This window comes from Anthonomus grandis, chromosome 15 (assembly GCF_022605725.1).
Source record: "Anthonomus grandis grandis chromosome 15, icAntGran1.3, whole genome shotgun sequence".
In the NCBI taxonomy this organism is placed as follows: Eukaryota; Metazoa; Arthropoda; class Insecta; order Coleoptera; family Curculionidae; genus Anthonomus; species Anthonomus grandis.
In genome coordinates this window covers 6,345,703-6,417,791 of record NC_065560.1, presented here as the reverse complement: position 1 = coordinate 6,417,791, position 72,089 = coordinate 6,345,703, and the positions used below count along the sequence as shown (strand labels likewise).

General features: G+C 32.0%; 3 protein-coding genes and 2 long non-coding RNA genes across 6 annotated transcripts in view; 4 read left to right on the top strand and 1 right to left on the bottom strand.

The window, feature by feature from the left end:
* The first annotated feature begins 12,173 nt into the window (after nt 1–12,173).
* Nucleotides 12,174–36,493, top strand: LOC126744948 (transcription factor E2F2-like). 2 transcript variants are annotated; one of them, XM_050452562.1, is made up of 8 exons: nt 12,174–12,653; nt 19,481–19,605; nt 19,665–19,807; nt 19,917–20,212; nt 22,488–22,642; nt 22,763–22,934; nt 26,053–26,515; nt 35,614–36,493. In XM_050452562.1, the coding sequence occupies exons 2-8, from the start codon at nt 19,556–19,558 to the stop codon at nt 35,739–35,741; spliced, it is 1,407 nt and encodes a 468-aa protein (XP_050308519.1). In that variant the 5' UTR covers nt 12,174–12,653; nt 19,481–19,555; the 3' UTR covers nt 35,742–36,493. The 2 variants fall into 2 exon arrangements, with proteins under 2 accessions (XP_050308519.1, XP_050308520.1); XM_050452563.1 differs by lacking the exon at nt 12,174–12,653 and adding an exon at nt 12,755–13,149.
* Nucleotides 36,494–38,559: 2,066 nt separating this feature from the next.
* On the bottom strand, nt 38,560–64,153 carry LOC126744950 (glycoprotein-N-acetylgalactosamine 3-beta-galactosyltransferase 1). The gene is made up of 8 exons (XM_050452564.1): nt 64,012–64,153; nt 57,398–57,472; nt 57,172–57,329; nt 56,928–57,116; nt 56,461–56,599; nt 51,641–51,800; nt 51,361–51,582; nt 38,560–40,545 (listed from the first exon to the last, which is right to left on the bottom strand). Exons 2-8 carry the CDS (start codon nt 57,421–57,423, stop codon nt 40,387–40,389), a joined length of 1,053 nt encoding a protein of 350 aa, XP_050308521.1. The 5' UTR covers nt 57,424–57,472; nt 64,012–64,153; the 3' UTR covers nt 38,560–40,386.
* LOC126744952 (uncharacterized) lies at nt 51,702–52,601 on the top strand. Its single transcript, XR_007663380.1, has 3 exons — nt 51,702–51,838; nt 51,908–52,259; nt 52,366–52,601. It is a non-coding gene; the product is annotated as an uncharacterized LOC126744952 (long non-coding RNA).
* Nucleotides 52,659–53,633, top strand: LOC126744951 (uncharacterized). Its single transcript, XR_007663379.1, has 3 exons — nt 52,659–53,102; nt 53,164–53,286; nt 53,351–53,633. It is a non-coding gene; the product is annotated as an uncharacterized LOC126744951 (long non-coding RNA).
* Nucleotides 64,154–67,267: 3,114 nt separating the features above from the next.
* LOC126745192 (uncharacterized) overlaps nt 67,268–72,089 on the top strand; it is a 10,867-nt gene continuing 6,045 nt past the window's right edge. The window contains exons 1-2 of the mRNA XM_050452924.1: nt 67,268–67,565; nt 67,966–68,144. Coding sequence (XP_050308881.1) covers nt 67,546–67,565; nt 67,966–68,144 — 199 coding nt within the window. The 5' untranslated portion in view covers nt 67,268–67,545. The remainder of the gene's footprint in view (nt 67,566–67,965; nt 68,145–72,089) is intronic.

Below are 72,089 nucleotides of genomic sequence, written 5' to 3'. Positions count from 1 at the left end.
CGGTGCTCTTTCAACAAATCAACCAAGCTGTTGTCTAAGACTCTTTCGATGTCTGCATCTTCTAGTCCACCAGGAATGTGCTTCAAAACTTTGTCGGGATTTGCAGGATGCAAACCGGTTGCTCTAAATCCTGATTTGAGATTCTCTGCTACATTTTGACTTACCCCTTTCCACAATCTGTCCAGTAGGTTCGGAAATTGTTCTTTTGGGATACAGCCTTGGAACCGCGACTCCTTTTTCCACTGATCAAGAATCTCTCTCCATTTTCTTTTCATAGGCGCAAATACGGCCACATCAAGGCATTAACGCATTAAATGCGTGGCATTGGCTGCGAAGGGAGTTATGTAGTATTTGTACCACATGCCTCTATCACCTGTGGTGAAAAGTGGCTTGCCAGGTTGTCACCAACGAGAATCATCTGGTCGTTATTTTCTCTGGTGGATTCGACGTGAGGCAGGAAAAGCTGGAAGAACCACAATTCGAATAATTTCATGTCGAACCATCCGCTCGCACTGCTCGCATCTTTTGTTCCTCGCGGTCCACCTTGCGTCCAGTTGTCTTAAAGATTCAAAGCTTTATATACAACCATTGGTGGTAAAAGGTCTGCATTGGCATTTCCACAAATCATTAAACTGATCGTAGCCCGGGAATGCTCCTGAACTCTTTCCACTCTCTTCGTGTTCCTTGGCACTACCACCTTCCTGGAGGCAGGATCATCTGTAACGTTGGTTTCATCATAGTTATACAAATTTGAGCTTTTCGCTTCTGTAATTGCTAAGTCAATATTAATAAAGAAATTTAAAACTTCATTACGATCCACTGATGCTCTGGATCTCTTTATGTTTGAAGCCATTCTAACGCTTGAATGGTTCCTTTTTATAAATAATTGTAAGAAGTCAGGTCCAGGGAAGTTATTCTTGAATATTCGAACATTTTTTCCTTGTTTGTCCAAGAATTTTTTTATTACGTCACGAATATCAACTTTTGTGAGAGGAAATCCCCAATTTGCTACAACACCCAATATCTTTGAAATGAGAGCGTCTTCTTGATCACTTAAAATCTTTGGACGACCAACTAATTTCGAGTGTGCACCAAGAGGGTCTTCGACCTAACGTAGTCCGTTCTACTTTGAAAGTTTCGGCTGCTAATTTCCTCGACGTACCCGCATTTACTGCATCTACCGCTTGGCGCAAGGTGTTCTCTGAGTAATTCCGGCAATTTCTTGCTCCCGGAGTTTTTTTGTACGTACGAACCATTTTTATACTCTATTTACCTGTAACAACAGAAAGCCGACGATAAAACACCAAATAACATAACCTAAAAAAAAAGTAAACAAAAATACACGTGGTGTGCAAATTACCCTGGGGTGGGCAAGTAGCCCCACATTACGGTACTCTGATTCATAAAAATTTCCAAAAAATGAGGTCTCCTAGTACTAACTACAGTACTCAAAATGTTGACAATACTCGGACTTATGCTCCCAATTCCTCACACAGCATTGGTCAAGTTATGAGAACATTAAGATATATTTAAGAATATTTTCCTGCCTAAAACGGGTTCGAAGATAAAGCGGTTTTTAGCTGATCAGGCTTATTATATATTAAATGTTATTATACATTAATTATTATTAGGCATTATGATAAAATTATCAATCACTGTGATAGTTTCTAGTCCACTATTTCTTTTAGTATTTTTATTGTTTTTATTTGTATATTACTTTCTTATGTTCTAAGTTGATCCGATACAGCTAATTATATCTTAATGTCTGCTTTTATTATTTTTGTAATTCGTAACATAGGTATGTATAAGTAGCATATAAAATATTGTCTAGTATACTTTGTTTTATTAAGAATATGTAATATATTTTGTGAACAAAGCTTATTTTGGCTTTGGATTCAAACAGTGGTGAACTTATAAGAAAAATCTTTTGTATTGGATATTAAATTACATTTAAAAAAACTATTTTTTCGGTCCATGTATCTGCACGTTTTCTCTACAATGTAATGTGATGACACCTCTATATTGTGATGTGATGTGATATGGTGGGGACATTGATGGATAGATTATCTTTTCCTGCATTTCCTTTCCAAAATCTTCTTCTAAAGTAATGGTTGCAGAGATCTTTAGGTAAGGTACATATCTAACAGCCCCAAAAACTAAATCTATATAGATTGGTATTTTTGACGATGATCTTCTCTTACCTGAAAATGAACCACATGATATTTATTTGCAATGAGATGGAGACGATTTCCAATCAAAACTAATAATAAAAACGATAAGAAGATTCTCGGGGCAACTTCATTAGGAAACGGAGATCGGTTTAGTGTATGAGAGGAAGGGGGCCAAAACCTTAGACTTCGGGATTTGGTCACAATGGACCTCCATTTCGGCTCCGGGGTCGGACAATGCCCGGATTACCGTCGCCTAGATTGCCTCTGCCCGGATTTAGACGTGAGGTGCCGATGTGTTTATTATACAGGGCGCTATATTCGTCTAGCACCGAATATTCTATCAAAAAAAAAGAGAAAATTCAATCTCTATCTAAAGGTTTTCAGAGTATTGGTTTATATTTGGTCAGAATCTCCATTGGGGTGGTGTGTGGCCTCTGAACCTTTTTTAGTACATTTTTTAAAATCTCTCAATATTCTTTTCTACTAGTCTTATAAAAATTGTACTAAAAAGGCCTAATGCGCAGCTAGAGGCTACGTAAGCATCATCAAGAATGCCCTAAAGTGTCTTTATATAAAAATTGGGTAATAATGGGAAAAACTAGATACCTCGGTTATATCGAATAAGGTTAACAATTATATCAAATTTTGAACATTTGAAGAATTTGTAAGTCGTGGGACACCCATATGGACATTTTTCATATTATTCTTTTATTTATATTCAGATATATGGTCCTCAAATCCATGGTCAGGATTCTGGGATCCTTTAAAGTAAAATAAACATTTTTCTTTAGAGGTATACCTTAAGAAAAAAAGAATGAATATAAAAGAAGATGAATTAAGCAATATATTTTAATTTAAAAAAAGGCGCCAACATCATAATACAAATATAATGTATTGATACTATGCAACCAACCCTACTCACCAGAGGCGCCTGGGTGCGGCGCCATCTGTTTATCAAACTACTAATGTCTTCTAGAAAACAAATTCGAAGGAAAATTGAGTAACTTCATGTTTACTCTTATAGCATATATTAACTTTATGTTCCGTTCCATAATAAAACTGAATAATTTCTCTAATTTGCCTAAACTACATCGAAATATTAGTGAAAGCGCCATCTAGTAAGGGACATTCGAAGGTTCTTCTTAGGGTATAAATAAATCGATTTAATGCCCTTTTAATTTATTTTAAAAAAGGGCATGTACTTTGAACTTCATTCTACCCGCCATTCAACACCGATTACTGATCTTTTAGTATATCAGCTGGTTTCCAGGTAGAATCCCCTTGAAAAATCTATAAATTTGGGATATGTACTAAATCCTTGAATGAAATGTACAAATATCTAGTAAGAGAGTATGAAAATAGCTATCTAGTCTGTATGTGGTATGTACATTTAAAGTTCCTACAATATATTATATGAACACTAATTTAGTGTGTACAGGGTGTTTCATAATAGATTTTAAGATAAAAGTCTATATAAATGTACCCCTATGTCCTATTGGTTCCTTTGTTTTAATTTTTTTTTACCCTCAATAAGAAACAGCACTGATACTATATTAAAAATATCCTTTTAAATGTAAAAATTAGTTGTTTCCTAATTGAGAAACTTAAGAGTTTTTATTATTCATCATGTTTTAATTGACTACATTGGTTTTTAATTGAAAATTAACATCTTTTAAATAACTTTCAGTCAACCCAATCCAAAGAGGCTTCAGTATGTCCCACTCTCACCCAAGCAAACCGAACCCACAAAAAAAATGGCCTACAATATCAAAATTTGTATTTGAATTTCTAAAATCGTTATTTATTTGCTTATTTTTGAAAAAAAGTGCATAGTGTTAAATTTTTTTGAAAAGGTTATAATACGACCAATTTAGGGGTCTATAAATATACAGGGGGTTCCATTTAAGAAAACTATTTTTTTTTCAGCAATAAAAAAACCTTACAATAAAATGGATGCCGGAATGAACTTCTACGGAAAAAATCCTATCAAAACCATTTTTTACTTATTCAATATGTTATGCAGTAATAAAGATACGAGGAGTGTTCGAAAATCTAAAATTTTTAAAAAGACCCTATGGATTAAAAACTATGACAGCTCGCTGCCCTAGTTTTTACAAGGGTGTATGTAACAAATTTGGAAATTTTTAGATTTTGGGATAACACAGTTCTATGTGTAATAAGGTATAAATAGAACCTTTTAAAACTAAATTAAGCGAACAGTAATCTCAGAATCATAAAAAAACCAAAGGTGTATATCCTAAAAATTTCAAAATTCAGTAACATAGTACTATGTTGAACATAAACCTATGATATACTAATTTTTTTAAATTTTTTTTGGTGTTTGAGTATAACAAGGTACTATGTTGCAACATACACCCTTGTAAGTATAAATTTTTGGTGTTATTCGTGTGATTTTGTATTTTTAAGGTTAGGTTTTTCAGTATTATTTATATTTTGCGGAGTAACGTCGTGTGTTTTTATATTTTTTTAACATCAAAAATGAATAGCACTAATGAGGGATCTGATATTTGTGATGATTATGATTCTGACAAAGATGCAGAATATAAACCACCTCAAAAGAAGTCTAAAAAACACATAAGGTAGGTGTAAGACAAGTTTTTTTTATAGTTCCAAGAATACGTATTCGAATATTTTTAGCATTACAATATGGGGCAAGAAAATTGATATTCCTTGTCAACCGGAGACTTCGAACTCTGAGCCTGAGTTTAACGAGGATTTAAACAATAAAAGCATTGGCAAGAAAGAGAAAATTTCCAGGTAACCTTTTGCTCTTACTTATTATTTTTAAGGCCGTGGTATCATCATTCTTAAATTTGTAAATAACCTTACAGTGCAGTAGATCGGCAGTTATTCCCAACCCAACTTAACCCTGAGGCACATTTTACGGACTATTCCCAGGACCGCTCCCTAGAACATTCCATAGACCACCCTGACGAAGTTTCCATAGAACCTCCCATAGAAAGCTCCTTAGAAACCCCGAGGGAGTATCTAGTGGATGATCCCCTAGATTGGCCCAATAACCACGTAGTAGAAAGCCCCGTACAACACCTTGTTGAAAATGAAGATATAGAGCCCGATATAGAAAGAAAGAAAGAAAATGTGCTATATTACGTAAGACAACAAAATCTTGTGTACAAGCATCCTAAAAACTAAAAAATTCCAAATTCACTTTAAATTTCAAACAAACATAACTTCTAAAACACCTTACCATAAAATTTACACACATTACCAAAATTAATCATAACAAAACAGATTGAGAAAAAAAAGCATCTTTTTGATAAATTTCATTAAAAAATAAGTAAAGCTGTCAATAAAACAGAATTTAGAAGAAGTAAATTACATTATTTAACAGGAAACAAAACTAAAACACTAAAATGATGTCAGAGCACAGGTTAAAAGGTATCATTAAAAAAAATCGTCAAGACTATAATATGCCCTGGATAATAAAAGTGATTTTAATTCCTTTTTGAATCTCTTAAGTTCTAAAATTTGTCTGATACATAGAGGAACATGGTTGTAAATTTTTTTGCTGAGGTATATAAGTGAGTTCTTCGTGAGGGAGGATGTAGGGATTGGTAAGGGAAAATCGTTAACCTGGCGAGTCATATGACCAGTGTTAGAGGGAAGTTTAGGACATTTATGAATAAGAGTAGCTGTTTCTAATATAAAAAGAGAAAAAAGAGTTAGGATTTTTTGAGATATAAAGAGAGGTTTACAAGAATCTCTTAACCCAGCGGAACATAGGTATCTAACTGCCTTTTTTTGAATCACAAAAATTATGTTTAATAATCCCTTGTTGCTTAAACCCCAAAAAGGCAAGCCATAACGAAGGTGGGACTCAATAAGAGAAAAGTACACTGAACGTGCAACTACCCCTCCCAGCTCATGCCCCGCCATTCTTACTGCAAAGCATCCAGAGGATAATTTTGATGCAAGATTTAGGATATGATCTTCGAAGCGAAGGCGACCATCAATGGTAATACCAAGGAACTTACAGCTTTCTTTGTTTTGCAAGGGGGAGTTTTCACTAAACATAAGGCCCTGAACGTCACACTTAAATCCCATAATAAAGGTTTTGCCCACATTAAATACAAGCCTGTTTGTTTGCAGCACACTACTCCGATAAAATCTTAAGATCCTTAAAAACCTGGGCTCTAACATTATCAGAATCTCTATGATTCCATAAAATGGTGGTATCATCAGCAAACTGAACCATTTTGCCCTGCAGTTTTAATGAACCCAAATCATTTACATAGAGCAAAAATAATAGTGGTCCTAACACTGATACCTGAGGTACTCCAGTTTTAAGGGATCTGGAATCGGATAAACATCCAGATACTGTAACTCTTTGGGTACGATTAGACATAGTGGTGCAAAAACTAAAAAAAAGCTCTCACGTAAAAGAACTAGGAACTTGAAATCCTGGGCACAAAATATTCGAAAAGAAAAATATGATAGGGGACTGGAATACGTGTCATCAAGAAAAAAGCTTCATCCTGCTAGAAAAATTGTAACAAAAAAAGATTGTTTGATTAGATGTTACTTTAAGTGTGCTACAAAAATAGGTGAAGACGATAGAAAAGAAACTTTTTCAAACTATTATAAGCTAGATGCCAACGAAAAGAGAATGTTTATATTAAATACGACGACCGAGTGTGCAGTTGAAAGAAGAAGAAAGGGAAAAAATTCGGAAAATTCACGAAAAAATAATACTTATGGCTATTATTTTATTTTAAATAATAGCCATACGTATTATTTAACAAAGATTTTTACTGTGGAACACTAGGTATAGAAAGCCAAAAACCCATATATACCGTCCATAATCAGTGTTATAACAAGTGTATTCCTTCATAACAAGTGTATTCCTGAAGAGTCGATAAATCTGGTAAAAAAACATATTAAAATATTTTCAGTAATAGAGAGTCATTATTGCCGGGCAGAAACCAAAAGAAAATACCTAGAAGGTGACCTGTCCATTAAAAAAATGTATAACCTATACGAAGAATATGTAGCAGGAAAAGGTCTAATTCCCGTGAAATTTTACAAATATCGTGAAATTTTCTGCACCGAGTTTAATTACTCTTTTAATAAACCAATAAAAGATTTATGTGATCTGTGTGCCGAAGTTAAATTAAAGAAAAAAGAAAATACGTTAACTGACGAAAAGAAAGAAGAATTTGAGAAGCATATTAATGAAAAAAATCTTATGAGAGAGGAGAAAAAAAAAAGTCAAAGAAAGTGGCATACCAATTTTAAATTTTGACTTGGAAAATGTTTTAACTTGCCCAAAGGGTGGCGTAAAAAACTTCTTTTATAAGTCCAAACTTAACTTTTACAACTTGACTGCAAATTTTTTAGTGGACCAAAAAGTTTATTGTGCAGTTTGGTCGGAAGCTATTCGTAGCCGTTCTGGTAATGACATCGCAAGCGCTGTCTACAAAATTCTTAAAAGGATTACAGAGGATTATCCTCTATTAGAAGAATTAATTTTATGGAGTGATAGCTGCGTCCCACAAAATCGTAATAGCTTGATGAGTTATGCTATTGCTCATCTTTTACAAGTCAGCTCGAGTTTAAAGAAGATTACAATGAAATTTTCCGTACCAGGTCACTCGTGCATCCAGGAGGTCGCTTCGATTCATAGCTCAATTGAGCGCACTTTACGTAAATCTGAATATTCATCTCCCATTTCTTTAATTAGGATACTTCTTAAAGTTAATTCCAGAAAACCGTATACCATTCTTCAAATGAGGGAACAAGATTTTTTTGATTTTAATCACTATTCCGCTAAATTGAATTATAAATCTGTTCCATTTTTAAAGGTGGTTGGTTTAGAATTTAACAAACAACCGTTTTATCAAATAAACTATCGGGTCTCCTTTTCTGATGCTGAATATAAATCTTTAAGTTTAAGTAAGTTCTAGTTGCGATCCTATAGGTTTGAAATCTTGAGTTTAGTTGTGGGATGGGATCGAAGGAATAAAAACAAACGTCACTTTATGTACTGGCCAACGTTTCGCAATAATTTTATTGCTTCATCAGGGCCCTAAGGTAACAAAAAAGACACAATAAAAAAGGATTATTATATATAAACAAAATTTAACTTTTTGGGGTTATGTTGATATCACCAAAAAAAAGAAAAAACAGAAAAACAAAAAGAAAAACAACAAAATCTTAGATTTGAATTAAAAAAAAATTACACAACAAAAAAAAAAATGATAAAATTGCTTACATAACAGTGTGATTTTGCTTGTCATAAAAAATCATGTTTACAGGACACACAGGTAACATAGAATATATAAAATATTGTTTTTTTAACAAAAATGGTTTAAATTGATGGGTTGTATCACAAACAGTTGCTTTAAAATTGATTCTACGGTGTACAATAATAATTTAGCATCTAGCCAGAAAAACCATTCTTTAACGCATTCTTTTTAGTGATAAGAACCAAAACAGTCCCAAAAGTTTACATTTTGATTTGATCTATTAGATTAAAATAAGAAGAACTTGGATTGTCTATATCCGTTCTTTTATTTACTGCATTATTATGTTTTTTTATGTTTATCATTACGGCTAGAAGTCTCTTTTTAAAAAGCTGCTGTTGGCCCATAATTGTAGTCTTGCCAAAATTAAAATTGTGTCCTGTATTCATTTTGTGCTCAGCTAAAGCAGTAGGGTTTTTTTTAAGGGCTAAATTCCTACAATCATACTCATGTTCGTATAGGCGCTGCCTCAAATATCTACCCGTCTGACCAATGTAACACACATCACACCCAGAGCAAGGTATTTTATAAATAATGTTAGAATGTAAATCAAAGGCGTCTTTAGTTTTAAGCTTCGTAAAGAAATGTTTTCTTATCGAGTTTTCACTTCTTTCTGAGATTTTAATAACATCAGATTTTGATTGTATGGTCTTTTTAATTTTATGAGAAAGTGTGTTAATGTAAGGAATCTTGAAATAAGCCAATTGATTATTTTCATTGTTTCGTGTAATATTTTGAGTAATGTTCTCGGTGTCGTTAATTATTTTTTTAATAATTGATAGGGGGTAGTTGTTTTTCTTTAAAATTGTCTGAACATAATGAAGGTTTTTTTTATGATATTCTGAACTAGAAAGTCTCAAGCACCGATGTTTTAGGTTTTTTATTACATTTATTTTGTGTGTCATAGGATGTTCTGAAAAATAATTTAAAATGCGTTCTGAAAAAGTTGGTTTTTGATACCAATCTGTTTTTATGGTACCATCTGTGGATCTTATGACTTTAACATCCAAAAATGGAAGACTACAGTTAATTTCTTGTTCGATAGTGAATTGTAAACGTGGATGGAAACTATTGAAGACTGATAGAATTTCGTTTTCTTTTTTATTTGGAATTGCCGTGATTATGTCATCAACGTACCTACAGAAAAAAGGTACATTAAAAGATAGTTCAGAAATACACTGATCTTGTAGTTGTGCCATTACAATGTCTGAGCATATTGGGGACATGCAGTTTCCCATTCCTAGGCCAAAAATTTGGGTATAGAAATTTTCACCATGTTGGAAATAATCATTCTCAATACAAAAATTAAAAAGAAAAACAACTGTTTCAAGGTCTAGCGATGTATTAGGCCGGATAAGATGCCACTTTTGGGTGATTATATCAGTTACTAGGTCCACCGGTATATTAGTAAATAAAGAAACAACATCCAACGATACAAGAATATAACCTTCAGGGACTGTTTGCTCTTTAATGTAATTAGCGAAATCAAAAGAATTTTTCACATATCGTTCATCTTTTATAAAAAATGTTGTAAAATGTTGGACAAAAGTTTTGTTAAATTGTAAAGAGGGGAACCAGTAAAAGAGACTATGGGTCGTAGTGGTGTCCCCAATTTATGAATTTTTGGTAAAAAATAGATTTTGGGAGCGACACCATTATTAATTTTTAACCATTTTTGTTGTTCAATCGATATCATTTTTTTATCAAAAAGTTGTGATATAATTTTGTTAGTTTTACTTTGAATGTTCATGGTAGGATTTTTATTTAATTTTTTATAAGTTTCAGTATCATTGAGAGCATTAACTATCCTTTGGTCAAAGTCATACTTGTTTTGGATTACGGTGCAATTACCCTTATCTGCTTTCGTGATTACAAGCTCTTTATGGTTACGTATAAATTGTATAGTTTTACTTATACTTTTCTTGAAATTATTGTTAGTATTTTTGCAAAATTTGTTTGACTTAATATGGTTTGTAGTAATATTTATACACCTATTATGCAAATCAATCCTAGTTGGTTCATCAAATTTTTCAAAAATGTATTCAATGTCTATGATCAGCTGTTCGATTGGCACTTTGTTAGTGGGGTAAGGAAGATTAAATTTATCTCCTAAAATTAATAGGTATTTTACATCATTCGGAATGTCTATATTTGTTAAATTGATAATCCATTTATCATTAACATTGTAATTGGACATGCAACTATCATTACGTTGTTTGCTAAGTAAAGATTTGAACTTTTTTATTTGATTATTTTTTAATTTATTGCAAGTAATATTAAAAAAACGATCTTGAAAATTGCAAAAAGTTTGGAACATTTCATTAGAAATATTACCATGCACTGTATTTTTTAAAGTATTAATTGATTGTTTAATTTTATTGCATTATCAGTGACTATGCTCGATTTCTAAGTTAATAATGGATTTTTGAAATTTAAGTAGAACTTTATGAAATTTGTTAGTAAAAGGGCTGTTATCTAACATTAAATTTTCTAAACATTTTGAGGTTTGTAGAATATGATTAGGTAGAACATTATTACTACGACATCTAAGTAAAAATTTTTTTCGGTTTTCATAACTCGCCAGTTTACGGTTGTTAGTTGCCCAAAGTTTCAAATTCAGATTGAATCTTCAATAAATTCTAGTTGCGATTCTATAGGTTTGAAATCTTGAGTTTAGTTGTGGGATGGGATCGAAGGAATAAAAACAAACGTCACTTTATGTACTGGCCAACGTTTCGCAATAATTTTATTGCTTCATCAGGGCCCTAAGGTAACAAAAAAGACACAATAAAAAAGGATTATTATATATAAACAAAATTTAACTTTTTGGGGTTATGTTGATACCACCAAAAAAAAGAAAAAACAGATGAAGCAATAAAATTATTGCGAAACGTTGGCCAGTACATAAAGTGACGTTTGTTTTTATTCCTTCGATCCCATCCCACAACTAAACTCAAGATTTTAAGTTTAAGATTAAGAAATGGTCGTCGCCGTCAATGCCATGTTACCGCAGAGAGTCTTAGTGAAGATATATTTCCCGAAACACTGAGAAAGAATGATTCTGTAGTAACACTTGCACAAAACAAAGTAGATGCTTTAAAATCTATGTTTAACTGGATGCCAAAAAATGACGTAGTTTATTATGAGACCATTTTTAGTAGAGTAAGCACAAACAAAAAATAAAATATTAGGTATACGTATTTAGGTATAAGTTTTTGATATGTTTAATGCTTTTTCATTTCGTTTGAGTTTTAGTGCATTCTTTTAAACCTTAAGAATTCGAGTTAATTTCATTTAAGTTGAAGGTACAAAGTTCTATGTTACCAATATCTAATTTTTTTTTAATTTCGTAAAAACTACGGAGTCCTATGTTTTTTTGTTTAAATAAATAAAACCAATAAAAAACGAAAAATCTGCAGATTTTCGTTTTATTCCATATACCTTTTAGCTATAAGAATCATCAAAAATTAAAAGAAATCCAGAGGCACTCAAATGTAAGTAGATTTAAAATGCTTTTTTTTAATATTGATTTTCTCAAAATTGGTAATTTGTAACATAAGACTATGAAATACTAGGGCAGCGTGCTGTCAAAGAATTGACAACGGCATATTAAGTTTCACAAAAAAGTAGCAAACTGTCGCGAAAACCGCAAGTTTCTATCTCCACGCATAAACGAGATACCCTTATAAAACCCATGAAAATGGGACACCCTGTACAAGTTCCACATTTGTACAAGACGCAGTACATTCATAAAATCAAAGTGAACCGACGCGCATCATCTGGAATCGGAACGTATCGCGCGTGTGCCATACGTTCGCGCCATCCCCGACGTTAGCAGATGTTCTTGTGTTTTCGACGAGACGTCAATCCCAGCGAGCCGAACCTCAAACTTCCGACTTCGCGGCCGTTTTTTACCGTCCGGGGGGGCCGTAGCCCCACGAAACCTTCACCAGATGCTCCCTCGTTGTCTCTAGATTTTGTCCGATGCAAAAATTTCGTGATCCGACCGAATCGAATCGCCTTTTTCGCCCGATTTGTCAAGACGTGTCGCGCCTGTCCTGATCGTACCTTCTCGGGCACCATTTTGTTTGAACCGGACGAACATGTCGAAAAAATCAGATTAGTGACTGGAAAAGTTCGTTTCCGGATATTGCGAACCCGAGGAATCATCAGGAACCATCGGTTTTCCGGAAAAAGCGTAAGTATATGCCGGAAATTCGATAATATTCATGCGTATAATAACAGCTTCGACTGCGTCTGTTCTAACGGTCGAAAAATTTACCCCCGCCCTCCTGAAGAGGGTCAAGGGGTGCAGAAACGTTGGGGACGAACGCTCGCCCCCTTTATCAGGTGTTTGGCGTCGATTTTAATTTTTAAATTTCATAATTTATGCGGTTTTATTGACCACAGATGACGAAACTTATCCCCAGGAAAATCCTGTTTACAACTCGTTTATTTTGACAGGCGCGTCTTCCTGTTTCCCATTTAATTCATAGTAATGATATTCCAGATCGTTTTTTTTATTTTTATGAATGGACTTTTAATTAAACTTAATACATTGCCGCGGCAGAAAATTATAGAAGAAAATCAGGTTTCACATTAATGGAAATTTTCTATGGGAAATTTTTTGACGTTTCACTTTACGCTGTCAAACGCCTGTCAAACTTTTGACAGATAAGGGAATTCTGCATGAGGTAAAGGAAATTTTTGTTTTATGTATATTTAGTCTTTAAAAAACTGATTACTTGCATCTCTCACTAGTTAAAACAGGGCTATATCACATTAATTTTTTTTTTAACCCTTTTCCTTAAAATTTGAAATTTTAATCTATTTTAATTCTACCAGCTCAGGAGTCAGTACTGCACTATAGAAACTTTTAAAAATTAGGTTCTATTTGAATATGCCGATGGTAAAGCAATTTTATATACAGTATTGTGCATAAATATAGCAACAAGTGATGTTTTCAAAAATATTATTTGCTCCTTTATTTATTCCATATTATTTCTTTACTTTTAAGTACATGCCTCTGTATTATTTATAAACATACCGAGATATCATAAGAATGCCAATGCAGAGTAAGGAACTTCATGTTTGTTTATTTAGACAATGTGCATTCAACATTCTTGTTTCGCATTTATTTTATCAGTTAAATATCAATTTACCTGCTGTAAAGTTGTTATTTTTGAATCTCAGAATTAACTTAAAATGGGTCGCTCAAAAACAGTCTCTGGTGATGTAAGAAAAATTATTGTGGAGCATTATGAAAATGGTGTTAGGCAGAGTGACATTGCAAGAAGCTTACGGTTTCACAGGTCAATCGTATCCAGAGTTTGTAAAAAAATTCGCCTTACTGGAACAGCTGCACCGGCGCCCATTCCTGGTAGACCCAGAAAAACAAATTTGAGGATGGATAGGCAGCTGCTATGAATTTCCAAAGAAAATCTTTTTTAGTCTTCTTCCCAGATTTTGGCAAAATTAAAAGACGGTGGAGGAGTAAACCTCAGTTTCAGTACCGTAAGGAGAAGATTACTTGATGCCAACTTACTGTTGGAGTTGGACTGATGGAGTGATGTACGTCAGATGCTCCAGTGAGCAAAAATTAAACAAAAAGTACATTTGCCTCACATGGTGGGACATTCTGCAAACACATTTAGTATGGATGAAGTCATGCCAGTAACATTCATATTTCAGCATGACAGAGATCTAAAACATGCTTCTCAATTTGTTAAGAGGTGTCTATCCGATGAAAAAATAAATGTAATGGTCTGGCCATCTCAATCGCCAGACCTAAACCCTATAGCAAATTTATGGCCTTACATTGACACCAAAATCAGGCACCTAACATCCTTAATACAAATATTCTCTTTGAAATAGTGGAAAAGGCTTGGAAAGAAGTGAACAATGACTATACAGTAAAACTCCTCTAATTCGAACTTCTTTATCTCGAAATATTCCCTAATTTGAATATTTTATACTACCTTTTATACTTTTTTATACTTTTATACTTTTATACAGTTTTTTGGTGCGTATGCGAATTAAGACAATTTGTTTTTATTAAAAATAATTATGGCTAAGATAAATTTAAAGTGCTTACCATTATGTGAGAAATTGAAATTAATTGCTGAAGTGGAAAAAGGTGAAAAGAAAAAGAAGGATATTGCCAAACAGTTTGGGATACCACCCAATACTCTGTCAACAATCCTAAAAAACAAGGATAGACTTTTAGAAAAAAAAGATCATTACGCTTCAAACTGTAAGAGGAGAAGGCTTACACCTTGTGTGAATGAAGATATTGTTGAAGCAATGCTCAAGTGGGTTACTACGGCACGAAATAAAAATCTCCCTCTATCTGGAACTCTTATAAGAGAAAAAGCTAAGAAGTTTGCAACTGCTTTAGGACGGGACGATTTTGCAGCTAGTATAGGATGGTTAGATAAGTTTAAAACTAGGCATAACATCGTTCAAATGTCTTTATGTGGTGAAAGTGCTTCTGCAGATTTGGCATCTTGTGAAGAATGGCAAAAGAATGTATTGCCCACTCTGATCGGTCAATATGATAAGGATGACATTTTTAATGCTGATGAAAGGAGGAGTTTTCTTTAAATGTTTACCCAACAAAACACTAGCATTTAAAGGACAAAAATGCCATGGTGGCAAAAACAGCAAGGAACGAATTACAGTTATGGTTGGAAGTAATATGAGTGGGACTGAAAAGCTTAGGTTGCTAATCATTGGTAAGTCAAAGAATCCACGTTGTTTTAAGGGCATTAAATCATTTGCAGTGGACTATGAGTTTAATAAAAAAGCATGGATGGCAAGTGAGATTTATGAAAAATGGCTATTAAAGCTTAATAGAAATTTGCAGCCCAAAGAAGAAAAGTTTTACTATTCATTGATAATTGTCCTGCACATCCCAAGTCTGTTGAATCTAAGTTAAAAAATATTAAACTTGAATATTTTCCGCCTAACCTTACGTCAATCTTACAACCCATAGATCAAGGAATTATAAAAAATTTGAAGCAACATTACAGGAAGCGGATTGTTATGAAAGTTTTACCCCATATGGAAGTGGCAACTCCTACAACTGTGACGTTACTTGACGCAATTCAAGATCTTAATAAAACGTGGACTCTGGACGTAAAAAAAACAAACCATTGCTAATTGCTTTAGAAAAGCAGGATTTGTTAAAGATAAAGTTCAACAAGATGCTGATAACTGGGACGAGGATGACCTTGTTCCATTATCTAAATTAAAAACCCTGTGGACCTCATACAGACGGGCTATAAACATGAGTGATGTTTCATTTGAAGACTATGTGACGATTGATGATAATGTACAAACAACAGGTTTTCCAACTGATGAAGAGATCCTAGAAAGTGTAATAGAAAATCTTGTTCCAAATAAAAAAGGTAGGCTAGTCTAGATTATGCCTTTTTAACACATACAACATACAAAATTTTAGTTTTATACGAAGAAAATACTTTTTTTGGTACTAATAAACAATAACCCCTTAATTAGGCGTTTTTTTCTGTAAGTTGATTTTTCCATAAGTAAATTTTTTAGTCTGTCCCTTGAAGATTCGAGTTAGAGAAGTTTAACTGTATTATGAAATTAATTGAGTCCATGCCAAGACGATGTGCAGATCTTATAAAGGAGAAGGCGTACTACACGAAATATTAAATTGATTTTAATTTAGTTGGGTTATATTTTTTTTAGAATCAAAACTATTTTTTGTTGCTATATTTTTGAATAATAAATTTGCATAAAACAATTTGGTGTTTTATTTATTATGATACAAAGAATATGAAAATATAAACAGGCTCTAACTGAGGAACAATCAGACAAAAACCGATAAATAATCCATTTAAAACAATTTTGAGATATTCGCGAAAAACCGATGGTGCTAAATCCGAACTGTTTTTTTGGTAATTTAAATTTGCTTTGGGTAGGTGCTATAATAAACATTTTATAATAGAAAATTTTAAGTTTTTCAGTTTATTTATAAAAAAGTTATTGCAATTTAAAAAACGGATTTATCGGTTTTTGCTTGAATGAAACAGATTTGTATACTTTTGCTTGCTAACCAAAATAAGTCTAATCAAACGTAGATTTTTTATATTATCTTCTAAAAATTATTTAAAAAAAAAAGAAACATTGCGCAGTCAAACATATTTAGTAAAAATGTTTTTTACCTAAAAGTTTTTCTGTAATTTTAGAAAATGTTAAATAAACAAAAATAAATGCTACTACCCTGATAATGTTTAACAAAGAAAAATAAATGATACCCTAATACAGTCCTTTTAAATTTAACAACAAACTTTAAATCAGCATTCCGGCGTCATCCTCTAGACAGTCACAATGAAATTCTCCATTATTATTTTCTTCAGCATTGATTTCGTTGGGCTCGCTAGTTTAGGTACCAGGTCAGGTCTGCTTCTTCTTTCCATGCAGCACCAAACTGTTGTTCCATTAAATGAATTAAACTTTTTTTCTTGTCAGGAAATGGATGACTCAGCGGAAGCATTTAAATTAAATGGATCTGCCTTTCGCGCTTTTAATAAAAGTTGAGGAGTTTCATTTAAAAGCACTACTTTGTAATTTTGATGGCATTGAACTTTTACAATATTCTCTGCCTTTTTTTGGTTTTCTGTAAGTCTATCCTTTTAAAGTCGGAGATGTCTGTAACTTTTTTCAAACTTCCCTGCAGGTCTTTAATATTATACAACTTCCAATCAATTCCTAGTTGTTTTACACTACCAAACTGGGAATATATATACAAGTCTCCTATTTCATAGTAGCCTTTTGCAACAAGCAATCTTTTTACATTATTTCGAAAGAGCTTTTTATTATGAATCTCTTTGATATCTGCAGGAAGATGATTATGCAGCTTATTTTACCATTGAAAATAAAATATTGTTTTATTGATGTACTGTTGGGTATAGGTAAAGTTACAGCATTGACCCTTTTACTGCTATATTCATGTCTTTCTGTTACATTGCTGTGGTTTCTATATTTAAAAAAAAATATATTAAATATTTTTTTTTCTAAACATGTGCAAAGCTGATTTTGCAATCATATATAATAATATCTAAATGGTCCACTAGGTTTTAAAGCCTATAATTATATGGACTATATTAGTTCTGAACAATGGGTTTATTTGCCTTTACTGTTATATGTTTGCAATAGTGGTAAGATTACATCAACTGGTTTTATAAGTTTAGGAACCAATAATTTCTAAAAATATGGTTTTTGCCTTTATTATTTTTCTGAATATATTTTTACACGGTCTGCTAATTTAGTAAAATATGCTTTTATTGAGAAAGTATTAAAAATGTTATTAAGTGTAATGATATTCACTTTGTGTCAAGTTTCTAATTGAAAATGTGATTAATATTCATACTAGACATATTCCGCCTACTTATCTAGATTTTTTTTGATAGTCTGGTGACACTGTATTAGATTAAACATTTTAACCAATTAAAAAATTCATGCCACAGTAGATTTTGATTGTTCTAAGTTTTCTTTGATTTGATTGAAATTAAGAAAGCTTGATAGATAAGAATGTATCAGTCGTAAGAATGGCCTTTAATAAGATATTATAATTATTATTAATAAAGTTGAAGTTCATGTATATTAAGGAAAAACATAATTCACATTCATCCTTTATATATCTGATTACTGAGAGAAGAGAGTCTCTTAAGAAAAATTACATCATTTTTTGCACTTGACACCTCCATATCATTTTGAAGCCAGTTCAAATGAATAGTCTACATTTAAAGTCTGTGTCCTGTCCCGCAAATAACACTGGACCCCTAATTCCGCACGAATTAATACTTCCCAGAGATCATGGGGTACAGTGTCAAAAGCCTTTGCCAATTCTAAAAACACTGCCAGACATTTTTTATGTTTGTCCAGTTTTTCACTAACCTGCCTAGTCAACTCATATAGAGCATTCAAAGTACTAAGACCACCAATAAAGCCAAATTGTTTCTAGGATAAAAAATTATTTGTTTGTAAAAATTTACAATTCTGTTCTTTAAGCACTTGTTAAATATCTTGGAAGAACTATTGACAATACCTATGGGGATAATTACCTATATCAGCTTAACCACCTACCTTATAAATGGGTGATATAGAGGTTTTGAATTGGCCAGGAACTATGCCTGTTCTAAATATTAAATTAATAATATGGATCAAAGGACTTCTAAGTTTAATGCAAATAATAAGAAGAGACACAAGACACAAGAACATACAGCAAGTACATAATAAATTAACAAACTTAATTATCACACTCAAATTTTAGAGAAGTCATCATCAAGACAGTCCTGTAGTGAGTAAAATGCTTAGTAAAGCAAGAAATTCTCACAGGGATTTACACTGGTCAAACGACATGAAAAAAGTTCTCTGCAGTCAATTCTACAATGTGAATTATTATCGAAAAAGCATAAAGGCAATTTGTTTAATTTGATTTCAAGAGATTGCATGTATATGCAATTTGAAACCAATGTTTTGCTGTACATTTCAGTTTATACATTTCACATTGCTGTTCAATTAAAGAAACTACAAAATTTGCCTTGAAATCTCTCAAGTGAAGCAGATTGTCCATTATAGTATGGAAACCAAATGAGAGACCAAAAATCCTATATACTAACCTGATGAGATACACATGAAAATATGGCGAGTGTAAAAATACATTTTCAAGTTGAAATAACTGTATATGTGACATCAACTTCAAGTGCAGATAGCGACTATACAGAACCAAATCATTTTGTTTTGTAGTACAGTGTGAATAGTTATCATTTGTTGAAGTGTTTTTATGACAGTTCACTTTCATAATTCATAAAAAACCAAGTTGTTTAAAGTACATATTTAAAATCTTGTGCTTCAAGATAAGGTAATGTTAATGTGGCATTCTGAAAGTGAAAGAATTTTCTTCTACAAACTAAAAAAAAAAGGGAACTTATTCAGATATAGACACCATTACAACACCAGGCATAGTAGGAACATTATCACAGACTTTTGCAGGCTCTTTAGAACCAGACAAGGCTCTGACTACTATTTATACCAATGAATCAGTCATAGTAAAACAACCGCACAAACATGCCAAAACCACCTGGGATCATGTATCAGGGTGAGAGCCCTTCAAAAAGGTAAGAACAAACTGATTATATTTCAACACCAATTTTTCTTAAATACTTTTAATTATTAGGAGAATGGCGAATAGCACCACACCAGATATGACCATTGTCAAGGATGAGTACATTAAACAAGAGTTTACGCCAAGCCCTCATATGCTGGACCATGCATATGTGACTCCTCAAAGCCAGATTATTACACAAACACCTGCTTCAGGTGAGAACTTACTTATGTGTGGCATCCTAAGTATATAATTTAGTGAAAAACTTGCATAGTAAAAATTAAATTAAATCTTAACATACTCAAAAGTTCATTTTTACCATAGCTCCCTCTGTTAAGCGAAAATTAAACCTCGAAACCTCGAATTTCAATGTGGTGCCGCTCAGTCACAAACACGAGTTTAAAACGCCACAACCGAAACGTCAGAAAAAGGCGGCGATGCTCCGAAAACCGCGGTACGACACCTCCTTGAGCTTGTTGACCAAGAAGTTTTCAGAATTGCTTCAAAACAGCCCCAACGGAGTGGTGGATCTAAATAAGGCCTCGCTGGACCTACAGGTGCAGAAGAGGCGCATCTATGACATCACCAATGTGTTGGAGGGTATCGGATTGTTGGAGAAGGTAATTGAATAGGCGCATAGTGGAACGGCTACATATGTGACTCTACAACAGCCATTTATCGATGATATAAATGAAAATTAAAACTAAACTTCATAAGTTAATTTCAAACCTCAAGCATCTCTATGACCACCATTTTGTTTCCTAAGCTTTTGTTTGAAAATATTAAATAATGCCTAAAAAAAGTCTAAAACATGATTTTTAACTACAACTTGAAATCTTTGTACTGGCTCTCCTTATCTTGGGCATGTTTTATTAGTCATAAAAAAATTAATTTTATTAGTTTTAGATTTGAATGGTTCGTTTCCCATGGGTGTTAGCTTTACAAACTAATTTAGAATAGTCTTATTAAATCCATAGTTAGTCCTATAGAAGGTGCGAAAAAAAAACTATTGGACTATCTTTTTCTAGAGGAATCTTAGAACTAAGGCCAATAACCTAGGGAAGAGTCAATGAAAAAGGCACATATCAATTTAAACTCTCCTTGCTCCAAAGGAGTTTAAATTTAAAAGTCTTTTATAGGGTAAAAGGAGGAGAGATGGACCACATTTAAAAAAATTAAACGTGCTTCTTTAATAAAAAATATTACAAAATTGGAAAAAATATATACATTGGTATTTTTTTTGGTATAATTAGGAATTCAAAATATTAATTCTAGGCACTAAAAAATATATATAATGACAGGTATGTCATTGGTCAATCTATCCTGCTCTGTGGAGATGAGATGGACCACTAGGGGTAGGATAGACGGACCAGCGGCGTACCGACCATGGGTCTAAAGTGTTCAAAAGACACGGCCCGGGCCCCGCAGGGGCCCGGCGATCTCAGCATCTTGTTAGTTTTTTCGTGCAGATGACAAAAAATTTTACTGTACACTTTAAATTTTAATTAAAATATAAAATGATAAAAATACATTAATTTGAGTAAGTGAGATCGGTGCATGTTACTAACGTTAGGCCGGCATACGTATTGAGAGTGGGAGTGCCATGAAGCGTCGTGCTGTAGTTGGGTTGGGTAGAACCGGCCTTCTCGAATTTATTTTGATTCAGAATTTTTCATCTTGCTGCAGTTTTAGCGAAATTGTAACCGCATGCAATATTTTTCTTACAATTTCTGTTTCAGTAGCTTCTTCAGAAATATCGTTTTCAAAATTAAAAATTATTAAAAATTACTTAAGTGTAATGGGCCAAGAAAGGTTGTCTGCTTTGGCAATTATTTCTATTGAAAATGAGATATCTCCAGAGCTCAATATTGATAATATTATCTCAACTTTTGCAAATTCCAAAGCAAGAAAAAAAAACATTTTAGATGGATTTTTTTTATTATTAAATGCTTCTTTTAGATTAGATAGGATAGGTGTAGGTAGGTACTAAGACATACGTTAACGTGTTTTAATATAGTAATATAAATAAATTTTATACAAAAAAAAATTATTTATTTTATTTTAGGCGTTTTCCTATTAGAAATAGGGGCCCGGCGAAAATTTTGAACACAGGCCCGTGTCGACGTCGGTACGCAGCTGAGACGGACCATGCTATACTTTATCTTTTTTTTGGTGGCTACAGTCTTTTCACACTTATTGCAAAGGTTAACGAAGCCAGAACAAGTTTCATGTAACCAACGTTTACAAATGATACATTGCAGCCATTCGTCTTTTTTAGACGTTTGGTTATAGTCCTCCTTGCAACCACCACATTCATTTTCTAAATCACTAAAGTTTTCTTCACCACTGGAACTGTCATCAAGAGTAACGTCATCTTCAGACACTGAAAATTCATTCACCTTTCTCTTACTTTTTAATTTTCTTACAGGTTTTACGTTCTTTTTGAGTTGTGCTTTTTTCAGTAAAATAAAAAAGTTCACTTCGTAATTTGGAAATTTTCGATAGATGCGGAGGAAAAAAATCAAGATGTAGAAATGTTTCAATTGTCCCCGGTCTACCCTAAATCTTCAAAGTATTTCAAAAGTTACTTGATAGCACGAATATTTTTGTACTAATCAAATGTAAAAAAATAACGTTTTCCGCCTATACAATGAACTTTTCTGTATTCCCTAGCAGTAACAAAGGAAGGTTTGGTGATTATGTTACAACAACATATATACAATATCGGGTATCAATACCTGATTTTAAAGTTTTACTAAATACCCAAAATTCCCGTACTCTATGTCTCCGATTTTATATTAAGCCGTTCCAGTATGACGTGTTCGACTGAAATGAATATAATACGAGATTTTTTCTCATTTATGATAGAGAATTTAAATCTGATCAACTTTGCAGAAATCAAAAAACAACATCCAATGGAAAGGTGGAGCAGATAACGGTAAATTTTTTAATCTCAAGAGAAAGTTAAAACTTCTGGAGGATCGAGAAAATCTACTAGACAAGCAATTGGAAATGGCCGAGAAAGAGTTAAGAAAATTGGGAAATGACAAGTAAGCAATATTATTGAATATATATTAAAATAGTTCACATACATATTACGGCATACTTACTAGTGTTGTTATTCATGTGTAAACAAGTGTTTCAGTCTTTTTACCTTTACATTTTATTAGATTTGGGTATGTGTCGTATAATGACCTGAGATCCCTATTAAAAATGAGGCATAAGACTGTGATGGCGATCAAAGCGCCGCCCAACACTCAGCTGAGCGTTCCTACCGGTGATGAGAGCAACCTCGCTGAAAGATTTAAAATTAGGATGAAGAGCACAGATGGGCCTATTGAGGTAAGTTGATACATGTAATAAAATTATTTATATTGACGCCAATAACTAGCTGAAACTTACTAATTGGAGATATCTCACTATCATTCAGTAAAGTATACTGATTGTATTAATATTTCTTCCAAAAAAAAGGTCCAAAAGTAAAGGAATTGGTCTATGATAAGGAAAAAGAGTGGAGTAACTTATTGTTCGACTAGGTGTCCGTTCGGGTTATCTCTCCTTGGTTGGTTGCTATGAATTCATTGGTTCAGGTGCAACATTTTTTTTTCTTAATTTATTTACCAGTTACAACAATCAGATGTCAATTACATACACTAACTATAACATATTAACTATACATAGGACAATATACTGGGTGACGCAGACAAAAAGGAACACTAAATAACTTTTTTACTAAGATAAACAATTGAAATTTGGTATAGCGATAGAATGGTTTATTATCTTTTGACATATTTTATTATTTTCCATCACTTGGTCAGAGGTCAATCAATGTTCTTTTCCATATAATGCGAAGTTAAGATCAAGCACGAGAAAAGTCTCAATATGTTGTAGAGAAAATTCTGTGATCCACATAATCAAAGGCCTTGGACAGATCACAGAAAATCGCTGTTGACGCACTACCCCGACTCTCACTAAAGTAAATATCCTTTTTATGTATGAGTATGCTTAGATATTTGAAACCCTAATTGCCTTACAGTTATCATTTTAAGAAATGAAAGATTGTTGCACAAGTTTTTTAGACTTGATTAGTTTCCTACAAATACTACGATAACTATTGCAGTAATTAATAAATTTTTGGTTATCACTGAATTTTGTAAATAGAGAGATCATTTGGTTATGTCCGAATTTTTTTTTAGCCTTTAGTAGAAGCAAAACAAGAATTGCCTTTTACGTCGTTTTAGTGTATGTAACAAGTAACTTTCGGGTAAATATTGACTTTAAAACTGGTGAAAAATTCGGAATAGTTCATGACTTGTCAAATTTTCAAAAAAAAAATCCAATTTTCCGTAAATGTCTTGTCACGGTTGCGGGTACGTCATACACTGCATTCTTACATCGTGTATTCAAGTAGAAAAATCTCAAATTAGTTCATTTTCTTTATATGGAAAAATACACGTTCTTCGCATTGAAGTAAGACGTCATACCTATAGATTTAATTTTTTAAATTCCAGATTTCGATAAAACTATTGCATTTGAAATATTATGAAAGTAAAAAATCGATTACTATAAGAGTATGTAATTAATCGAATTATTACAAAGCAAAATACTGTTAACATATTTTTTAAAACCAGTTTTTATATTATACAAATATTTTTAACCTACTGTATAAAAAAGATTATTATATTATGTTTTAACATTTTATTGACAAGCATAATAACATGTGTATATATTTTTATATAAAAAATACAGTAAAAAGTATAAATCTGATAACATGCTTATTCAGTCTTCATTTCATTTCTCTGCAATAATTTTTTGGTTATAAAATACAGACTTGCCAGGCAAATTTCTTGACATAACAATAATTAATATATAACCAACTATTTAGAATTTAAAACCTTTAAAATACAAAAAACTTATAGAGAGAAAAATATACTTTATATACAACTATAACAAGAAAATTCTAAATATTGAATTAATCGAGCAGAATACACACTTCGGTATCATATAATTGATTTCACAAACTTAACTAAACTAAAGCATTATTGCCATAAAAATTGCGGAAAAAATTCTTTGGCACTAAGTAGGCAGAATAACAAATGACTTACGCTTACTAACGCTTACCTAATATATAAATTACCCCAATTAATTCTCAAAAATAAATTTTTTGTCATTATAAAACTAGAGGGAAACAGAAAATGACGCAACTGAAAGATACGTTAAACAAAATGGAATCTTACAGTAATAAATAAGTAGCTCTTTATTTTCGGTCACTTACGGGAAACACAAAAATGTACAAATTTGTTTGTTACCTATTGATCAAATTTTATAAATATATTATAAAACATCTTTAATAACCAACAATGATTTAAAAAAAGAGAACAAGTAAGTTCTCTATACCATAATCGATATGAGAAAAAAATTATGAGTTTAAAGTCAATAAAAATTATATCGTTCAATATTTCATTCCAAAAATGTTGAAAGAAGTTTGTTTTTGATAATTTTATTTGAATCGAAGAAATATCAAGATCCGTACTAATCGTTAAAAGTCTGGGACACATAATCTAGCGAATTTTATGATTATTTGATGATGTAGTTAAAAAAAAATTAATTCTGAAACACTGGCAATGAAGAATTGATGCAATCTTGAAATAAATCTTTAAATCGTCGGCAAAAAATAGTTTAACATGGGCTTATTTATCAACCGATTAAAAAATAATCATATGAAATTATTGGGAAAAAGAAACCGCATTTGAAAAGTGGTTCTTTCCAATAATTTAGTAAACGCCAAAATTAATGGTACGGACATTCTAAATAGGCGTGTAAAAGATTTAAGTCTTAAAATGCAAAGAAAACTATTTTTCCGTGATTATTTGATTTAAAATTAAAACTTTCAACGCATTTATGGCACCCTACTTTAAAATTTAAAAAAAAAAACGATTTTTCCTATGAGTATCAGGTGGTGGGAAACAATAGAATATGTGAAAAGATGCTCTTTTAACTATTCTATCGATATACCAAATTTCATTTGCTTGTCTTGAAAAGTAAAAAAGTTATTAAGTGTTCCCTTTTTTCTGTGTCCCCCGGTATACCTAACCTATGACATTAACATAAAGTAATAAGTGTGAAATATATTGTATAAGAACGTATAAAGAAAATAATTAATTTCTCGAAAACCACTAAAGATAGGTAAAGGAACGACTTATACAAAAACAATCATTAAATGATAGCGTATAGGAAAATAAAATAATATACAGCATATTCTATTTAAAACAACAAAATTGCTACTTTTTTTTGATATAAAAGGCAACGCTGTAGCGCTAAAAATATTTTTAATCGTTAGATTACCAGCTAAAATACACGATGCCAAATGTTAAAAAAAAAATCATTTTTCGTTCTCCGTTAACGTCTAAGGTACCATCATTCACCCTGTATAAAATGCTCTAAACATTCCATCCTCTAGGTATTCCTGTGCCCCGAACCGCCATCGCCAACAAAACAACCGATCGAAACAACCCGTCCGGCCGAACCTCCCATGGACCCCCTATTAAAAGGCTTTAGTCCGGGCAACGGGCTGTTCGAACTCGTAGCTTCGCCCCCCGTGCCCCAACTGGACAGTCCCGCGATGCCGCACTTAAACGCGGTGGGGCGCAGGCCCATCTCGTCGCAACTATGTCGCTCTCTCTCTTTCGTAAAGGACGAGTTCGAGACGGCAAGTGTCCCGGCTCGGGAGGAAACGTCCACGGCGACTTTTGGTGGTTCGTTGCCACCCTGCACCGTACAATTGGATCCGAGATTAGAATCTCCGCGAGAGGTGGCGGGTCTCGGGGGAGTTAGGACACCCTTTAAGGTTGCTTACTTCAATGATAGTCCGCTGGGAGGGCTCAGGGGCCTTGGTGGACAGAATTGTGCTGGCAGTTCTAATGGTAAGTGTCTAGTTAGTGTTTGATTTATGTGTTACAGTCGTAACTATATTGATCACGAATGTGGGTTGCCTTATGGGTGAATTACGCCTCTGGAATTCTGACTGTGACTTGTGTCATTTTTATATCGCATCACAGACAGAGTTCTAGCGTTGTTTTTTCGCCACACCTTCAAGTGGGTAACGCTGTGGATTTAGACTGTTTGTTTGTCTTTTGCTTTTGGTGTTTATGTTTTTTTGTGCGTTTGAAATAATTAATAATAATAATAATAATAATAATAAATAATTTGAATGTTAGTAAATCAGTAGTAATCCTTTTAGAGATTTAGATTATAAACAGAGTTCTTCTTAATAAAATCGTTATTTTGTTACCTAATCCTAATTATGTTTACCACTTTCTGTTTATTTAAATGTACACTATCAGATAAAAGTAAAGCACCACTTACAAAAAAGAAACTATTTAATTATTAAAAATCAAATGGGTATTAGAGAAGATAAAACATTATTTACTTTAAAAGTGCATAGTACGTGTCTATCATTGGCAAAATGAAGTGGCTTTCAAATGTCTAACAAACTACTATGTTATAATTAATGTAAACGATACATTTTATTAACACGATAAAAGTTAAGCAACCTTATTTTTTCAGGATCTATTTCAGGTTACAATCAAAAAGAAAATTTGGAAGTCAAAAATAAAGCTTTTTTTTATTGTTGAGAGCATTAAGTATGCCAAAAGCTAAACCAATTTGCCAAGATTTAAAGCAAAATGGCGGTAGAGGCATTTTTAGACGGAAAGCACTTGGTTGATATTTCCAGGCCTGGAAGAAGTCATTGAATTTTTTCAGTACAGGCCTAGGATTAATTGGACGGTCACTTGTTTTTTTCTATTATCTCCATTTTGCAAACCATTCAGTGGAACAACAGCATATTAAATATAAGTCAGTTCGGCTTTACGAAAAATGAGTCTACATCGGTTGCAGTTCAATAAGTAATATCTGACGTCACTCAATTACTTTAACAATAGGAAATCTCCTATATCATGTGATTTCAGAAAGCTCTTAAATATGGGATAAATAAAAGTCAGATTTTTTTTTAAATTAGACTAATAGATTTGGACAATTCTGTAGATTTAATTTTTTGTGTTTAACGGAATTTACCAAATTTTCTCTATTTTCTTACAAAAGGTTAGTTCAAACAAATGAAATTTAATGATAACTTAAAATGAAAGTGGTCAATCATTTATGTTGTAAAACTTATTGCAAATAGGATACATTAATTTCCGCACCCATGCGGGCCTATCGGCGCTTTGTCTGTGATTGGCTCAGATAATTAAGGCGCGCATTTCAAATCTGATTATAAGAGGAATTATGGTATTTGAGAAAAATAAACATATGGGACACTTTACTTACGTTAATAAAGAAGTTGTTTATTTTAAGACGGGTGCATTCGACACAATCGTCATTCGACATAATGGACATTCGCCACAATACCCGCGAAATATTTTAAACGTTCGAGTATGATCGGTTGGGTCTTTTACACGTCAGCCAATTTTTATTCGAAATAGCTGTAGTGTTGTCATCTAACACAAAATAGGGTTAGGTATAGGTATATTATTTTGTTTACGTTCGAGTCATGCTTACAATAATTAGTTTATATTTATCGATAGTTTGCCAAAAGTTATTAATTTGTGAGTTGTGAGTTCTTCAGTATATTTGAAGCTTTAAGATATAATTACAAAGGACCTGGGATGATACTTCCGGATACTGATTAAGAAACACTATAACTAACTTTGTGTAATTTTCTACTTGGCCTCCTATCCTGTGATTCTTCTTCTTAGAACATTAAATACCTGCATTATACTTATTGCGAAGTGAAGAGGAATTTGACGCCAAAAAAACGTACCATCACTTGGGAAAGTGCAAGTTTTTTTGTGTAAAATTGTGGCAAACAAAGTTCCATTTGACTTGCATAGGTGTGGTGTTTATATAGATAGTGTTTATATTTACTACTTTTGACTAATAAACTTGAAAAAGTGCAATTTATGATAATATGCTGGAGAAACTGAATGATTTTGATGAAGTCATATGCCTCCGAGGATATTTGGATTATAAACTATAGTGTGTCAGCTTAAATATAACATACTGAATAACCAAAAGGACTGTAATAGACTATACAGTTTTTAATTTACTTATACACACACTTATTACTATCGAGTAATTTGTGACTAACATTATTTCTGAATTGGTGTCGTAAAAAAGTGCAATGAGTTATTAGTTAATAATATTTATAAGTAGGAAAAGAAACAGGTTCTTAGAAAATATCATAGATTACAGCCTTATTTAGATTGAGCCAAGTTTTCATTCATATTGTTGAGTTTTGTCAGGGCTGGAATGTATACAAATTACGGTAACAGTTTACTATCTTATCAAACGCCGTTTTTTTGTACGAATTTAAAAAATTAAACAGTTACAAAAGTTAATGTATGTCGTATTTATTATAAATTCGTTGTCGGAGACTCAATCATTTAAAAAAAGAAAATAAAAAATATAAAAATTTTTCCCCTGTTCGTTTTTTTTTTGCGCAGTTTTTCTTATGAAAAATTATTATTCACCCAACAGGTCCTTTTTGCACCCAGTGCCTTTTTATATTAAAAAAATCACTACCAACCCAGCTTAGCCCCAACCAACCCAACCCAGCCCAATACAACTCAACCCAACCATTAAATAGCAAACATATACTAAAAAGAATAATAAGACAGCTATTAAAATTAGTTTTGTTTTTTAATTATTTTTTTTTTAACGATTTATCGAATGGTATCATTATTCGGTCACCTAAAAAAATAGTATATTACCTGTAAAATAATAGCGCTGGCAACCCCGATAATTCAGTGTCTCGAAAGGTTTCTTCGGTACGTATTCTGGTAAGTGATTTCCGATTTGTTGTCTCTCTCGTCTCAACATCATCGAGTATTTCCGAACGGTGTGTTATGTGTCGAGGTCACCCTGTTCGGGCGCTCGCGGAGTCGCTTCGGGGGGAAGCTTCGGGAGTGTGTCGAATGTCCATTGTGTTATTTGCCTGTTTTCCTTTATTTTCAGCAAATGACGGAAAATAGTTTTGTTACATGATCTTATTAATTTTGCTTTTACTAAAATAGAATTTACCTCATTTCAGGCACTTAATAGATAGTTTTGAATTAATTCTCAGGCTATAAACTTCACTTAATTAAAATTTAATATAAAAAATTGATAATTTTATTAAATTCTAAAAAGAACACTTGTTATTATTTTATCTAGTAATCCATTATATTATTTAACTTTTTTATTTTAAAATAAAAAAGTTTAGAAAGGTATTATTTTATTATATACCTATTACACTTTTTGTCTCGTGTCATCCATACATCAGATGCAATTGCATGCTATGAAAATGACCCATAATCAACAAGTCTTTTTTCAACAATGAAAAAAGACTTAAAATATTTATCAGGATCTCAGATTATTAAATATGAATAAAACAACCAGATTATATTTGGATAAAGTAGGTGTATTCATAATGCTGATGCAGAATATTCAAAATTTATAATATTAACCTTATCTATTAAGCAATCTACTAATATATAACATTAGTCGCGCAAAGCGTTCTACTTACAAAAGTTGCAAACAAATACCAATATATATGAAATAAACACTAATATAATATTAATTTTATATTATTTAATTATAACAAAGGTAAAATTAAAATTAAAAAAATATATTTTATAAGTATCCTTCACCATAAATCAACGAATTACATGAATACAAAATATAGCCAACACCACTTAGGTCCAATACCAGAATACTCATAAAAGGAATGACATGCAATAATAAAATAGTTATAAACATTTTGTTATAAATAAATTTATTTAGGTTTTTTGTTGGGATAATACTGCTGCTTTTCTATTTTTATCTTTTTTACTCTTCACCATTTCTTTTTCCTTTACTGTCTGCATAAATCAACCATAAACTTTTCTAAATTATGTTCACCCAATTCACCACCATAATTACGTTATGGATAATTACGATTTTGTTAGCCTTTTGCTTCTTAATTCATCAGTGTGTCCTAATGTGGGTTTCAAATCACTCCTGAAAAATGTCATATAAATCTTTTATTGTAATAATTATTTTAAGCAAATAAATACCTTGCATTTACCAAAATTTAAAGTATTATTCTTGATAGACAAAGTCCTTGAAATCAAATGCTTCTTTTAGACTTTAAATTCTGTTGCAAACATGTACTGACATATCCTAAAACATGATTAATTATTAAAAAATTATCAACTTAAATAATTTTAAAATTAACTAGGTACCTTTTGAATCACTTGTATTACAATTATAGTAAATACATTCTTCTCCATTGGCAGATTTCTTTCATCGGTGAACAGCATAATCTACCTCTCTGTTTTCCGGAGACTTCCAAACTTCAAACTTTGCAAAATTCCTAAAATTTAAAACAGATTCTTTAATATGATTATTATGAATGCTATGAAAAGTGTCTTATTAAAGAATCTTAGAATGTAAAGTTTGTTATGATGTTTTTGTCGAGCCAAAGGGGGCAAATAAATGTGTTTGCTCTCTTTTTCACTCTGTTTTTTATTATTTATATCCCTCATATGCCGATACAATGTTGAAGTTGAAGTAGAAGAAATCTTATTATTATTACTTTCCACAATCTTCACATATTAAAGGCACTTACGTGTTTATATCCATGTTCACCAAATAAAGGTGTAGTAAATTAATGTAAATACAAAGTGGCGTTTTGAATTTACAAGGCAACAAGATAATATAAGTAATAATAATTACTCTTGGTCGCACAAATTGTAAATAAACAACAAAACGGTTCAAAAACTCTGAAAATTGAAAATGAGGTTAGCAAACCACATCAACAGTCCCGCCGATTATTTCGACGATGCCGACCGACAAAATCCGAAAGCGTGATTTTCTTGGTCCGCATGGGTGCGGAAATTAATGTATCCTTTTTGCAAATATTTATATCTTAAATCATAAAACAAATCAAACTGTAAAAATTAATTCCGTAGGTCTTGCATCTGCAGCTTTTGGTGTACGTTTATAATAATTGTGCTTTTGACCCCGTTAAAAGCGGCTAACCTTCCCCTAATGCTTTAACCCATATCCAGGTTTCGGTGCTTAAAAGGTCGTCTTGCGCTGGATTTCGTGCGTGCTGCGTTCAATAACTATCCGTAGCACCATGGGATTCAGCTCAAGGCGGTGCTTGTGTTACTAACCGACGCATTCTCTAGTCTCAACTAACTTTGTCGTTACTTTGTAGAAAATGGCACTGTGGTCGCATTGTCGTTCTCTATTTAACTTTAAACACGCTTTGCCTATTAATTTTTCATGCATATTGGCCCCCCAAGAAAGAAATTTGCGTATATCACTACTACATAATTATAATAAATCGCTAAACGCACTGCAACAGTATTTCCGCAACAATCGCATTTGTTCTCAGTAGTATGAAAGTAAAAAGTAAGCGAGAATTTTAAATCCAAACGGTCTAGTTCCGTTGACATTTGGACATTCCATCATTGTATTCGGCACCAGTTATTACTCTGATTGGTTGATTTGAATAAATCGTGATGCCGCCAAACTATGAACTATTTAAGGTGTCGATTCGCATACCGAAATATTTCTGCGGAGCTGAAATCCAGTGTGGAATGTCACGTAATATTCATTTATGACGGGTACTGGATCCTTAGGTATAATGTGTCGAAATGCAGAGTGGAATGTTAAGATTGTTGATGTAGGTCTTATATAGGCTGTTTATTATTATTTTCTTTTAATTTTGAACAGGGTGTCACTCTACAAGAATTTTTATTTTTCTTTTACAAAGTTTACTCGACAAAACAACGAAGATATAAAAGAGTCCAAGTAAAAATAAAACTTAATTATTATTTATTTAACTTAAAATTTAAACCTACAGTAAAACAAAAAATATTAATAAAATAAGAATACAAAAACATTGTATAAATAAAAAAAACACACATAAGAAAGACATAACCATCAAATGAAAAAAAAATATGTGTATATTCTTCTGTATACAAATTATCACAGTAATATTCATCAAGGCTATAATAAATTTCAAACGCTCTTAATTAATTTAGAAATATGCAATTACATGTTTTTTGACGTGGACTCAAATCTTGGTGTGCATCAAATATAAATGATACCAATTTTAAACTTTTTATCCCCTGATGTTGCACACCGCTGTCCGAAACATGTCGGGAATTATAAGACTGAATGATGTTTAATAAATAACTGTTTTTTAGAAAATACAAACAATATAACGACTATATAATGCAATAATAGAACTGCTAACATAATCTAGGGATTTTTAAGAAGAAGAGTATTTTTGTGTTAAATTGGGAAAAAATATTTGGGTTTGGGATAAAATTTATAAAGCAATTTATGAGTTTTTTTTTACTAAAACATCGACATGAAATGCAATTTCTATTGCAGTTCTTACTATCAGCACAAGCATAAATATACAAGTTTTCAATATCATGTTGACACGTAACATTAAGAGAAAAGGCGTAATTTTAGTTACACTTACTTTTAGTAACCTGTAACGCACCCTTTGTTGTAGTGTGCATTTTTTTACCATTTAACGCACTATGACGTGTCACCATTTTTTTTTTTATGAATGTCTTTTAACAACTTCTTCGCGTTTAAAAGATCCACCTTGTTACGCGACATTCCGCCTAAACATTTCCGATATATACAATTCGGCACCGTATTCCTCATTGTTTGGCGGCATCGAATTTATTCAAACCAGCCAATCAGACTACAAACGGGTGCTGAATCCTATAGTGGAATGTCTAAATGAATCCCCTTGCAATTTTGTATTGATTGTTCTCCCGTATTATGCGTTCTTAGGCCTAATACAGAGTAGATTAGAAAGTAAATTCAAAAAAATTGGTAGTAAAAAATCTATCATTTACTTTTAACATTATAGGCATTTATAGAAAACTGAAAAAAACGACACCCCCTGTTACAAATTTTTGAATTTCTTAACATTTTTTTTTAATGCAACCCTAAATAACCCTTCCTTAAATTACTAAACTAAATACAAACGCAACTGTTCACATTTTTAAGAAATCGCCAGTTTTTGGCTTAACTTGTGTTGAAAATTGTGTCTAATAACTGTGCTGGGAAAATAAATTATTTCACTGTGATGACAAAAGTGGGCGTTCCTAATCTAGTAATTTCAAAATGGTAAGATTTTTGCTAGATTATTGGTTCAATAGGGGTGTATTATTTTTAGTGCATAGTCAAAATAAATGAAATACTTATCAAAGGGAACAAAGATTATCAAATTGATCGAAAACATAGAGTTTTAATCGGTTCCACACTTAGCGCAGAGAAAGTCTTATAAATGGGAATTCCACAGGAAACAATTTTGGAGCCAGTACTTTTCCTGATATATATAAACGATTTTCTTAACTTACCAAACCCTAAGGAATAACAGCTTCATATGCGGATGTGATTGCTAAAAATAATTGGGAAGAAACGAAAATTGCTGCTGAAAATAATAATTAACTTATGCTTGGCTAAATGCTAACTTGCTTAGCTTAAATACTGCCAAAACAACATATATAGCTTTTTCTCTGTATATAAATGATCAACCAAATTTTAACAGTATTACTGTGCATTCATGTAAAAGTAGAAATAATTTTATTGTAACTGCAATTTAACTATACAAAATGTTAGGAATACAAATAGATCAACAGCTCAGGTGGGACTGCCATGCCATATTGATATTACCTCAAATAAACTAAGACGTAATATTTAGAAATTTAAACAACAAAAAGGTTTTCTTAGTACCAAAATACTTAAGCAAATATATCGAGCACTAGTGGAGTCGGTTTTAAACTATGGTCTATGGTATATATAAAAAATGAAGTCTGCAAAAGTGGTTTATTAAGATTATATATGATAAGCCAAGATTGTGTCCGACAGATTAACTTTTTACATTGATATCTTTGGTGGATTTTGAAGCGCTATACATTTTGTCTCTCGTAAAATATATTCATCAGGAAAAAACTAATTATCAAACAATAACTAGATCAAATAGTAATATAAACTTTAATACAAAAAGTCCCGTATAACTCGTCATACTTAAGATTTATTAATTATACAGGCATCAAAATATATCTTTCTCCCACCGGAAATTAAAAATAGGAAATATATATTAGAAAATATAGTGGCATTCAAAAACGTGCGAGATTAGATAAGGCAGATTTATAGTGTCCTCTGAGAACAAAATATCTATTGTTTGTATTTAAAAAAATCCACCAGAACAATATGGAGGAGAGAGCGATGGAGGAAAACCAATGTTTTATAGGATTTTTCATACTTGGTAATTGGTAATAGATATTTTACGCTTAAGCTTTTTCTGTGTTTTTACTTTTTGATCCTAGAAGATTATAACTTTAATATTAAATTGGACTCAAACATAAAATATTGTGATTTTAAAAATACGATTCTATTATTTATTTCACAGACTAAGCTTCTTAGAGCTTATATGCCTCACTTTTATTTTGAGAAATTATTTGTCAATTTAAAGGTCTTCAATAAAGAGCTAGTGTATTGTAGATACTATACTAGATTAGATTTGCCTTTTTTTTTTAGGTGAACTTTTGAAATCACTTGCTTGTTTGTTAAAGTTGGGAAATGATGGTCAAAAGACAGAATTTCGAACACAAGTTCAGCAAAAATCTGATAATTTCTTAAAAATGTAAACAATTGTGTTTGGATTTAGTTTCGTAATTTATCAAAGGATTATTCAGGGTAAAATTTTAAAAAATTGTAACCCCAGTACACTAAAAAGATCAACAGAGGGTGTCATTTTTTTCGGTTTTCTATGAAAGCCTATAATTTTAGAAGTACTTAAGATCGGTGTTTATAATATTGATTTTAAATCTCTGAGCACCTGATCTATTGCTCGTTTTCGGCTTACCGTTGATTATTGGGACACCCTGTATATAAAGGATATATGTATACATACCGTTTATTGATAATTGATAATTCTAAAAGAATCTCTTGTTTCTAGTTATGGACCCATTCTTCTGCAGCGAACCGTTCGTCTCACTAGAACCACTCATGCAGCCCGAGTACAACTTTAGTCTTGACACGGCCGAGGGATTAGCCGACCTCTTTGACTTCTCCGATATCTTGTGAATCCTTTAAATACACGATTATAAATCGTTTAAGAATACAAAAAAAACGAACTGATGACGGCGAGACGCTTAATAAAATAAAGCGGGGTAAAACGTAGAAAAAAAAAAACTGATGATAATTGGTACATATTTGTTTCGCGGATATTTTTCCAAAATTCGATATTTTATGGACTCTATTTTTTCATTATTTTATGTTATTTTTTTTGGGACGTTTTAGGATATATTAAGTATAAAAAAAATCATGACCAAAGTGCCTGTTTTTTTATTGTTTTGGTCGTATCTAATTTATTATTATGTTATTTCGAGAAAGTTTGTGCGTATAAATGGGTTATTTATCAGGGTATTTTCCGGTCGGTGCCATTAACGTAGTTGCACGCTCTGTACATATTTTTAATTGTTTTTTTCCCTTTGGCCCCGTTTTTACTACTATTATTGTTGTATTATATACTTATATATTTTTGTTTTTAATGTTTTTATTATTATAATTATTATTATTTAGATTCATCAATTGTTGTTTTGCAATATATTTAAGATCTCGTTTTAAATAGCGAAATTTAGGAATTAAAAAAAAAAACAGTACAACTTTTCTTCTCGTTATTATTTGTAAATAATATTATAAAGTATGTTTTTTTTTTGTAAGCGAGTATAATACAAAGTCCAACTGATAGAGGCCTTAAAAAAACTTTTTGTAGACATCACTGAGATCCGTGTACATACGTGACATGTCAATAAAAAATATGTGTCATAAAAACAGTTGTTGCATGTTCTTTTATTTTTAGGGTTAAACATTTCCCTAACTTAAGGGCGATTAAAATTTTGTTTTAGAGGACAAGTAGGCCTCTTCGCGAACAAAAGTATGGAAACATTTTATAAATATTTATTATTGTACAGGATGGCCAACTAAGAATGTGAGGTCCTGTATCTCGGAACGTACTCATCGCAGAGGCTTGCGGTAAAAAATATTATCACCAAAATGTCCGCTAGGGGGTATTCAGTTTTCTTTACAATAACGATTCAGGTGGCATAAATTTTGGATTTCAGATGTCCCCACCAAAACAAATCAAGAGGAGATAAATCGGGTTATCTCGCGGGCCGTCCATCTATCTGGAAACGTTTTATGGGGTCTTGCTAAAATATCGCATTTTCTTCATAGTAGCGTTGGTCTAAACTATGCGATCACCAAAAATACCAACCCAAACGTTTAATTTTTGATAGTATTGAGTATGAACCTCATGGTGATCCTTGGATTCGTGTCGAACCTGTATCGACGATTGAGAAAAATCTAACATTCGTCTAAGAAGCAAACATTTAAAAGATAGTTATTTGAAATTAGTTCGGATATTATTTCACAAAACTGTAAAAGGCGGTCGTTATCTTCATTTAATTCTTGAGGAAGTTGAATTTTATATGAGTGCCATTTGTTAGGTTTTAGAATTCTCTGTACAGTAGTCCGCGAGATTTCCGTTACATTACAAAGTTTTCTGGTATTTAATGTATGGTTCATATTAACTTTACCGAGAACACTATTGCCTCATTTCTCACTGGATTTTCAATCTTCCATTTTTTATTTTCCCTTTTTTAACTCTAGGATGTAACTATGATGTACCTGTTTATCTGCATGTCTCTCATAGTTGCTGTTAGTCTTGCACATTGATTATTTATAAAAAATAATGCAATAATTTCCACTCTCTCCGCAATAGAATAAACCATTTTTATCGAATCGAAAGCACAGGAATAACTAATTCACATCTTATTTATTACTAATTTTTTACTCATACACCTAAAAAATATAGAGTAGTGTATTTAGAATTCCGAATAAAATGTTTGAGGGTGATTGAAACCCCCGCCAAGGGGTTTAAAAATTTTAAAAAATTGTCCAGTTTTTTAAAAAAGGGCCCCAAACATTGCTGGACTGTTTTCGATGGGCCATCCTGTATTTTATATCGAAGATAAGTGATCGCGGGCGTGTCTAGCCAATATTTCAAAATCATCTGTTGCATGCGCCAAAAAATTAATCCTATATCCTAATTATCCTATAATTCTAGCTCTTGAGGGAAAAGAAATAGACTATAAAGTAAATGCTTATAAGTATAAGGTAGAAGGTAAAGCAAATGCTTAGAGCAAAGGTAGAGGTAAAAGCAATTGCTTCATTTAATTTTAATGAAGCAATTGCTTTTCTGCAATTGTTTATCAGCCTGATGTTTGTTTCAACCTACAACACAATTTCAGTATAGGGGAGCCTCGTTTCAGCTCTTTCCTTTGACAAAAGTTTATCGTAAGCCTTCTGTACGCTTGTGTCAACAGGTTTTGGAAAAGGTGTCATAAGCCAAGGACAATTTCGATCAACGATTTCAAAAATCGGAAAAACGGCATGCCTAATTTCTGTCGCATATTAGTGAATGGACACCCAAGAAAGTAATTGACCGGCCGTGTAAATCACTACTACATAATTATATTAAATCGCTAAACCCAGTATTACAATATTCGCTAATTCCGCTACAATCGCATTTGTTACCAATATAGTCTAGTTTCGTTGGCATTTTGACATTCCACTAAAGGATTCGGCTCATTGTTTGACGGCAGCTAGATTGATTAAAATTAACCAATCAGAATAAAGAAGGGTGCCGAATTCTATAGTGGAATGTGAAAATGCATCCCGTGGCAATTAACTTCTCAAGTTTGCTTAATGGCATTGATTGTTCCAGGTAAGTCGCATTACCTACCTCCTTTAAGTCAGAATTTTTAGAAATTCGCCTGACATGTACCAAACCAGGTCTATAATATGTGACAGTACGGACTTATTTATCAATAAAAGTTAGTTTACTTTTTCGTATTTTTATTATTACCATCTAAAATTATATACAAAATGAGAAAAATATACATACAGCCATAATAATTGTATAACTTAAAATATATCTTATAAGAAAATGACTAGTATATTGGCTTGCAATCAGGACCGGCACAAGCAATATATGAAGTGAAAGGACAATGAAATTTTCCAAATCATTTCTCACATTGGAGAGTGACCAAGTAGTCCCCTCGAGCTAACCCCCTCAGATTTCATGCGGCTATGTAAAAGGTACGGCAAGAAACTAATGCAATACCGAAGATGTATTTAGCGGTCTTTGACCACACAGGACAATGTTCAACGTTTAAAACTTAAAATTCGAGAAATTTCCTTATTAATCTTTAGAAAGCGGAAATCCACTTTTGAACACCTTAAACTCTTTTCACTCTTTTCAGTAAGCCATAAACGTATCTGTTATTAAATGAAATGGAAGAGAAAGTGCAACCGATTTATAGGTCATAGTTTGACGTGACTTCTCTGCATTTTGCATAAAAAAGACCCAATGCAGATTTAGGTCTTTTTTATGCCTTGATAAAATTCAATTGCTGGAAGAATTAAAAACTCCAGGATGCCATTGTGAGACCAGAATTCGTGAAGCAAGCGCTTACTAACAAATTTTTTTTTTTTTGGGATGAGTACCCATTTTCATGGGTAAGCAAACAAGCAGAACTGTCGCTATTACCAGTGCAACCAAAAAGTGATCGTATGGACGTACCATATCATCGCGAGAAATAACCGGTCTATACTTTTTTGAAAATGAAAGGGGATGTGATTCATGCTCTTGCAATGAATTCAGGGCGTTATTTTGAAGATTTGTTGGTTTAACCGCATAATTTTCCTGACTATGACCAAAGACAAGGTTCCAGCAGGATGGAGCAACGTCACATACGTCCAATGCATCTGTGCTTTGAATTTCTGAAACTTTTCCAAGCATATCTCGAGAAGAGATGATAAATTGGCCCTCACGCAGTCCTGATTTGTACCATATAGAATTTTTCCTGGTCTACATTAATAAACCAACTTGAATAACGCAGTAAAAAAAATCATCATAAAGCTTACCTGCCGATCCGTCACCAGAAATTTGAATGTTAGATTAAATGAGTGTGTGAACGCTCGAGAAGACGTTATTTAAAAAAAATAAATTTCTAAAGGGTGTATTTTATTATTTAATATTAATATTTTATCGAGTTTTAAACCTTTTCTTTATTAATATTTTATTGAGTAATTAGTGATGTTTAACGACTTTCAGGCATGACACAGTTAGTTTGCCTAAGAGGTCAAATGTGTTTGCGCCGGCCCTGCATATAAATTATTCTAGCTTAATATTTACTTGATAGTATTTTATTACGCAGGAAGTCTTTTTAAGAAAACTATCGTTGAAAACTAAGAAATTACTGAGATTCGCCATTACACTGTAACTTCTAGTTACTGGGCATTTTTTGATAAAACATTGGTAACAAAGGACTAGTTAAGTGTACTTCATAAAAAAGTACCTTCCAAAGGAATGAGAAATATTACAGACTTACATTTAAACTTTCTAGAGCTAGAAAATGATTCTTGAGCTATGAATAAATATTTCATATTTGTTTCTACCGAGTTTAGTTTAAAACCAGTAATATTGCTATTTTAGTCAAGAGCTTACATTTACTTACAAACTAAGAGTCTTATTCTTCATTAACTGCAAAAAAGAGTTTTAAATTATGAATCGTGCAGTCTAATAACAAATGTCTTTTCTCACTATAAACCCTTCGTAAAAAAGTCTTTTAAGTGTATTGGATACACTGCAAAATATGAGTATTTATTGAACTGGGAGCTTGTTATTTGTCGCTTGTTGAGATTCTACCCGAAAGGAAATTCCATAGGGTCTTAAGTGGTATATCAGATATTCTAACACGTACATTTGGTTTGGTGAGACGTAGTGAAAAGATACTGCGTTGTCCGAGCAGCATTCCATACCCTACAAAAATATAAAATCTGTTAAAACTTTTTTCAAATAATACAAATACAAAAAGATTTTATTTCTGTTTTATAATCAAGTGTTCACTTATTTTATTATGACAAATATTGAGTGTCACTCGATTAAAACAACCGTTTGCCTGCACCATCAGTAAACAGTAGTACAAGTGAGACAACCCTTTTAAAGACCTTAAACAACTATTTACATTCCTGTTGCAATAAATGTTAAATATTTATAAGCCAAAATTAAAAGAACCTATATTTGAATAGGAATGTAAAAATATAAAAACTGTTTTTTTTTTGCAAGTACATATAAGAAAAAACAAAATCAATTATTATTTTGACCCAAAAGTATTTTTAATTTGACTATTTGGTAATTCCTTTAGTTCTTGGGAGAGATTGTTCCATATCTGAACTGTAACAAATTTAAAAGAATGCCTAAAAGCTGCTGATCTGTGGATAGGTACAATAAAATCGTTATTTCGAGTTGCATGAGAATGGACTTGAAGCTGGTGTCTTTAAACATGTTGGTTGTCCTCTTTTTATAACTCTATACAGATCGTGTTATCGTGAGCTACGTATTACCCAAAATAATGGCAACACCGCTTGGTTGCTGCTTGCAGGCGGCGGAATTTTTCGTTTTTATTTTTTGAACCGGGAGTCAGCTGACCTCACTTTGCTGTGTTACTGCACGTTGCATTAATAATTTTTGATCGTTATTTTCGTGTTTTTTTCACCATGGCTGTTTATACCCCTTCCGAAAGAGTTCAACTAATTATATGGTTTTATGGAGGCAATTCGGCAGTACAATATAGAGATTTGTTTTCAGTGACATTTAAGAATAGACCGATTCTTTGTGCAAAAACGGTTAAATGTGGTTACAAATTTTGAGACATCTTTTTGTCTTCAAGATTGTAAAAAATGCCACACCAAACGTCAAAAACCAACTGTTGAAGTGGTCCAGGATATAGAACGGCGGAAACAAATGGTTTGCAGTACTTAACTTAACTAGAACTTAATTTAGAGGAGTTGGGAAATAAAATTGTCGAAGGTGCCAATTCGATTTTACCTAAAACTCTTTTGGAGGTGCGAAATAGCTTTTACGATAGGTTAAGTTTTTGTTTAGCGAAAGAAGGCGGTTTATTTGAGCCTTTTATTTAAAAAATGATATGTTGTTAAGTTTGTTTATTAGAGTTTTATTTCAGATTTTTTATTATATTTTTATCAGAGTTGATATTTTATTTTGGGTAGTATTTAAACAAACATCAGTTTTTATACTTTTTAGCACGTTTAAAAACTGGGTGGAGCAACAAAAATACTTATTGAGCATCTAATAAAGTTAATGTTGTCAACTGTTTTATACTAATCTGGATAGCTATTTAAATAATAAAGCTTCTAAAAACTGTTTGAGCATACTTTATAATATGACAAAAGCTAGTGAGCATAAAATAAATCAAAAATAGGCATCACAAATATACTTTATTGTCTTCTATTTATAAAACAAAAAGAACAAAAAATGCCATTTTTAAAACAGTAAACCACAAAACAAAAAAGAGTGAACATTAAACAAATTATTAATAAGACTTGAATAAATTAAAAACATCACTGAATTACCAAAGCAGGTTTGGATTTTGATGGACGTCCACGCTTTCTTTTTTGTCCAATATGGATATTTTTTGCCTCTACAGGCGGAACTGTATACTTTAATCTAATTGCTAGGCCCAAAAGATGTTTGCACATATACATTTTAAAAAACTGTGGACAATTGCAGCTACCATTCATCCAATCATCTTTTTCTTTGGGAATTGTTACTCTCCAAGTAGAAAAAAAGTTCTTTGAATTCATCAAAAGTTTCCAAAGGTTTTTCAGCCTGAAGATCCAATACTTGACCTCCTGGTACTATATAGACATTGTTCTTCGTGTCAGCATCTAACACCTTTATTTTTTTGTCTAATTTTGGCCATTGATATGCTTTTGTCCGATCAGGAAGTTTAATAAGGGGAGTAATTGAAAAGGACTCCTCTGTAGTTTTGCAGGACCATTCGTTAACCATCTCCGATGCGATAACCAGAAAACGAGAGAAAGGAAATCTTTCGCGTAATGTATTGCTATCTTTTATGGTTCTATTAAACGATTCCAGTGCGTTGTTTGTGGCTGGTGATCCTGGGGCAGCACCTAGGTACCAATTGCGATTTTGAGTTAACCACTCTTCTTTGAAGTATTTAATAAAATTAGTTTGGGTTTTCCATTTCCTCATAAAAAGCTGTGATGCGCTAGTACAATGTTCAGGAGAAGTAACGGACTGTAAAGCATCAATATCTTGTAATATATTCTTTCGGGCGTTTTTGTCTGAGCAAGTTTGTTCAACCCTGGTTTGCATTTTTGTTTTTGCATGTGCCCAACACATTCTCACAATGGGTTCAGGACCAAAGACTTCTGTAAAAGCATTTTGGATGCTCTTTGCGGCATCACAAACTAATACCGACGGTTGTAGAGAATGTCCGTATACAAACAAAACCTGTTCTTTTAAACTATTAAATAACATGGTAAAATCTTCCTGACGCTCGTTTGTCGAAACTCCTAGACATATGGGATGAAATTTTCTATGTTTATCTATAGTTCCTACAACTAATACCAGGAACCCTTGCCAAATCAACTTGTATGTCGCATCAGCATGGATAATATTTGCATGACGTTCTGCTAACCCCAGTAAATGTTTTGTAGATAATGCAAAGCGAAAGGACATTGGTTCATCCTCGAATATATAATAAGAAAGTACAAACACTTGGTGTATGTCCTCAGGAACTGCTGGACTGAGATTTAATATCCATCGCTCCAGTTCTCCTAGACTTATAGTTAAGGAACCGTATTTAACACGTCTACGACTTAATAGATAATTGTTCAATTGTTTCATTGATGGTAGTTTTACTCCTTCCATCTTACTAAGACTTTTTAAAATAGCTTTAGGCTTCAAATGTAAATCAAATAGTCTTAACTTCCTGACTTATTCCGTAATCAGAACGAATTCCAATCGACTCGTGGTTATGGGCAGCCTCTACACGATAGAGCAAAACAGCATTTGATGTAGCTTCAAACAGTAAATAAATTTGTGCCCCACACTGAGGGCCACGACGTTTTACTTTGTTACAGCGATAAAACCTTTTCTTTCCTTCTTCAGTCATATGTGTTATTAAAATAGACCAAGTATTTTCTGCACGAACAACTTCCTCCCCTTCTTTAACACATGCAAATTTTCTTACAAAGAGCCACTGCTTACTCTCGCCACGCTTTTTTTTGTTTCTAATTCTTTAATCTCCGAATCACTGTCCGAATGATATGAAGGAATTTGTATTTCATTCTCCATTTGAATATTGTCATCAGAACTATTCCCGGGTAAAACAGTATCGAGTTCTAAGATTATTTAATGTTTAAAACGAATAAAACGGTGCATAAAACAACTATTTATACTACTGAAATATTATATACACCATAACCAATAAACGTATATGGGAATCCCAAACGCAGTTAACTGTCGCTCCAGTATAAACGCACGTTGCCGAATGCAAAATAAAAACTTTTAAGAAAAAAAATTCAAGTCAAGAAAGTCAGATGTTTACTAATCCCGTCCTCGGGCCAGCCGGGGCGCGTATTGGCATTCTATACTATTATTCAGATCGGTCTTACTTTGAATCATGGTAGACTATGTCTACGTGATATACCACAATTTTAAAGCCCATTCTATACTTCGAATCAGAGCGTAAGTAATATTTAGTATTCTGAAATGCAGTATATAAAAGGTTTTATTTTAAAAGCAGTTTTGTAGTTCAATATATACTACGTCTCAGAAAAACAAGAACAGAGCGCGTATTCTGTATTCTCCTAGGAAGGAAATTTCTTTCTATGCAATACAAATTTATATGGCATAAAAAGATATTTATTTCTTTCCTATGACGATACAGAATACGCTCTGTTTTCTTAAATAGTTTTAGGGGTCATGTTTTATTGTCCATAATATTGCCATCTTGAATAAAGTAAGAAAACAGTATTATTTATTTTAAAATTATTACATAAAACATGAATTAAAATGATTCTTCTTCTGTTAAAAAATTTTTATTAAATTTATTTGTAAATATGTTTATTCATATTTACAAATGACATTAAGTGAAATAACATAAATATTAAGTTATGAAACTATTAGGTAACTAAAATGTAAATTTTGTTTATTCATTATTCTTCAGAGAAATCTGAAAAAAAAAATTATTCGATCAAATGTAAATGAAACAATTCTATACAAAAATTTTCAATTCTGAAACTTTTAATAAAATATACATTTTCGTACTTATAAGAAAACCTAAACTATGTTATCTATGTATTTACCTTAAAATAATATTTTTTGATATCAATAGTGTTTTCTGCCTTAAAAAAGAATAACAACACGGCAAAAAAATTAACAGCTATCAAAACTAGCTACAAAGGAAAATTAAAATGTGAGGCATTTTAATAGAAATATTAACATATACTGCTGTAACTCAGTTTTCTAAAGAAAATTTATAAAAGTAGTGACAAAAAAAATTAATGTAAATTTTATTTTCTTTCGTGACATTTTGCATTTGGTTGATTCTTAAAAATATTTTCTTCTAATTTATGTTTCCTTTTAATGGTCTTTTTTAGTTCCTTGTTGGAAGCTCTACCCGATTAATTACGCTTTTTTCCAGATACGAATCCCTGTCTTATTCTTCTTCTACTAATGGAAGTAGGTTGCACGCCTATATATTTTGAAGAACGTCCCTTTCTTAAATTGCAGAAAAATGTCGCCAATTGTGTCGGTGTGGTAATTTTATTTAACTCAGCATTTCCTTTGATAATGCAGTTTGTTAACTTCACAGACTCATTTTCAGATACCATTTTTAGCAGCCTGTCGAAATTATCTTTTAAATTATTAAGAGCTGAAGAGTGTTTTTTGCCAGCTTTTGAATCATTTGATTCTTTGTCTAGAACATTAGATTCATATATTTTTTCAGTTGCTGCAATGCTCTGCTGCGTTGCACTGTGACATGGTACATTACTTAAATAGCTTTCAGAATGATCACCTAAATCCATATTTTCAAAAAAAACGTTTGAAACACTGTGTCCAAGAGCTAGCTTTGCTTAAAATTTTTGTTGCACAGCACAAAAATGCTTACAAAACTTGCCGCCTATTCCGAATGTACAATCACACGTTTCCAAAGTGGTATCTATAGTGTAGACAAGTGTGTTATCATTACTGCTTGTTACATAATATATATTTTCATTATTTTTTTCACAGTAGAGCTTTTCAGTTTTATCGCAAAATTTACTATACAGAATTTCATTTTTCGATGATCGACTACTAGCAAATAACAGCAAACGTCTCTGATGATAAGATTCAAAGACGGTAATAACAAAGTCAATTAATGCACATATATGTTAAATGTCTTGCATCTTTGCAAAACGATATCTTTAAATATACGAATTGACGCTTCTACAAAGTTATTTGTATTATTTCCCCTAGTGATTAATGATGCCCGAAAACATAAACACCACTCTTCTCTTCGTTGCCAAAGAGCATTAATGTGATTTTTTAAATGTGGGTACTTTAAAACAATATCATTTTTCATCAGATCGTTTAAAGATTCTTCTGCTTCTTCTAAAGTTGATGCATACATTATGGCACGAAATAAAATCATTACAGTCTTCCTATTTTCTTTGGGTATTTCATTGTAGCTATCCCACAACCAACGCCAAAAAGCTTGGCAAACATGAAAGATACAAAGAAGGAGCTTTGGCTTTACATTTTCCGATGAAACACAGACGTCAGCGCATTTCTTTCTGTTGAACTATTATCGGTCATGAATATACTAGGACAGCCAGAATTACCAAAACCTTCATTACCCAATGTTTCTTTAAGCAAGGCTCCAATTTTGGAAGCGCACTAGAGTCCACAAACACAATTTCTTTAGAAAAATCTTCCTTATGAGTACGCATCATGATTGGTGTAAGTATAATTACAATCAAAGGATTCTCTTTAACCGCTATTATATTCTGTCCTTTTTTATGGTAAAATTCAGCCTTTTCTTTTAGGACCCTCACCACTGAAGATTCATCTCGGCCTCCAAAATTTAAATTTCTAAAACCAGAAGAAAGTTCTACGTAAAATCGGTAAAAAGATATTTTCAAGGCAAGGCGATGTAGATATACAAAAAATAACTTACCTCCACTTTTCATACAAATGTTTTACTTGCCGTTCCGTGGGATTTAATTGTTCATTGGCTAATACTAAGGGTAATTTAGTGTGAATGTACATAGGTAAAGTAAATTAACATAACACTTACGTTTATAGTGTTTTTGTTGATAATTTTTATTAAAAAATCAACGGTGGAATTACATTTCTTGTCTCTAACTCTAGTGTCTTCCCTTTTTCTGGTTTTAGCTTTATTAAAACCGCTGTGCTGGCATTTAAAATTTTTTCGATATACGTATCTTTTTGCTGATGGGTATGTATAACGCACAATCCAGTTAGTACTTGTTTTATAACTAAATATAGCTAACAATTTGCCACAACAAATACTATTATCTTCAACATCTGGTTTTTTAAATCGAATTTTAGCTTTAAAACCATCATTTGTGACCTCAAGATATTCGATGATAGAATCGTCCTCACTACACATTCCCACTAATATATTTTTATAATCCATTCCAAATTTAAAAAAAAAAACGAAAGATAAACTCCCGATAAACCTTGTTTGATTACGTAAAAAACAAAACAATAACAAATAATATAACCCAACTTTTATCCCACATGCATCACCGAATCTGAGTCGCGGTATAAATCGGCTACGTGAGGCGCAGCAATTGACATCCATTGCGTACTGCATTTCAGTAATTCAGCGCGCTAACGTAATAGCGAAGCTCTGAATTGTAGTATAGGATGGCCTATGAAATTAGATAAAGCATATGGCCATAGTCTACCACGATCCAATGTAGTGCCGATCTGAATAATGGTATAGAATGCCAATACGCAGCCGGGGCGGTGCTCTGTCGCAGGCACTCCTACACGCGCGACGTTGCAAAATTTCGCCTCTATGCGGTTTCCTATAAGTAACGAACGAAAACACGATCTGTATACAAACATGTGCATGTGCAGTAGTCTTCTATTATTCATGTTAAGAATTTGATTAGCATTAATACCGTATATTAATGCTTGTTTGTTATGTGATGTCTATAATTATGGAATGTTATATGCCAATCTCATGCAGGATTTTTGAACTTTTTGAATACCCTTTGTGGTACTTACAGATAAGGAATCTCCATAAATTACGTCCCCATAATCGAACAAAGACAAAATCAGACTTTCGTAAAGTGAATATTTCTGTTTTGGGGTGAGAAACGTTTTTATTTTATAAAGCTGCCTTAATCTTAGATATGCAGCTTTAATTTTGTTTTTAACATGAGATTCGAAATCCATGGATTGGTCGAAAATTGTACCTAAGTTTATTGCTTCTGATACTATTGGGACTTATGTATCATTTATTTGAATAGAAATGGTATTTTTTATATTTTCCCTTAATATATTAATTGCCGACATTATTAAAATTTTTAATTTAGTGGCATTCAACTTAAGGTTATGATTCTCTGCCCAAGCATTTAGGTTTAATAAGTGTAAATTAAGTTTCTCTTGCATTGTATTTAAATTTTCGTAGCTCACAGTATATTGTTGTAATTTCGAGTACTTTATTGTTTCCTGCATATCTGACATATATATTAAAAAAAGCAGAGATGAGAGTATCGATCCCTGTGGTACTCCTCGATTACATGGCATAAATGTGGAGACTTTGTTTTCAGAGATCTGATTAACGACCACACAACTCTGTCGATAATCCTTTAACAAATTGATACCCTCAAGTGATACACCAGAAAATTGTAATTTTGCTAATAATAATTCGTGATTTATGGTATCGAAGGCTTTACTAAAGTCCAGTAATGCCATACAAGTAGGACGATTTTGTTCCTCGTTAATTCTTATGCCGTTTAATATGTTTACTAAAGCCGTCGAAGTGCTAAAATTTTTCCTAAATCTAAATTGGAAAACCGAAATTGCATTAAAACATTCGGCAAAAGAACATTTCTGGTTATAAATATGTTTCTCATGATGGCCTTAGATATAGCTGGCAGTATAGTTCTTGGTCTTAAATCTGAAATTTTCTTTGGCTCTACTATCTTATTTATAGGTTTTATGATTGCCTTTTTCCATATTGATGGGTATTTTTGTCGTAAAATGCATTCGTTAATAATGTTGACCAATGGATTTCAGCAAAACATCGAGATTACATAAATCAATTCGGGGGTCACCATATGTTTTTTTTTCGTTAAATTAAGTTTTTCAGCAACGGTTCAAAATTCTTTGCCTTTTTTGTTAATTATTTAATTAAAAAATTTGGTTTTTTTACGAATTATTGCGTGTTTTGTACTAATTGTCAATAATATTGCAGATCTGGGTTTGATTTTTTAAATGTTTTATGCGCACGTTCTCTTAATCTTATTAAAATTTTAATATTGTCAGTGATCCATGGGCAGAATGGCTTAGTTTTCCTTATTTTATTTTTTGACAGGATTATGCTTGTCTAAGAGCATGGTTATGTTTTTATTGAAAAAAAATATTTTATCGTCTATATTTCTTAAATAATAAATACGTTCCCATGGAATGGTTAATCCATCCGTGATAAAAATGTTGTAGTTTAAAATATTGAAATCTCGAAACATTATATGCAGTTCTTGATTTCTAACCTTCTCATATTCAAAAATAGATTAGAAAATGCACATTTAAGGAATGAAACAAAGCCCTAAAAAACCAACAGAGGCGTGTACTTTTCTTAAACAAACTAGTAGAAAAATCATTCATGAGGTTTTGCCTGAATGGACTGCTAAAAACGCACTATACAGTGACCGCCTAAAGTTCCGCATAAATTCGATAAAAAATAGAGACATGATTTTCGGTAATTTTTTTAAATGAAATGCTATATTTTTCATTGCATTTATTAAATATAGGCAAAATTCCAAGCAAGTTTCGTATAACACACCTTATCTCAAAACTCCACTGTTTCAGAAATATTTAAATTTAACCAACAAGAAAGCAAGTAAGTACGTCTATTTACAAATTAAGATAAAATGGAGGATAAAATGTTATAAACTGTGAAAACTCTTATTAATGTATCAAGTGTTCAAACTGATCCTCATTTACTTCTTGGCAGAAAGCTAGACGGTTTACAAAGTCATGTAAAACACTATCAATTATTTCGGGTGCTATACGTCTAATTTCATATCTAATTCTATTTTTCAAATCTTCTACGTTGTTTGGCTTCTCAATATAAACTTTACTTTTCAGGTACCCCCATAGAAAATAGTCGCAGGGATTTAGGTCTGGTGACCTGGCCGGCCACTCTATTGGCCCTCTTTGTCCTATCCATCTTCATGGGAAAACTGTATCCAAGTAATTACGGACATCTCGAAGGAAATGTGGCGGTGCGCCGTCTTGCTCAAACCACAAATTATCTGTCGGGACAGCAGGGTCTTGTTCGTCTAAGTATAGGGCAGCCAAAGCAGGAATAAGATCTTCATGAAGAAAATTCAAATAGCGTTGTCCTGTTAAGTTTTCTTCGAAAAAGTATGGCCCTATTACTTTATTTTCCACGATACCAGCCCAAACATTAATAGATTTACGATACTGTGTATGAGCCTCAGTGTGGATTTGACACTGACCAGTACCGACAATTTTGCCGATTTACGACACCGTTTAAACAAAAAGTTGCTTCATCCGAAAACAATACCCGTAACACAAACTAACGGTTATTATTGCAATTTTTTCATTGTTCATCATTTGCTCGCAAAATTGGTTTCTTCGATCAGGATCGTCCTCATTTAATTCGTGTATTAATCGAATTTTATAAGGGTGGTATTCATTTGCTTTTAAGATGCGTCTTACTGATGTTCCGGCTATATTATTATCAACTGAAATTTGTGAAGTTGCATTGTTTGAATTTTCTTCGACGGAGAGCAGAACGTTTAATTTTGTTTCTTCAGAAATTTTTGGACGACCTGATCTTGGCAAATCCCTAACATGACCTGAACTTATGAATTTGTGCTCTATTCTACTAACTGTTGACTAAGAAATAGGACGGTTTGGTTTAATGCCAAATATGGCATTAAACAGTTCACTTACTTCTTTTTGCGTGCACCCTCGATCCCCGTACCCTATCATCATCAAAATTTCAATTCGTTGGGTTTCCGTTAAATTAGTCATAATTTATTCTGATAAAAACTATTAATTTTTGAACTGACAGTGACATTCGAAAATGGAGATTCTTTACAAGTGCAACCATGGAAATAGAAACAATTGGCAGTGTTTATAACATTATTTTTATCCTCGATTTTACCTTAATTTGTAAATAGGCGTACTTATTTGTTTTCTTGTTGTTTAAATGTAAATATTTCGGAAACAGTTGAGTTTTGAGATAAGGTGTGTTATATGAAACTTGCTTGGAATTTTGCCTATATTTCATAAATGCAATGAAAAATATAGCATTCCATTTAAAAAAATGACTAATGACGTCATATCATTTTTTTTGTTCCACCCTGTATACAAAAATTTATGTGAAATAATGCGCAACTTAAAACAAAAATCGACGGGTACGAGCGTTTTCTCAAAAAATCATGTCTCTAATTTTTATCGAATTTATGCGGAACTTTAGGCGGTCACTGTATAATCGAAAGTATAAAGTATATATCAAAACTTTATTTTTACCTCTTTATTTTCATAGTATATGTATAGCCAATACCAAAACGATTTGGACACGTGTCCAGGTATTAAGTGATGTTCGGGTACGAAAGGAAAAAATCGCCCTCTCCCGAGATAATCTCGAGAATCTCCGGCAGTTACTTTGACGGCTTCCATGCAGCGACCCATTTCCACATCCTCGGCCCCGTTATCACTCTTTGAGCAACCCGTAGAGTTTGTTAAACCAATCTAACAAATAAGCCAGATACAGGTAAAAAAAATGTACATTAAAAAATTAAAAACTAACCTCTATAAATCGCTTTAAGGCTTCCTTGCTTAAAACGTAACCGGCCCCGCCGCTCATGTACCCCTGCTTCACGTAAGGCTTAAATCTACACCCAAAATATATTGATTCGTTTGTGTTGTATGGCATCAACATATACCTGAGATTCTCTAATATCACATATCTGAAATGTGAAACTGGTTTTATTACGGGTAATATAAAGTGAGTCAATTTAAAAATAAATTTGACATTTAATAATTATAATTATAATAAAGGTTATTTTATTTTAAGCTCGGCGAATTTTAGCAGAACTGTTCTGCCGCCCACAATAAAAAGGCGGTATCTACAGAAAATTCGAAAATCGAGTAATTTTTCTTGTTACTTAATTCATCTCCTTACAAAGTTATTAGGCCGTATCTAAAATAAAATCTGAATTAATCACTAAAATTGTTTAGCCGTATCTGCAAAATTTACTACGCTTCTTAACGATAACGTAACTATCTGCAACATGCTTAATAATTAGGCGGCAAGTGCTGACGTTAAGTACGCAGTTGCCGCGTTTTTATTAGGCACAGTGTACTTCCCGCGGTTTTACTAAGAATTGTCCGGTCAATATTGTCTGTACTTCATCGTATATTCGCAGGTAAGTTTTATTATTTTACAAAACAAAAATGGATATTTTTTGCCGTCGATGTTATGACTTTAAATTATTCATTATGCTGTGTAAATAAAGTTATCTTTTGTTGCAGAAATAATGACATCGAAACGAATATATTTCCTGATGAAAATAGAAAAAACAGTTCAGGTTATGTACAAACACAAAAGAAGATGAATCTTGTATAATTAGCAACGATAAAGTATCAAATTGGTTAAATCATCTTCCTAATTCTGATAATGAGTTTTTCTATGATGGTAACATAGAACCTTTCACTGAGGATATCACCAAACCAAATCAACTGAGTAATAAAGAAAATTTTAGTAATCAAGGTAAAAATTTTAACTTTATATTATATTACTACACCTAATCTGTTCTTGTATTTTTTTAAAATTATTAGATAATATCGAATAGATAAATAGCAATTCAGGCAATGTACGACACCATACGTCATTTATACAATTACCAATCATTGAAAATTTGGAACCTAACAAGTCTTCATTACCGATAAATTTAAAGCCAGGCTTTGTAAAACTGGATAGACCTTATATAATTAGCAACCATGCAGTAACCAATTGGGTAATTGCTGGGAATAATGATGTTAGTATGGAGCTAGAGTTTCAAATGCCCACTTCTGAAAAAAACATTACCAGCATTGAAGGTATATCTGCCATGTTTTATATTATTTCTAAAATACTCATTTTTTTGTTTCTTTTTTAGAATGTTTTGAAATAGAGAATATTAAAGCATCTTCCCAGGAAGTAACAGAATCGACAGATTCTGTGACCCAATCGCCTAATAAAAATCAAGAGGTTCGCTGCATTGATGAAGGTGTGTAAAATTATTCCTCTCCTTTGCTTTACCCTTTTATTACATATTTAAATATTTTCAGGTGATATTGTTCAATTTGTCAATAAAAATCTTGAAAGTGAACATGACAATGATACGAATAGTGAAGATATTCCTCTAAATCGTCTATCTTCTAGGGTTCAGGTTAAAGATACAAATCAAAAAGGTACCTAGTTAAACATTTTATTTTTAAGTACGTTTTAAAACTAATTATTAATATTAATTTTTAGAAACGGCTACCTTTTGTAAAAGAAGGAAATTTGATACCAATCTCAAGAGTCGAAAATTGTTAGCAGCAAAAAAAAACGCGCTGAAAATCATGCAGTCTTGGCTGAAAAAACTACAAAAAAAAATGTTCGTCGCTTATTTTAAATGAAGTAAGAAAATCAATAAATAGTCAATTTTGGAAATTGTCTAAAAGTGAGCAAAAGGCATTTATACTCAATACATTAGGAGTAAAACGAAGAACTGTTACAAGTGATAAATTTATCAAGCAAAATACGTTTATGTATTTCTTAAAAAATGACATAGGCAAAGCGGTGCCTGTATGCAAAATATTTTTTTTTGACTACACTCGGTTACAAGAAAGACAATGATCGGGTCTTGCGTAATGTATTATCAAAAACACCAAAATGTCGAATGACACCTTTGCCACATGGAAATTCAGGCAAGGCTTCTCAAAGAAAAATTGATGATAGTGCTATATTAACGAACATATTGAATCTTTTCATCCAGAGGTATCACATTATCGTAGAGAGCACGCTCCAAAGGTTCGATACTTAAGCAGCGACTTAACAGTGACGCTAATGTACAATGATTTTAAAGAAAAATTTTCTGGAACTAGAATTTCATATGAAACATACCGAAAAAAAATAAAAGCAAAACACATTTCTTTCACCAAACTAGGGCACGAAGAATGCGATTTATGTGAACATTTTAGGCTACATGGGCATGATAAAGATAACTTGGAAGAATCTTGTCAATTTTGGAAAAAGCATATAAATCGCGCTAGTGAATCACGAAAATTATACAGAGTGAGCAGATGTTTGATAGTAATACAACATGTGTCTCTGCAGATTTACAAAAAATTGTTATGCTACCAAAAATGGATACGTTCAAGACTGCGATTTTCTTGAAACGCCTAATAGCCTATAATGAAACATTTGTTCCCTTAGGAAAAATAACTAAAACCAATAAACCATTTGCTGTTGTATGTACATGAAGCGATCTAAAGAAGATTTAATAAGTACGTTTTATTAATTTTTTAAGTTTCATAAACACTAAAAATATTATTATTTGGTTAGACAATTGTGCTAGCCAAAACAAAAATTGGTCGCTGTTCCAAAATTTACGATTTTAATGATTTTGTTGGTTCAGTGGCATCTGCAAGTAAGGGCAACGTCGAAGTGAAAGAAATGAACCATACGGATTTTTTTCATTGGGATAATTTCACGTCGCAACAAAAACTAAAGAAACTTGGTGAAAATAGGCCGTATTTGTCAAACATAGTACAGGTTGTTGCTGAGCGAGGAAAATTTGTCCTGGGGTATCGAAATAGTTTTATGAGCCCCTTATAAAAACTTTAGATTTTCTTATGCCAAAGGCAATGAAAAAAAGCAACTCTTAGGAAGTGTTACCAAAAACTCTAGACCTCACGGCTTCCCTGTGGAGAAAAGGGATATAATATTAAAGGAATTGGGAAATTTAATGCCAGAAAACAGAAAACTGTTCTGGACTAATTTACCAGGAGTAAGTGAAGAGTATTCGGACACTGACGAACTTTAAAATATGTGTAGACTTATTGCACTTACTGCAATAATTTTTATTTTTTTAAAAGTTTTTTTGTTTTGTGTGATCTTTGTTATTTAATATGTAATAAATTAATTAATTACAAAAGTTTTGTTTCCTTAAATTTTTAGAATCTGCTTATAATATAATAGGTATTATTATTGAAAAATCATTATCATGCATCAGATACGGCAATAATACTGGGTATTACATAATACACAATATTACCGAATCAAAAGGCGGTAAGTGAAATTTCAGCTTTAAAAGAATAAATATTGCCAAATTTGCTTTTCTAATAAATTTAGGTTTAGTTTTTAGTCATAAATCTACACCGTTTTAATTAAAAAAAAAATATTCTAAAAAATTTGCACAAAAGACTTTAAAGCTCGTTTTCTCAGTTTTACTCTTAACGCAGATACCGCTTTTTAATTGTGGGCGGCAGTGTTATTAACCGATCATGCAGGTACATTATTACATCAAGTTATCGTATGTTAAGACAACAACTAACAAAACATCAAAAAAATTACAAAACTAACTAAATAGCCCAGCGAAAACGAAACGGAGGCATTATCGTTGTGAAAAACATTTTTTTTTCAAAAACCTCGATTTTATTTTCGAGGGGGACAATATTTAATGAGCAAGGCACCCTTAAACCATTTAATTTAACATATTTAAATTTAATTCGCCTAAAACAACTACCTATGGCTAATATCATAATATAGGTTTCAGGATCTAATATTTATAACATATAAAGAATAATTGCGTTGAAATTGACTTCTGTTTTACTAAGTTACTACTAAATGGATGTGTGGTCAAATAATCAATATGGCTCCCAACTAAAACGTTCTTATTTGTAAATATATGCTGCATTCATCATTAGTTACAAGATATCTAACGTTAGGTTTGAAACTTACAGAGTCTTAAAGGCGTAGATTTTTGAGTGTTGAAAAATTCTTGAGACACTATTCTGATATTCTGGTAGTATTTCAAATAAGATTTTCTCAGTTTTAAATTGTAGTAAGTAAAATTCTATGATAATTTGGTTATTATCGAGAATATTCCAAAATAACCAACAAAGTAGAGGTTCAATCTTATGCCTACATTTGTTTTTGAGAATACCTGCAAAAAAGTGATGGTCTATGTGTAAAAGGAAGTAAAAAATATATAGAACCAGGTGCTTGATCAGAAAACCACAATAAGCAAAACATGTCCCATAAAAGAATTGAGGAAGAACCAAAATTATCTGCTTTAAAATACTGTTAGCCACAACTATCTATTATAAAAATGTGATATTATTTTCTTTTCCTCATTAATTTATTACTTGTCTTAAATTTGTACACATATAACATGCAAAGTCTAATATAATTCCTGTCTAAATAGCTCTAGATTAAAAGGTTAATGTACGTAAGTTCTTAATGAAAAAAAAGCACTAATACCACTGAATATGCATAGAAAAATTTACAAAATGTACATCACATAGGCGTACCTAATTTAAAATTCAAATTTATAATGACCCAAATAAACTCGGTCGTTTAATGCCAAAAACACTTACGTATCATCATCGGCTTTAAGGAACCAGTCTGCCTTATCTATATAGTGTTTATAAACGTATTTAAATGCCTGTTTTGTTTTCCCCCATAAATGATCTCTTCCTTCTTTTACTGGAAGCGCTACTGATGGCAGGGATGGATCTACAATAGAATATGCTATGACAAAAATGCTTTATTAAAACGACATAATAAATATTAATTTTAATGCATCGTAACTGTATAATTTTAAATAAAAATTCAAGCTGTATGAATGTGTGAAAACAACACATTAAAATTACTATTATAAGTTAAAACAATTCGCAGCAAGGACAAACGATAAAACGATATATACGGCCAGGAAATAGGATCGTCAGACCCACAGAAGTGCACACTGCTAAGATAAGAAGACCAGATGTGCCAGAATGTAAACGATAATAAAACAGATGTTTCCATATTTAATTGGATATATTTCTTTAATAATTATATTTACCTTCTATAGAACTCATAAATAATAAAACGTTACATCTCTTGCCCCACGTATTTTTAACATGCTTGGCCCTCTTTTCGTGGTTACTGGGCCCCGTCATAATCCAACAAAGAATTCTGATGTCTTTATACAACTTATCCGCTATTGTGGTGTCTTCCATTAAATGGAATTCTTCATCTCTTAAATGAACACCTAAAAACGACTCAATTACCTAAAATTGTTTGTTAAATTTTATTTAGAAGTCTACCTGGGTCAATTGTAGGCCCTCCATCCAAAAGATCCAATTCGTAGCTAGAGTGTGGATCGGAAAAGCTGATTTGTTGCGATAAGGCCACGTAAGCCACTGTGAAGCCTATGGCTAGTCCTGATATCAGGGTTAAGAAGCATTGTTTGTTCAGTGTTTGCCTGAATTCAATTTTAATAAAATATCAGCAATAACAAACTATGATGTACATATATTTTTACATACTTACCATTTGAACATTCTGATGTGTCTCATTCCTCACAATGGAAGGAACTACTTAGAGTATCGGCGGTTTATATCATACCTAGTTAAAAAATGGGTCATTAAGTGATATCAATGTAAAGTAATAGTCAACAGTTAATGTTAAAAACCTACATTATAATAATTATTGAAAGTTTTCATAAACCATATAGTTATAAACATTTCATTTGTTAAAATGCTTATAAGTGGTTTATGGTCACTTATTTGAGGCATCCATGTTCTCCCGTAATGGTAGACAATATAATATGTCTAGGTGCAACAGAGTCATTGATTATGCAAACACTAACAAATCGAGCATCTTCCCAAAAATTTATATGATGCTTATTAATTTAACCTCATTAAATACAATGATTAAAAATCTTGGTCAACAATGGTGCCAGAAAAGTTAATACTAAATAGCAACATATTGGTAAACTAATAAAGGTTTACTGATTAAAAGCAATTTATGACTGTTATCGTGTAAGTTAGTTCGAATTTGAAACATGCTTGAATTGATCATTTATTCTATAATTAATCTTAAATAATTAAACAAATCGTTTAGAACTGTTCCTCTTATGAAAATTTAAGCAAAATATATTTTTCTTATTGAAACATATTGAATAATTCTATTAAATTTAAAAGTCAACAAGAGAAAGCAGATAAACGAAATAGCATCATCAATTTATAAAGAGGCTTACCCTATTTTTTATAAGAATTATTTACTGTAACGCGATTTGTTATATAAAACTTAAATTTCATACTAACCAATAGGTTTAATTTTATAACACTAAACATTTTAACAACACAGGTCAGTCTGACTTGCATAATACTTAGAATTTAAAAATCAAAATAACAATTAAATATTTTTCTTAGAATCCAATAAGGAACGAAAACAGACGTATCTAAAAACATGGTAAATGATTTTGAACATATCAATTATTAAAAAAAAAGTACAACAATCATTGTTTTATTGCTATTGTTATAAGATAGAAATTATCACTACACTCATGCAATGCTTCAGTTGCATTAAAAGCTTCTTTGACAACATTGAAAATCAATATTCATTGTATATTTGGTTTCAGTATTCAGTATATATATTACGCTAATTAACCAATTTACAAAATAAATATAATATATAAAATATTCAACAAAATAAGATTTTATATCGCAATAAAGCGCTTGAAGTATTAGTACTATCATTAAATATCCAGCATAAATAACAGATAACAGGTAACATCAATAAAATTAAATAAAATATAAGGACAACAATGGTTTAAAACAGAGTAACTGCAATAGAAAAGAAGACACACTTTAAGCAAAGTCAAGACATAAAATTATATTGCACTTAAGCAGATTTTAAAACTCGTTGAAGTGAACTCGGAGAACAATAAAACAAATCTATACTGACACTATTTGAGCTAATCATCATTCTACCTATCGCACAGTTTTCACCATACAGTGTACGATGTTGAGCAAGGTAGAATAATCTAGTCTGTCTGAGCACTGTAGTAGGAGAAACATTTAAATTAAGCTGGCACAACAACTCAGGAGACTGTATTACATTGTTAAGAATCTTGTATGTTGTGACAATATCGCAGTTTTTACGTCGAGTCTCCAACTTTTCAATGTTCAGCAATCTATACATTTCACTGTAATTAATATCAATACAAGGAATATTAAGCTTGTAAGCAATGTATCTTATGAATTTACGTTGAACTTTTTCCAGACACATTATATATTTAGCATAATAAGGTGACCATATACATGAATTCGACTCAAGTTGACTGCAAACCAATGAAAAATACAGAAGTTTGATGGAATCAATACTGCTGAAATCATGAGTGTGCCTCTTAATAAAACCCAACATTTTGTAAGCCTTATTGCACAGGTTTTCAATACTTTTTGAAAAAGTTAGTCTGCAATCAAAAAGCACCCAAGATCACGTATCTCTGATACCTTCTCAATAAGTGAACTCATTAGATGGTACTGATGAAATGGTGGACTAAAACTCCTGGTGAATTGAATATATTTGCATCTTTTAGCATTTAGGACCATTCTATTGTTCTTGCACCATAATTCAAATTTGTGAATATCAGAACAAAGTTCATGATGTGCCAAGTTACTGAACAAAAATGAACAAACAAAAAAGATTAAATAAAAAAGGGGCAAGATGGGCACCCTGAGGAAGCCCAGAAGTCACTGGAAAAGGACTAGAATAAAAGTTATTTATCTTTACAATATGTGTTCTTCCAGACAGATATGACTTCAACCAGGCCAAAAGACAACCACCAATGCCATAGAGTGACAACTTTGCAACCAGGAGAGAATGATTAAAGCCTGTCAAAGGCCTTGGAAAAGTCAGTATATATATGGAATCAACCGACATACCGCTCTCCAAGGCCCCTCGACAAAGCTGTTTGGTAAAGCAACAAATTAGTGGTAATGGACCTACTCCTGACAAACCCATGCTGCTTAGTTGAGATTATGTTTTTAAATTTCTCTGATAAAAAATCTGTGACAAAACTTTCAAGAACCTTTGCAAAGTGACAAGCCAGAGAAACAGGACGATTGTTTTTCACATCATCCCTCTGACCTGTATTCTTAAATATAGGAGTCAAATAATTTAACTTCCATGAGGTTGGAAATCTACCTGTCTTGAAAGACAAATCAGCCATAGTGGACGTGCCAAAGCAAAAGCACAGTGTTTTATGAAGACAGCTGGAATACAGTCAGGCCCAGGGCCCTTATTAACATTGACACTGGTTAACTTTTCAAAGACTTCAGATATTTGTACATGCATTTCGTTAATATCAAAAGAACATGCAATATCAGGCTGCATAAATTCCTGAACATCAAATTCATCAGGAGGGTAGACTGAAGAAAAATATTGTGCAAATAAAGATGCTATTTCATGGCCATTTTCACCCACTGCATCTAAATATTTCACAGTAGATGGAATACTGTTATTTTGTGTCTTATCTCTTATATATTTCCAGAAATATTTAGGATCACCGGAAATACAAGGTTGGGTTTGCTCAATATAGTTTGAGTAGCACTGATCGGCCTGATGTTTACAGATTGCTCTAAGATTACTGAACATTTCATAGTCTTCAACGGCTTTAGACTACTGGTGCCAATCTTTTTTGCAAGACATTTGATTTCAATTCTGCGCTGAACCATATTGGAAACTTGAAGTTTATTGTTAATTTTTAGGACAGGTACAAAATAGGTGAGAGCGTTGCCCAATGCATTATACAAACAGTCCACATTACCGTTAACATCAGATGAGAATAAACTATCCCAATCCGCATCAAGAAGGTAGCTGTTAAGACCTGCATAATCTGCATTCTTGAAGTCGTGTATTTCTTCACAATAATCAAGAGATTCAAAATTGTTTAACTTTATAAAAATCACCAATGCAGGATGATCTCGATCACATTTAACTAAAAGATCATTTGAGCATGATAGGGTATCATTACTATTGTTACTAAAAACTAGATCTAGATATACCCCATTTGCATTTTGAATGTTATTGATCTGATACATGTTAAGGTATGGCATTGTTTCTAGTAAAGATTCTGCAGGCCCCACAACACCACTACTAAACATTCCAAGAGAGTCATTACACCAAGTCAATTTTGGTAGATTAAAATCACCGGCAATCAAAATTGAGCTGTCACCATAGTCTTCGGCCACCCTCTCGGTTGTCTCACAAAAACGTTGGTAGTTTTCGGGTTTAGAATTGGGAGGTGTGTAAAAGCAACAAAAAAATTCGTCTCACTTACTCTACCAAAAATAACGGAAACCCAGATGGCTTCAGATTCTTCATGAGCCATAGGCAGCAATTCAGACTCTAGAGACGAGCGAACAGCAATAAGTACTGCACGATTCCTGGTTTGACCAGTCCCAGTTCACTGTCCAAGAAGTTGCTGTTCAATAAAGTTTCACTCAACATCATCACACCATATACTGAAGTTGAAGCATTTTTACAAACTTCAACCAACTTTGTTCTTAAGCCATTTACATTCTGATAATAAACTGTCACCTCCATAAGAGCTATCAATTGCCTTGTATGTGTACATTTGGTCTTTGAAAATTTACATTTGAATTTCTGGGTTTATATTCAAATGGACGAAATACAATTCCATCTGGCCAAAGAGATTGATCAGAAATTATGTCATAATATTTGTCACTTACACCAACTTTATATCAGGTTTGTTTGGTTTTCCTAATATTATATGTTATGTCCACCTGAAATAGTACTCTTATGATTTTAATCAGAATAAACAGTATCTTAATTAACTTGTGACACTAACAAAAGTAATTTTATAATTATATTATTGTGATGTATATAAAATCATTGACTAACTGATTATCTTGATCTTAAATGACATTAGTGTAGTATACTTTGGGATCTCTATGGTTCAAAATTAAAATATTGACAATTGAAAATGGGGATAATTCAACTGCAATTTTCATCCATATTTCAGTTTTGCTTCATAAATAGTTAAACAATATTATTCCTATAAAAAGGCAAATCACTTCCGCTAAAAGCAGTTAAGAAAAAAACCTAATTAAGTGCCTGTAATTTATTATTTAAAACATTCATGTTAATAGCTGTGCTTGTATGTCATTCACGCTAAATGGCAGTCCTGAACAACTTGAAACAGTATCCAGCAGAAAGATCTATAAGATTAATTTTTGACCCCATTCTTTAAATCTCTAAATTTTTTTAAGAATCTCTTGATTTTACTATAACCACCAAAGAGAAAAAGTCGTCATCATCTTGATGGTTTGGTTTTGCTAATCTTGGTATATTGAAGGGGTTCAAAGGAGTATTTTGAAGTGCATGTATTTGAGGATATTTGGTATATAGAAAGGCTCTTATTATGATCATTTGTTACGAATATTTGACTATCCCTGATTAAAATATTTCAAATATTTTTGTGCACTGTTTTTAAAATACTGAGAATTAAACATACAAAATAGATTATTGTGAGATTCTTAGTCTTTTGAACTAAACAGGATAAACACTCGCCATCTGAAAGTATTTTATTTGGATGATTTTGAAGGTAAAACATTAAATGAGACATCCACAAAACTTATATATACTAAGGAATAGCTAAAATCTAGTTCAACCTGTATAATTTATTAAAAATCAATAACAGGTTTTATTTTCCCAAGACTCAAATTTAAGATGTAAAATTTTATTTCTTTAAACTGTATCATAATCCTATTAATTAATAGGAGGTTGATGATCATACAAAGTATGAATCAAATATATTATTTCAACGATTGCAGAAGATTTGGAGAACAATATGAGAATTAACCAATTTGAAAAGAAAAAGTTCACTTGGAATGTGACGTTTAAAACCAATGTATTTTAGAAATTTAGTTTGACTACTCTCAATTTAGTCAATATGTATCAGATGATAGGGAGACCCAACACTGGTAGTGCGGTTATCTAATTGTGATCTAACTAAAGAGTTTTATAATAGTTTTACAGTAAAGTATTATTAAAATCTTTTTAAAAATCGAAGCATTTTATATGCCTTGTTACAGCAATATTCAATGTGGTGACTAAATGATAATTTTGAATCAAAATAATTTTAGCACAATTTTGTTTAACCTGTATGTTGAGTTTTATTAGACAACAATATGTTTTGACTAATTAAACTACTTTAGAATATAGTATCCATTGTCAGTAATTTTTGTGTTATTATGTGTATTGTGTATTTACTTGTTTTGGTACTGTTTTTACTATTTATTTCATAAACACATTTTATGGTATCCTAAAAAATTTATGTGTTTGAGTTTAGTGTTAATGTATAAAATCCAAAATCAACTTGCACCTGGGTACTTGACTAAGAAGTTTAAGAACAAAATGACACAAAATTATAATGCTAGATGTAGATAAATAATTTTTACAACTGAAAACAAAAAAAAGTGCAGAGAATTATTTGCATCACTAAGGTATGTTGTGTATAGAAAATCCATAAGCAAAATTTGATTGTCGATATAGGTATAAGTTTCCTCTAATTTTATTTTCATTTAAAAATTTTAAATGTAAGTGTTGTACTTTTCAATTTTAAGCTTTTTGCTTTATTTACTATTTTTCAGTTTGGTATTCGTTTAAGCAATATGGTCGCATTTCTCCTGATTTTTCTGAAAAAACAAATACTCTTTACCCAAACTATAGACATCAATTTTATTGCAGAGCAAAGTATGTTTTATTGGCTATTACTTTATTTATTAAATCTTTTGCCAATTTTTTCATCTAAATATATATTAATTAAACATATATTACTGACTTCTATAAATTAGTATATACCAAGTTAAGAAAAGATTTTGCATGTTCTTCTAACCTTTGGCTGGATTTTCCAAACAACAAATAATGCATAACTTGTTTTTGTATATTTGTTTTGTAAGGCAGACACTGTTAAAATTAACCATTAATTTTCCAGAATGTTGTTTATTTATTATTAAATTTAATTAATCACCTAAAAAATTATTCCTAGGATTAGGATCTTATCTTAAATAATAAAAATAGGGTCCCTTATGAAGCAGGCAAATTTGCCGAAAATAAGAAATTAGATAATCTACCTTAAAGGATTAAAGACCACTTATATAGCACTAACTAAACTAACGTTTAATAACTAATAATATCATATTGGTTTGAATGCCAAGTGCAAGTTCAACTTTAACACAAAATAAAAATAATTCAAATAATCCATAAAATTTAGGTTTGTTTATTTTTATTTCAATTGACAATTATGACGTTGTCAATGTCACTGTCAATGTCAATGTCACACTGTTAAGCTACGTCTTGAATTTTTACGTAATGCGTAGCGGAATATATACTGTCTAGCCAGATGATTCATTCTAACATAAACAGCACTTTTTGCACACTTTGAAAATTTAATTTGCTATTGAGTAAGAAACATCCCGTTCAAATAAAAAGACTCATATATTTACAGCAATAGTCTAAGATCAATTGCGGGCCCAAATATACATTAACTGCTCGACTTCTGTAGTCGATTGGTTTATAAGGTCTGGATCATATTATATTCCAACAAGATACAGTTCCTTTAAGACCTTATTACCATTATTTTTCCATTCATTTGCCCGATTTCTATTTAACAGGTTTTGCATGTGGCAAGTGAAAAAGGTCAACGCTTCCAAACCCTCCATGCATTAAGCACAGAACGAAAGATAAATTATATTCTATGAATCTTCTTGTAAATAAGCAATAAACAATGCTTATTTGCTTATTCACAAAATTGTTTCTTATATTATGAACGTACTAATTAAATGAAAATTAACAAGTTACCCAGAAATATAAGTAACCCATGCTAATGAGAGATAGGAAAGTCTTTATAGCTAATATATTGCAAAATATTTTATCCCAATTCTGGTTCTCTATCACCTTCAGATAAAATAGATATATTTTGTGGTTCACAATTTGGAATACATCACAATAAATGAGTATACTCAGATCTCTATAACTTTCACTAACTTTTCCTATTAATTTTTTCACAATGACATCAATTTCACATGACACAGCTCCTTGGCTAACATCTGAGGTACTTCTTTTCCAAAAACAACGCAATGAGGCATTAAGGAAATTCAAGGCAACAAGGAATATACAAGATTGGGAGAATTATAAATTTCTGAGAAATCATACTCTGGCTACAATTAGAAGAGAAAAAAAGAAGCACCTTAATCTGTTGTGTAACGAAAAAAATAAACGTCAGCTTTGGTCGTCATTAAAAAAGTTTAACATTTGTAGAGATAAAAATAATACCAATATTCCGGAACACCTGTCTGATCCAAATCAAATGAACATCTTTTTTTCTCAATTTCTTCAAAATTCTGCGAATTGTGATGAACAAATTCAGTGTTATAATAATGGTGTATTTGATAATAGCCTGCATTTCACACTTAATCTTGCAACTGTTGAAGATGTAAGTAGAATTTTAAATAGTATTAAGTCTAATGCGACTGGTGTGGATCAGATTTCACCAAAAATGTTAAGGTATTGTAGCCCCTTTATTGATAAGTACATATGCCACATAATAAATTTTTGTATAGAAGCTCACTATTTCCCCGATCAATGGAAAATTTCGATTGGTAAACCCTTATCAAAAGTTGCTAGCCCAGAAAATTATAACGACTTGCGCGTTATAAGTATACTTCCAGTACTTTCAAAAATATTTGAAAAGGTACTCTACCATCAGATGGTTTGTTATTTTATTGATAATGACATTATTCCGGCTACGCAATATAGCTTTAGGGAGAACTTTGGTACCTCTGTAGCTCTACTAAACGTACTGGATGATATAATGGACGCTATTGATAAGCAACAGATTGCTGTTCTGGTGCTTTTAGATTTCTCTAAGGCATTCGATACAATAAATCATGCCCTTTTGCTAGCTAAGCTTAAATATTATGGCTTTTCAATGGAGTCTATACAGTTAATTGAGTCTTTTATTTGAATAATAGATTTCAGACAATATTTACAAATAATTGATTCTAATCAGGCTCACATTTTGTCTGGAGTGCCCCAGGGTTTTGTCCTGGGACCTCTGCTTTTCCTTGTATATACAGCAGACATTCTTAAGTCCTTAAAAGTTTGTAAGGTGCAAGCGTTTGCTGATGATACGCAGATATATACAACTTTCAAACCTGATAATCTTATGACTTAAATATAATAAATCAATTATCTAAAAAACATAATTTAAAATTAAATTCCTCAAAGTCTTGTTTTATGGTTTTTGGAAATACAAATATTAAAAGTGTAATAAATGCTTTCGGTTGTTGAAACTGCCAAAAATTTAGGCATTGTGATGGACAGTAAGTTGAGATTCAGGGAGCATGTTAAAAAAATTGTTCAAAAATCGTTTGCAGCTTTAAAACTCTTATATAGTAATAGAGATATTCTTAATCTAAGTCTTAAACGTAGCCTATGTGAGGCCATGGTGCTCTCTAGTTTTAACTACTGTGATTATGTTTATGGTTTTTGCTTAGATAATGATTGTAAAATGTGCATACAAAAAATTCAAAATGCCTGTATCAGATTGGTTTATGGCTTACGTAAGTATGATCATATTTCGTAATATTTTAAAACAATTAACTGGCTTAAAATGGACAATCGTAGAATTCTTCATTTTTCCATTTTTTTGATAAAAATCATTAGCAGCCCAAAGGCACTTGCGACTATAAGAAATAGATTGTTGTTTAGAGCAAATATACACGGGGTAAATGTTAGAGCTAGAAATAAGTTAACCATGCCGGTTCATAGGAGTGCTACGTTTCAGCGATCGTTTTCTTACAATGTTCAGTGCTACAATAAAATACCTGCAGAATTTGTTGACCTTCGTGCAGATAAAAATTTATAGGAGGAAACCATCCGGACCAGAACTGTACTAACTACTGTACGAACTATTACATTCTAATTTATTTTGGAAAATGTAAGTAGCTAACTGAACTACAAAATTTGGTGCATTAAAAAAGGAGAAATCTATGGAAGTAACATTCACCGTCTCCTCACTGTTATCCGCTCGACGACCAGCTGCACGAAACTATTAATTTTTAGGAAAGGAAAAACTTTACTGGTATTCCTTATTGTATTATGGCTTTTGTAACTCACTGTAGCACATTTTTCAATTAAGTAATTTTACTTAATTCTTAAAAAGTAATAATTTAATGAACACTAATTAATTTATATAATGTCGCCTGAAACGTTAGCTAAGTGGAAAAAACTGTTAAAGAGAGCGTTTCAAGTCGAAACGTTTCACGTGAGGAACCGGCTTAGGGACCGGAAATATACGCCAATTTACTTGACACGTACGTCAAACCTCTAATCTAAATTCAAAAAATGTAAATATTGAAATTCAAACATAAAATTAAACAAATATATTTCCATAATAAAATTGCTATTATTAGGTTCCACGTGCAAAGGATTACGTTGCTTTAGATTGCTTAACAAGTCCTTTGAGATAGCAGCGGCTAACTAACACTCGAAAACGAACAATAAACAAAGAAAATCAGAGGTTATATAACCTTAAACCCCAGTATAGATAAAAACTACTGTGTTTTTAGTTAATAAGCATATTTTAGTCGTTTTGGAGGCAGAAAATGGGTAGCGAAGGTTTGAAGTAAGTATATACTTTTTTAGAAATTATTTAAATAATTTTCTTTAGTATGTTTCATATAAAAATTCAAAATTAGTTAGTGCAACATACTGATTTGCCCTTCAAGGCCCTCAACCATGTGTTAATATGTGGTTTTTTAAAATTTTGTTTATTTTTTTTTGTCCCTTATCTACTTTTCCAAAAACTTCAATCATTATTAACTTATTCATTTAATTGATGCATCTATGCACATAATTTGCACTCATAAGGTGCACGATAGTAAAAAATAAATTGCAGTTCACATTGCTTTATGGTTAAAATACTTTGCTAATGTTCCAGAGGTTCATCAATAACTGCACAAAGATATGTTATAGTTTTTTTATTTAAAACAGTCTACAATTCTTATATCTATTTTCTTTTCCAGAGAAAATACCCTCGTGGGTATGGGAAATCCCCTTCTAGACATCTCCACTGTTGTCGAAAAAGATTTCCTAGAAAAATATGGTCTAAAGCAAAATGATGCTATTCTAGCAGATCCTGTAAAACATAAGGATCTTTATTCAGAAATTACTGAAAAATATCAAGCCCAATATATTGCTGGAGGTTCGTATGCTACCTATATATAATTATTACAGTGATGTCATGCTTGCATACAAGTGTATTTATAAATTTTAATTGACATACACAAAAATTACTAATGAATTGATTTGAATGTATGCAGTTGAACATGTAATTGTGCTTTTTTATTATAGCTTGTCATGTTTATATTGATGGTTTGGTGAAAACTGTAATTTTTTTTTAAGTCCTAATTATTGATAAATATGGGAATATTAATAGGAACTCTGGTTTAGGATTGAGTTTTGAGATAATATGTAGGTCTGTCTGGATTTAATGCAATCAGATTCTGGAGTTGATATAGCAGGGTTCAAAATGCTATTATTGCTTATTTGATATTACATGATCAAAATGTTTAGCTTGACCTATTTTATTGCCATATTTAAAGTCTTAATTCCTTCTAAGTTAGTTCGAGGAACCAGTTTTTAAAAGTTTAATTTTCATTTTAAAAAATAGTCAAGCTTTATGCCAGGCAACAGTGTAGAATAAAAATTTCATCTGTCATTTAGCAATTCTTAACCCAAGTATTATTAGGAAGCAGTTAGCATTTGGTCTTTATGCAGCTCATACTCTTTAATTATCCAGATGTAATTTTCCTTTGAAGGACCTAACTTAAATATACCAATTTCTCCTATAACTTTCTTTAAAGCATTACAGTACCCATCACCCGCTCTAAAATTGTCAAGATTTATACTACAGTTGCTTTATGATTTCTCCACATATTGGCATATTACCTGCAGGTACTAATAAGGCCTGTCGGGTAATAAGGCCTATTTTCAAAAAAAACACTTTAAATTAATCGCAAATCGATTGCGTTGGGTCCGCGTCTCCTATTGGTTCATTTACAAACGACATTCGAAAGGACTACCCGCGTTCCTCCCTTTGGGGCGTCAGTAAGTTCCAACATCTTGTGTCGACGGGACGCCGCGTGTGATATTATAAGGATACAACGAACAAAAACGTAAGTATTTTTAGTATTTATAATTGTATTTTGAATTTATAACTGCAGATATTTTGGTTAGACTTTATATTTTGTGATTTCAATAGTTTATTAGATTAAATTTAGCCGACATAATTTAAATAAATTTACATAATATTTCGTCATGGATGGGTAATAAGGCCTATGAAAATAAGCTATAGGCCTTATTATCCTCATGACAAATTAATGTTTTTATTGACATATTATTAAACTTCTAAACTATTCTCGTTTTATTTTCAGTGATTTTCAACATCATGCCTCCTAAAAGGGCACCTTGGTGCGAGGAGGATTTAATATCAGCAGTTCGATCTGTTCAACGTGGTACTCTGAGTACATAATAATATGGGACTGCGGCAAGGTTTAATATTCCCAGAAGAATGATTATTTTTAAAGGAAAGAGGCTAAAGCCAGAATTACATGATAATTTGCCATCAGGAACTCTAGTGGAAAAATCAAGTAAAGGCTACATGACTAACGAACTTTTTAAAGAATTCCTCAAGCACTTAGCCAGTACCGTCGACAGTCTATCGGGCCGGAGACTGTATCCCCTCCACAATGATTGCGTCACACTAGTGGCCGGCGGGAATCGTTGCGCTCCGTTTTTTAAATATTACTATTGCAATAATACTGCACAGTGATTAACAGTGCCACTACTAATACTATTATTAATACATTTGATGATTCTTTGTTGTATAACGAAACAAGCATATCTGATAATGATTTAAGATATGACTCAAGTATGCCAAAGATTATTTTAATAATATAATTATAACCACGTACACTTTGTTTCAAACTATTAATTCTGAAAGATACCAAAAAACACAAAATCATTTTTAAACACTTGCGTTAAAAAAACTGGAGGTAGCAAATTTTTAAATGGATAAATACAATTGTGACTGTGGTAACAACTTATCAACACTGAAAAATGTATTAACACCTTTTCAAATATCCTTTTAAATAATTATAACAAGGCCAAAAGTAATATTATCAAGGAAGATTTATTAAAAAAAAAGAGGAAGTTTTATGAAAAATCCGAAGTTAAAAAAAAAAAGAATTCAAAAATGTACTGAAGAGGCCAATGATCTTTAATTTGTTTATGTTTTTTGTTTTATGACTAATTTACACACCTTTTCACTTGATGAATTTAAACTTTTATTTGATTTATTTTTTGTAGGTAATTATTTTTGTTTAGATATTAATTAAGTATATTTATACATTATTTTTTTGTTACATATATATTTTTGTTTTTGTACAAACACTTTTAATAGGTTTGTTAAGTTTTTTTTCCTGAAAATACATATATTATTTGAAATAAAACGTGTCTAATAATTATCTTGTTTTAACATAAATTTATCCTAGGCAATAGTGAGATATTAATATGTTCATTTTCTTGAAATAATTAGCAGTTAAAAATTTTAGATATTTTTTTTTTACTTACTGTAAGGGTTAAAAATAAAAAATAACTTTTTAAATTTATGGCTAAAAATATTCCATGTCCTATAATTTTTACTTCAACTTACTACGAGTAATTGTTTCCGAGATATTTAAATTTAAATAGAGTTTCGACGCCTCTCTGTGTGTTAATTAAACGGGGCAAAGCTGCAATACACGGCCACTAACGTGACGTCACGCCAACCAGTCTCCGGCCCGATAGACTGTCGACGGTCTCGACTTGTCAATTGTTGATGTTGGAGACTCACTTGATATAGATCTCTACTGTTTGCCATCGAATACAACACATGAGCTTCAACCCCTCGACAAATCTGTATATCGTTCATTTGAGCATCATTGGGATAATGAGGTATTACTATTCTTGGATCAGAATCCTAACAAAAAGCTGACCAAATCACGTTTTAACATCATACTTTCAAATGTTTGGTCTAAATGCATGACACATAGTAACATTATAAACGCTTTTAAGGCTACTGGTCTGTTTCCATTAAATCCCGAGGCAATTCCAGAAACAACATTTGCTCCTTCAATTCTCTCAGACGTACCGGCACCGGATGATACCAACAAAGAAAATAGGCGTCCACTTGAATCTCCTCAACCTGGTCTGTCTGGAATGGCATCCAACAAGTCTGGCAAATTTTCCTATTCTAATGTTTACTCTTCTGACTCAGATTCGACTGATGACCATATCCCTCTTGCCGAATTAAAGAGACGAACAAAAAAAGTCAGTTCTTTTAATGAGCTTTTGCCCACACCAGTAAAAACTAATGAAAAACCTAAAAAAAATCGAAAAAAAGCTCTAAACTACAAAGGAACTCCAGTCACTAGAGATCTTTTTACCGAGGAGAACAAAAGTCGTGCCAAATTGAATTAAGATATTGAAAGCTCAGGGAAAAGTACCAAATGGTATTGCCATGGATGTGAGGAAGACAGGCAGGCCGATATGAGGCAGTGCAGCAAATGTCTTAAATGGTACCATGAGGAATGTGTTGCCTTAACAGTGATGATTAACATGGATGATTTTGAGTGTCCCGATGGCTGCTAAACTTCGCCCAATTAACGAGTTGTGCCATTTTTATGTATAGGCTTTATTAAACCTCCATCGGATAATAAGGCCGATTTGCGTTATTTTTCTTAATATTTTCTAGTTTTTTTAGAGATTATTTTTTTAAGTTTGTTAAAATTAATATAACTTTTAGAGCAATTTGGTGTATTAAACTAAATATTAACATTACAGTCTTTCACTTTATTCAATTTTTTTCTTAGCTAGGCCTTATTCCCCTCAAGTACCTTACTGTTGAGTAAAAAATTCCATATTTAGGATTATTAAGAAAGCAGCTCTTCTAGTATAAACCGCTAATTTAAACATAATGCATTAAATAATATGTTGTTCAATGTAAAAAAGTGAAAAATTGCTTATCTGTTTAATTTTATTCTCTTCTGAGCAATAAAAGCTATTTGAACCCTGCTATATTAACTTCAGAACTCCAGATTATGACTGT

Bases quoted from the DNA above. Each gene is read 5' to 3' on its own strand.
- LOC126744948 (XM_050452562.1), top strand. From the start codon at position 19,556: ATGCCAAAACCACCTGGGATCATGTATCAGGGTGAGAGCCCTTCAAAA. The intron at 22,935-26,052 runs GTAAGTTGATAC...TCCATCCTCTAG, and splicing joins GCACAGATGGGCCTATTGAG to GTATTCCTGTGCCCCGAACC. The intron at 26,516-35,613 runs GTAAGTGTCTAG...TCTTGTTTCTAG, and splicing joins TTGTGCTGGCAGTTCTAATG to TTATGGACCCATTCTTCTGC.
- LOC126744950 (XM_050452564.1), bottom strand. From the start codon at position 57,423: ATGAGACACATCAGAATGTTCAAATG. The intron at 57,117-57,171 runs GTAGACTTCTAA...AGTCGTTTTTAG, and splicing joins AGGGCCTACAATTGACCCAG to GTGTTCATTTAAGAGATGAA. The intron at 51,801-56,460 runs GTAAGTGTTTTT...TTCACATTTCAG, and splicing joins CTTAAAGCCGATGATGATAC to ATATGTGATATTAGAGAATC.